Raw genomic sequence first — 66,772 nt, forward strand, 5'->3', positions numbered from 1 at the left:
AACAGCCCTTTGATGAAAAGAACTATGGCAGTCGAGAGGTATGCTTTTGCCACGAAGCCTCCAGTGGGGAAGATGCTTAGAAAGCCTTTGATGTAAACACCCATCCAATGTTTGAGTCCCTCCTTACCTTCAGGGGCCATGGGAACTTTGGAATCAGACACTCCTGGGTCTCTGCCTTTCAACCTTAGCGCTGCAACCCCAGGTCAACCATGAACCTCAAGCGCACTGGTTCCCACCCTGGGAAGCTGGGATAATGGCTTGTCTTCCATAGGGTCATGATAAGGACTCAACAGTAACAACGGTTGTTACTGCTGATCCTGACATGCTGGTTGCTGTTTCTAGTGAATTCCCTCATCAAGCGCGAGGATGCATCTGTAGCACTTAACACAGCTCTCAGCACTTATTAGACAAGAAATAAAGAATAATAATGCCACCAGAGATGGCAAGACCCATGCCTGCTGAGGGTCCTACTCCGTTACTTGATTAACGGTTTTCATACATATGTTTCGCTTGGGCTCCACCAAAGTCAGCTTCCCTATAGCTCTCTCCCTGCTGGTACCCAAATGTGTCACTGGCTTCTGTGTTACTCTTAACTTTTTTCATGGTTAGCTGTAGCCATCTCCCCAGACTTTCTCTCTCTGGAGAAATGACCCTGGATCCTTTAGCCTCTCTTGACCATCATCCATCATCCCAGGCTTCCCTTCCTTGGTAAAGCCAGAACTGACCACAAACCCTCCAAACAGGCCCAAGAAGCACACAGTGGAGTAGGGCCAGCCCCCAGTGCAGCCACAGGACTGCTGTCTGGTTATTCATATTTTACTAATGACTACATCACCCTTGGGTTCCTAGGAAGTTCATTGTAAAAGCCTAAGCTTGTTTTCTATGAGGCTGCCACGGCTGCTGTTTTCAAATAGCCAGACTTCTCCTATCCAACTTGTCAGCAGTTTTGTTTGGAACCCCCAAAACAGGAGTAAAATGTTTCTCCAGTGACCCCCCCCCCCACACACACACACTGTCCTGCCCTGCTGAAGTTGTCCTGCATGGCAGATCTCCCATTTGTCACACTTGATATCTCTTCCAGATAGTGACACTGTTATCAGGCCACCTGACTTTCTTGTCCTAAAACCTTGACCGGGATGGTAAACACGAGAGAGCAAAAGCCGCAGCTGCAGGTGTGCCCACACTGGGCATCATCTCTTACTAGGACTGAATCTCATGACAACCCCACTTCCACATCTCACAGCCTGCATTTCCCCACCTCAAACACCAGAACATGACCATTCTTGATGCACTTGATCAAAATTCTGGTACATGCTCTCAGGGCTTCTCTGATCTGCCACACTACCAAGGCCGTGAATCCAGGTGACTGTGGCCGTCTGGGTCTTGGTGAACACACACTGACTCCTAGGAAGCTCTGCAGTCAGCTGTTGTGAAATACCACAGAGTTGGCACCTGAATCCCTCCCCCCCCCCCTATTGCTGAGAACACCTGTGAAGGATAGGAGAAACACGACCCCAGCCACAGCTCCACTGCCTGGCCCTTGCTGCCTCTCCCCTTCTGGGGTTCCTTGTGCTCTCTACGTTGGTCTGGCTGGTCCCTCCGTAGATGCTCCGCGGAAGCATGGAACTGCCTTAGGAGAGTCTCCTCCATTTTCCTTTTGATCATACAGGTTTGGGTTTCCCACTCACTGGTCAATTTCTACCAAAATCTCGGCAGTGTCTCTGTGACAGGCCTAGCAATTGACAAGGTCTCCATTCTTCTGTTCGCCCACCCTGCCTGCTCCATGTGACCCACCCGAGCTCCTCTTGTGTCTGTAACCTTCTCTGGAATCCTCTGCTTGTTCTGGAACTGAGTGCCAGCAGGGCAGCTCTACCTCCATTTCAGACTCTTCCTTCCAGGGTCTCTCATGGTTCTCATATTTCCGGTAAATGATGAGATATGCTCTGAAAACCACACAAATGTTAAACCTGGGGTTCAGTGGATTCACACAAACCAGACAGGCTCACAGAAGCAGCAGAGAGAGCCAGAGGGGTAAACAGGGACCTGCAGCCCCGGGCGGCCTCTTCTCTCTAGAGGAAGACAGTGCACTGAGCTGAGCACCAACACCAGAGATTGGTAGAGCCTCTTCTTGGACCTGAGCTAAATTGTATCATTGTCTCTCCTGAGTCAGCAACACCCTGTAAGGTTCATCCATGAGGTCATATGTGTTAATAGCTCTGTTTTCACAACCATGTAGTGGCCTTGGCTTTTTACTACCCAGCTTCAGCATACAGATCCACATGTGAGGTTTTGTCTCCACCCACTCCAGGGCCTGGCTGCTTGCCACAGTCTAACTTGTAAAGCCTCTCTTCTAGCTCTGTTGTAGCCGGGTCTTCAAAATCCTACCAAGCAGGCCCACCTGTCCAAAGCTCAGTGTCATTCCCAGCTTGAAAACTCCTGGGTTTCCCAGTGAGCATGGGGCACCCACTCCTGAGCCCAATATTATAACTATTTACAGTGTGGCTTTAAGCTTCCATCATTAAATAACACTACCAGCTTCTCTCCATGCACCATCCAGATTCCAGCTCCTTACACTGCATCATGCAGTCCATCTCACACTGCATCAGGAGGTCCATCTCACACTGCATCATGCAGTCCATCTCACACTGCATCATGCAGTCCATCTCACACTGCATCAGGAGGTCCATCTTACACCGCATCAGGAGGTCCCTCTCGCACTGCATCAGGAGGTCCATCTCACACTGCATCAGGAGGTCCATCTTACACTGATCAGGAAGTCCATCCTACACTGCATCAGGAGGTCCATCTCACACTGCATCAGGAGGTCCATCTTACACTGATCAGGAAGTCCATCCTACACTGCATCAGGAAGTCCATCCTACACTGCATCAGGACCATAGCATGCCTGCTCTTTTTGATTTCACTGCCTGATCTTACATTCCTTCAGCCCAGAATGCTCTCCCCACTCTTTCTCCCACTGGCAAAATTGGCAAGACCCAGCTCAGGTGTCACCTCCCCTGCAATGCCTCCTCCAGTCCCTCCTAGGAATAATTGTTCCCGTTTCTCAGCGCCCAGGCTAAGGCTCCTTCATGCTGAGAGATAACACTTATCACTTCTTTAGGAGTTAATTACCACATTTTGCCATCCTGAGACAGGTATTGCAGTGCATCTCTGGGATAAGGGTGTACTTTTGCCCTCAGTGGTACCTTAGAGTAGGAAGTGTGGCGGTCTGGGGGCTTTTGTTTTTGTTTTTTCCTTTCTTGATAGCACATAAAACCCTGGCATCTTAAGAGTCAAAAAATAGAACATTTATCCTTATGTCAGCATATTCTAGAATGGCTTTTTGGCATCACACTGCCTTGAAGAGTCAGCTGTCTGCAACTCAGGATCCTTCTCTGTGTGCGAGGCCACAGGCACACCCAAGGTAATCAATATACATTTGTTGAATGGAGAAGTGTGCTCTGACTGATGCATTCTCTTCATCTGCTGTTGAAGCGGAGGGAGGGTGGAGTGGGGAGGTCTCTGCAGGGTTCGCCCTGGAGCTTTCCCACCTGAGAAGCGGGTGATGCTGCTGGCAGGTGACAGCAGAAGTGGGGGGAAGGGCTGTCACACATTGGCTCCATCTTTCGCGGGATCAACAAAGCCAGCTTCAATCATAGCGTCATTCCTAGGGAGTAAATGTGATTTGCTTTTCGGGGTCTGAATCCCAGCCCCGTCTTCAAATGCACACTGTGGTAGGGCACAGCCACATTCTGTGACACAATTCGTGTTCCAGGGCACCATCTTTGAATAACAGCAAGTCTTAATTTACTTTTTCCTAGTGACATCAGCTATTGCTCGTACCCTGCCTCTGTGTTATGCCACAGGCCAAAGCACAGCTAAGATGGCATTTGACCTTGGGTTATTTTAGTTACTTTGTGCCCATTTCTTATGACGCCCAACCATTCCCATTTCGCAGAAATTTTAGTGAAGTCCGGCCATACTGGTTTTGGTTGGTTTAGGCTACTGTAACAAAATACTTGAGGCTGGGCAGTTCAGAAACAGAAATGCTTGCTTATAGTTTTGGAGTCTGGGAAATGCAAGATCTAAGCACCAGCACAGCTGATGACTAAGAAGGGCCAGTCTTCATGGCTGGTGCCTTCAGTATCTGTGCCCAAGAGAAGGCCCCCTCAAGCTTCCTTTCCAAGCGCACAAGTCTCACTTCTGAAGGTGGCTCCTCTGCAACTTCACCACTGTGTGAAGACCCCACATCTTAACACCACTGTGATGGGAGTTAGTTCAATGTGACCTTGAGAGACATTCAGACCAGGCCAATGCCCTGCCATCTTTTCACGGGCTTCTAAGATTTGGAATTCCAACATAAACAACCAAAGGTCTTGGGACAGTACATTTTATGTGATGAATAAAAATCTAAGGGCTGGAGAAATGGTTCATTCAGCAAAATGTCTGCTGCACAAGGCCTGAGTTTGCATGTAGAAAGCCAGGCACGGCTGGACACATCTGTAATCCCCATGCTGGAGGTGAGTCACATGAGAGGCAGATCCCGTCCAGCCAGCCAGCACAGCTGATCTGGTGAGCTCCAGGTTCAATGAGAGATCTGTCTCAAGAGAAAAGGGGAAGAGCCACTGTAGAAGACACCTGGCATGGACCTGTGACCTCCCCATGCTGGTGCACCTCACATGTGCACACTTATCTGAACACTATGCATACATACACCACACACACACACACACACACACACACACACACACACACACACAAACTCATCCACACACAACAAAAAAGAGGCACAATTTATTGAGATTGCAACATCTGCACAAGACTGTACAATGTGTGGTGATCTGCAGCTGGTTTGGAAGAAACTTCATTCCTGAATTGCTTGGGGTGTGCTGAATCAGCTTTACGGGGTGTCAGTTTGTGTGTGCTGTTTTTAATATGAGATGCTCCCCCGCCCCAGACTCACGTACTGAACAGTTGATCCACCTGGTAGCACTATTGTAGGGGGTCACTAGAACTTCAGGAGGAAGAGCCTATCTGGAAGAAGTGGGCTGCTGTGTGGAGGCCTTCGATGTTTACAGCTGTTCCCTGGTCACATTCCCTTTGCTCTCTGCTTTCTGTTCACCAAGTGAGCAGTCTGTCACACGCATGCCTTTACTGACACCACGACCCAGAAGAAACAGACGATGGACTGAAACCTCAGGAGCTCTGGGACCAAAGTAACTTCCTCTCTTTAAGTTTATGTGAAGCATGCTGTCACAGCTCTGAAAGTTAACGTAGGTCGCCTCCAGTTCTGCCGTTCCCTGAAGAAGGAGCCGTGTGTACCTGGTCTTGCTTCCTGTTGCATGGCTTTCCTGGATGATTGGACAACCCAGGATTGCCAGGCTGCAGAGCTTGATAAAGTTCAATTGCGTGGCCCTCTGGACTTCTCTTGGGGAATTTCTTTTACTGACATCTTTATTTTGTCAGGACTGAAGGAGTTGCTTAATTCTTTCATAGATGTTTGTTTTCTTTTAGCAAACTAGATGCCTCTGGGAATTCTCTAAATTCCATCTTCTTGTTCAAAAACTGGATGCCATCATTGACAATGTGAAAAGAGCCGATAGAAAGTTTCTGGCTAATGGGAAGCGGGGTGGGTACAGTAGGAGGGGTGGGGAACATTTACTGTTCTGCTTTACAGCTCTCTACACTGCCGATCATTGCTGTGGTTACCGTCACCGCAGGCCTGCACTTGGCTATTTTGTTACGATTTTTCATTTGTTCTCCCATTTCTTTTCACTTTGTATTCAGAGGATGACTTGGTTCCTTCAAAAACAGCAAAAACAAGACAAATAAAAGATGAAAAGAGCTGATATGGGGGTACATACCTTTAGTCCCAGCATTCAGGAGGCAGAGGAAGGCTAGCCTGGTCTACGGAGCGAGTTTCAGAACAGTTCGAGCTACACAGAGAAGCCCTGTCTCAGGACAGGGACAGGAGGCGGGAAGATTAAAGAGAACCCACCCAACACCTTGCACTTCGTGTTTATTACTGTTCTTCTGTGCTTGTTTCCTTTTTCTCTCTCTGCTCTGATCATTTTGACATAAGATTGAAAATTTCAATAGAAATAAAAGAAAAATGTGATGTCAGCATCGTTAAAACTTTAAGTGGGCAGTTAGGAATCCTCTAGAAAACCTGGGCATGAGCTCAAGTGTGTGTGTGTGTGTGTGTGTGTGTGTGTGTGTGTGTGTGTGTGTGTAGGCGCTTTGAGCTCCCCCAGCTTCTTCCTTGTCTCTGTATCACCTCATGTAATTATCATCAGATCATCAATGATCCTGGGAGTCATTTGGATACCTGCTCCTCAGAACAGGAAATGGGATCTCAGCTCTAACAATTTTGTCAAGAACACGTGAGTGAGACAAGAGACAAATTCAGAATTGTAATTCTGGATTTGAGGAGTCAAACAATCTTTTCCAGCCGGTCTCAGCTTCAAGATTAAGTAAACTTCCAATTTTCTTACACACACACACACACCCATTGCCTGTTCTCTGGGAAATGTTCCCTGCTGGGTGTGCATTTCCATGGAGCTTGGTTGACTGTTACCAGACAGACCAAGCCTGCAAGCCTGGAAGCTGTTAGAAAGTATGACATTGGCGATCTCTCTCTCTCTCTCTCTCTCTCTCTCTCTCTCTCTCTCTCTCTCTCTCTGTGTGTGTGTGTGTGTGTGTGTGTGTGTGTGTGTGTTTCTCTCTTTCTCGTCAGCACCTCTGGCCTGTGGCGGTTCAAGCCCTTAGGGTGGAGAGAGGGAAGAGGGAGAACTGTATAGGAAGGACAGGCAGAGGGGTGAAGGAACACATGGGAAATACATTCTGTCTCCCACATGCTGATACTTGGGCAGTCCTTCAGTGTCTGTTTAAAATGGGTGAAGGACAATAGGGAAGCTGTAACAAAACTATACTGAGCACCAACCAGGTGCCCAGCATCTGCAGCCAGCCAAGGACAGAGCTGAGGGTCTAGCTGGAACCTGGAGGTCTACACACCTTCTACCCTGCCTCTTCCTGTGAAAACGTCTTCTGTGTGTGCAGCTTAGCAATTTTAGCTGAGACATAGAGACTTTCCCTCTCACTGTCCCCGGAGGTCTGAGTAGCATTGGTTTGGTTTAGTTATGGAGTCCCCCCATTCCTTTTCTTAAATGACAAATTACGTGTATGTCTGAGTATCCAGGCATGTGCATGTGAGTGCTGGTGCCCAATAAAGCCAAAAACATCAGCTCTCCTGGATCTGGAGCTACAGGAAGTTGTGAGCAACCTAGTATGTGTTCCGGGAATAAAGTCTGGCTCCTCTGAAAGAGCAGTACCTTCTCTTAACTGCTGAGCCATCTCTCCAGCCCTAAGGGTTTTGCTGTTGTTGTTTTTTGTTGTTGTTGCTGATTGTTTTTTTAAAGACAGAGTCTCACCATGTAACCCTAACTAGCCCAGCAACTTCTATCTCGGTCCCCCAGGGGCTGGGATTCCAGGGATGTGCCACCACCCCTGCTTTTCTGAGCTGCTCTACCTACAGGAAACTCTACCACTACCACTCGTTGGCTTGGCACCGTAACCTGGTCTGGGCTCAGCTGGGCGGCTCTTCTGTTGGTCTTCTTCATCACTTGTGACTATATTCTGCTGTTGGGCCAGTGGGAGACTGGGCTCTGCTGGGGAGGTGTGGACAGCCAGGACTCTCTGGTCTGTGTGTGTGGGCTCTTTGGCATCTTCTTCAGCAAGATAGCCAGGGTTAACCGAGAAGTCCTGGGCATCTAGAGAGCAGAGAAGTCTGGGCTGCCTCTATTGTGTCTTGTTGGAAAGTGAATCACAGATTGTGCTAGTTACTTTTCTTGTTACTGTGACAAAATCAGGTCAGAGGGTTTATTTTGGCCCATGGTTTTCGAGGATCCAGTCCATCATGACAGGGAAGGCATGGTGGCCAGACTATGAGGCAGGAAGCAGAGAGAGGAACGCTTAGCTGGATTCCTGCTTTCTGTTCCATCTGAGATCAAGTCTGTGGGATGGCACTGCCCACATTTAGAGCAGATCTTCCCTTTCAGTTAAGCCTTCTTGGAAATATCCTCACAGACGTGCCCAGAGATGTGTCTCCTAGGTGATTCCAAATCCAGTTCATTGTCAACAGAGATGAATCATCACAAAGACGCAGCCAGATTCACAGAGAGAGCTTCAAAAGGCATGAATTCAGAGACTGACATGTCAATGTTCCCATCCTTTGACCAAATACCCAACAAAAGCAACTTTAGGGGGAGGGGGCAGAGTTCAAGACAAGGCTTCTCTGTGCAGCCCTGGCTGTCCTGGAACTCCCTCTGTAGACCAGGCTGGCCTCCAACTCACAGAGACCTGCCTGCCTCTGCCTTCCAGGTGACTGGGATTAGAGGTGTGTGCCAGCACACCTGGCTGACAATAAGGTAGGGGTTATTAATTTTGGCTCATGGTTAGAGAATATGAGTCCATCATAGCAGGGGAAGCACAGTGGCTTCCAAACAGTGGGAATGTGATAGTTACATTACATCTACAGTCAAAAAGGAAGGAAGTGAGGGAAGGAGAGGGGGAGGGGAGGGGACAAACCAGAAGAGGAAACCATTTATAACCTCTAAGACCCAGCCCCTGTGACTCACTGATGGACTGATAGACAACATCTTCTTAAGGATCTATAGCCTCCCCAAACAGCACCACTAACTGGGGACCAGGGGTTTAAAAACGCTATTTTTAATGCTATGTCCCTATGTATCTATGTGGGAGTGCCTGCACATGAGTGCAAATGCCTTCAGAAGCCAGATAACAGATTCCTCCAGAGCTGGAGTTGCAGGTGGTTGTGAGCCACACAATGTGGGTGCTTGGGAATCCAATCAGGTGTCTTGGGAACACAGTACATGCTCTCAGCCACTGACCATCTCTCCAGTTCCCAACCTGAGAACAAGTCACACCCCACCACAGCCCAGGGCTGTCTGTCAGTCTCCTCCCACATGCAGGGCTCCTTAGGGGCAGGGCTGTGTCCCTAGGCACTAGCACGGGAAGGAGTGGAAAGAGAATAGTCCCTCCCTCCCTCCCTCTCTCTCTCTCTCTCTCTCTCTCTCTCTCTCTCTCTCTCTCTCTCTCTTTTTTCTTTCAAGACAAGGCTTCTCTGTGTAACCCTGGCTGTCCTGGAAATTACTTTGTAGACCTGGCTGGCCTTGAACTCAGAGGCCTACCTGTCTCTGCCTCATCAGTGTGGGGACTGAAGGTGTGCACCACCACTGCCTGGCCCTCTGCTCCTTTCTGTTTCTGGCTACCACTCTCTTTCCCATGCATCCTTTTGTTTAACTCTCTGCAGCAGGGGCTGACTTCCTAGCTCCCCCATTGGCTGACTTCCTAGCTCCCCCATTGGCTGACTGACTTCCTAGCTCCCCCATTGGCTGACTGACTTCCTAGCTCCCCCATTGGCTGACTGACTTCCTAGCTCCCCCATTGGCTGACTTCCTAGCTCCCCCATTGACTGACTTCCTAGCTCCCCCATTGGCTGACTGACTTCCTAGCTCTGCCATTGGAAGTGCAATTGGAGATGCCTTCGCCACACAAGGTCCTTCCTGCCTTTTTTTTTTTTTTTTTCCTAAACCTGACTCTTCTCCCACCCTCCAACATGGCCACTCCTCCAATGAGCCTAATGCATGCCATACATGCTATCCATCCCTGAGCTGGGGTGTAGCTCAGTTGAGAGAGGGCCTGCCTGGCATGAATCCAGAACCCCCTCACAAAATGCTGTGATGGAACACACTTGTCATACCAGTATTTGAGAGGGGGGAAGCAAGAGGCTCAGAAGTTGAAGGTCATTCCCAGTGAATTTGAGGCCAGCCTTGTTACATAAGACTCCACTTAAAAAAAGGGGGGGGGGGCTGGAGAGATGGCTCAGCAGTTAATAGCACTGGCTATTCTTTCAGAGGACCTGGGTTCAATTCCCGCACCCACATGGCAGCTCACAACTGTCTGTAACTCCAGTTCCAGGAGATCCAACATCCTCACATAGACATACATTTGGGCAAGACACCACCAGTGCATATAAAATGAAAATAAATAAATCATAATAATGTTTTTAAAGTCTCTGTGCTGCCTCCTGTGCTCCATGGACACAGCATCTTTTGGTACTTGTGTCCTTAGGAACACACAGGAGTTCCCCTGAGGTAGTGTGGCCAGCATTGGGGATGCTAGGCCCCAGGTATTAATCAGTCTAAGCAGAAAACAGTGTTTACCACAGAGGGCTGAACACAGGACACTAGGGACTGGAGGCATAGAAGGCTGAGTTGCTTCTGGAGTGCTGGAGGAAGGCGAACTGTCCCCAGCATCAGCAAGAGCAGAGGTAACTACTGTCTCCCACTGGGGACCAGAGTGACAAGAGGTCATCTGAGAAATCTAGACGGAGCCTGCTGCTTCTGTCCTCTGGCAGGTTCTCAGTGTCCTACTTTACTTCTCCTGTGGGATGGCAGTCCCAGCTGCACCCTTAAGAAAGCTCTGGCCCCCAAGAGAGCTCAGTGCAGTATTGGTGGCTTTTCTCTGGAGGAAACCTGCTGAGGCCACTGGCCAGAAGTCAGCTGACAAAGAGCCTGGGGAATGAGACCTTTGGGAACTAGTCCTTCATCACACAGAATAGAAGGAGAAGAATTAAGAAACCCCTCAGAACACAAGGCCTGGGGCCAGCACCACAGGCTGCTACAGGCCTGGCTGAAACATGTCTTGGGCTAGACTGTATCTCAGTTGGTAGAGTGCTTACTGAGCTACACAGAGCCCTGGGTTCAATCCACAGCATTTCACAAGTCGATCATAGTGGTACACAACTGTGATTCCAGCGCTCAGGAAGTGAAGGCAAAAAGATCAGGCCCTTAAAGCAGAGCTGGAGAAATGGATTAGCCGGCAAAGTGCTTGCAAACAGGTGGACCTGAGTGTGAGCCCAAAGCCAATATGAAAGTTCCAGCCATGGTGGTATGTGCTTGAAATCCCAGTGCTGAGGAGGCAGGGACAGGATGATCCGTGGGGTCACACTCAAGGCTGACCTCTGGCATCCACACACATCTACACACACAAACACACACACACACACACACACACACACACACACACACACACACACACACACACACACACAATTCAAAGTAACCCTGAGCTGAGTCTGAGAACAACATGGACCACATGTTACCTCAAAAGAAAAAACAAATCCAAACACCACCACCAAAAAACAGCCCGCTTTGCAGAACTGACTGTGCCAGCTGTTACAAACCACATCTGCTTCCCACTGAGCCTGTCTGCCCGTCTACCCTTCTGTATGAAACTGACAGGTAAAGAGTGTTTGTGTCCTCTCTCACGCAGGAGGCTAGACTTCCCTTCCCTTGGACCTGGCTCATTATGTCTCCTAGGACAGCCCCCTTCCCTGGGTGCATGAACATTCCTGTATCTAACTGCTCACCTCTATGGGCTCCTGCCAGATGTGGACATCACAGTTCACTTTGTGTCCTTCCTTTACATCTTTAACTCCCATTCCCCACTATCTATCATTATCATTACCTTTCTCTGGGCTTTGGGATGTTTTTGGTACCTCGTCAAGGAGTCTGAGATGGGTGGCATATACCTGTGATGCCAGAATTGGGCGAGTTGGAGGGCTGAGGCAGGAGGATCACGAGTTTGATCAGCCTGGGCTACGTAGTATGAGATTCTATCTCAACAAGCAACAAAACAAAAATAGGAGTCATTCCCCACTGGGCAGGTCAGACTGTCCCCTCAGTGCCCTGGGCTGTGTTTCTCTAAGCCCCAGGGAACTGTGGGAAGAAAGTAGGAACTTGTCCCTCCAGGTTTCCTGCTCGCTCGGCCCTGTGTTGCCCCTTCACTCTGGGATGATCTCTGCCTGTTTCCTGGGTTGAAGGCTCTTCACTCAAGACTCAGTTTTCAGGAGCATCAGTTTCCCAGAGACCATACTAAACACTGTCATCACCATCGGCACCACAGCTGGAAATAGCAATGCTGAACAGGAGGAAAAGACATGCATTGTGTGAGGAGCACAGCTGGCGTCCGAAGCAGGTCCCTTCCAGGAAACTAAGAAAACTGAAGAAAAACAGAAAGTGGGTCCATCTGCTCCCACCCCTCAAGTGTCCTATCTCAAGGGCGTGTGCACACCTCAAGTTCATTTTCTGCCCTGCAAGTGTGTCAAAAGGTTCACAGTGTGACTCATTTCATAGCTCTAGAGGCAGTAGAGCACAGGGTTCAGACACATGCCAGTGTGAGAGAAAGCCGAGGGGGTCTGCACACAGAACCCCACCTGCCATGTCACCTGACGGCAATGCGTGCACCTTCCCTGAGGATGCTTGTGTGCCAGTGCAACTGAAGGGCTCCCCAGCGTTCAAGGAATGGTTCGTTTGGTCAAAAGGTTTCCTATTGTAGCTCAGGCTGGCTATGAACATGTGATTCCCCTGCCTCAGCTCTCCAATCGCTAGGATTCTAGGCATGCTGAGATAGCAGAGTATAACTATATAATCCAGGATGGGCTCCCAGTTGTGATCCCCCTGCCTCTGTTTCCTGAGGGCTAGGATTACAGGTATCCAGGGCACCACACGTTAGGCTTTTACTGACTGCTAAGCGCCTACTTTGTGGTATGTGCCAGGGACACCTTGTAGCATGAATCTTAAAGGTACTTATTAATAAAATCAAACCTGAGGCCAGTTATTGGGGTGAACGCTGGAAGATCAGAGAAGCAGAACAAGCCACAGCCACCTCACCTCGCCAATTCCTCAGATGATCCTGTTTCCTCAGACTGGAAGCCTCTGAGTCCTTATCCAAATGAATCTCAGCTGAACTGCTTCTCAAAAGCCTGAATGCTTAACCAGCCAAAAGCTTCTAGTTTCTGGTCCTCACGCCTTATATACCTTTCTGCTTTCTGCCATCACTCCCTGGGATTAAAGGCGTGAGTCACCATGCTTGGCTGTTTCCTTAAACACACAGAGATCCAGGTAGATCTCTGCCTCTGGAATGCTAGGATTAAAGGCGTGTGCTACCACTGCCTATCCTCTATGTTTAATATTGTGGCTGTTCTATTCTCTGACCCCAGATAAGTTTATTAGCATGCACAATATTTTGGGGGAACACAATACCACCACCACACCTTTTCTCACTTAATCCCCCCATCATCACAATAGGAGGGACTTATTCTCCCCACTTTATGGAGAGACACAGAGGTTCCAGACTGAGGTAGCATTGCTGTCAGGGAGGATGACCATCCTTTCTCCTGGTTGAGCTGAGTCGTGGAGCCATTTGATTTGTCTTGAGGCCTCTCATTGGCCTTCCTTGTGATCTCTCAGGCTGCTCCCCATCCTCCCCACCATTTTCTTGGCCTGGGAACCAGATGAACAGCAGTCACACATAGCACTTTCCAGGTGCTTTCCACTCTGCCACGGCTTAGGCTGCACTCAGAGCTCCGGCAGCCCCAGGGATCCCCCATCTGGCTGCTGAAGCTTGCAGTCTCCTGGGAAGTAGTTCCTATAGCTTCAGGCAGGTGCAGAGGCCTGGAAAGACCTGTTGTTCCAGGGCTGGCAAGTGAAAGCCCCAGGAGTCAGACCTTCCCATGACAAGTGAGGAAGGTGTCACTGCTTTCCCTGAGCTGGGGGAAGAAGCTGCCTATGGCCCCGTGGATAAGGTGTTCGGGCAAAGTCTGGGTGTCAGAGTATGTAGTGGGATGACCTGGAGCAAACACAGCCAAGTGCTCAGCCATAGCCCCCTTGGTGACAGGTTAGTGTAAGGGGTCTAGAGTTGCATGGGCATGATGGTCTCAGATTACCCCTTAGTTTGAGAGGGCAGAAGCCAATTTCCTCTAAGACTCACTACCAGGAAACTTCTAGAGCCCAGTCAGCAAGGGACTGAAGAGTCTTTAAACTCTGGTTGGTGTCACTTGATGAACAAAGCCTCAGGTGATTCCAGGAGCAACAAGTTCTCAAGTCTGAGCCCTTTAGACTGGAAGGGACACTCCACAGCATGATCTTATGTAGAAAGCAGGCTCAGAGAGGGCAAGCAAGGTTGTACAGCACAGCCAGCCACCTTGCGTCCACACTCCCAGTTATGTTCTCTGCTTAGGTGGTTCTTGGAAGTCCCTGTGATAAAAGTCACCATCAGTAGGAGTGCTCAGCCTGAGGACTTGTCATAAAAGGGGCTGTTCCCCTAGATTCCGAAAGCTCTAAGGAACAGCCCTGTTGTTTAAAAACTATATCCAGTTTATTTTAGTGTGTGCACATCACAAAGACATCACTGATGGGCCAGCTTTCCCCTAGCTGGATCCCTGGGAAATGTAGACTCAGGAAACATTCTGCTTAGAGCCTATGGGGAGCCAGAGAAGTCCCAAGCCTAGTGTATCCCAGGGAGCAAGCTGCAAGGCTGGGGCGATAGCAAAGGCAGGTGTGGTAAGAAAGTCACAGGGAATTTATTCAAAATGTGACTTTGTCATTGACCTGCTGTGTGACCTTGGGTGGGTGCCTCCCCATGCTTCCTCAACACTGTCCCAGCATTGGGGCTGAGATCCTTGTTCCCCCACTGCTGTCCCTTCCACTTTTCTTCTTCCCTCGGGTTTGCAAAGGCTGGGAAAGGGTTGGGATTGAGATGGAGGTTTCTCTCCCATTTCAGCTCAGGGTTACTGAGTGACTTAGTCTCTGGATGTGACAGCTGGTGAATACGAAGCTCCTGAGGGGTTCTGTCTAGATCTGACCATAGCCAGCAAGTGAATGACAAGCCATCCCCTGCTCGCTCTGGGCTGACATGGCAGCCAAGGATGCTGTTAATTTTGCTGTTTACAGAAAGAAGTCCGGTGTGAGCGGAGGCTTTTTTGGTGTTTAAAGCCAGATGGTATTTCCTGCCTTGATCAGCCTCAGAGCTTTGGTTCCCATGGCAACCCTGAAGTTCCACCTACTGCAACTTCCTCATTCTCCAAGCTTCTTCCTCTTCCACCAGTGTCAGGGGCCCAGGAGAATAAAGCCATTAACTGGTGTGTTGCATTGCACTTCACAGCTGACATACGTTCGAGTGTTTATGACCTCACTCCTCACCGCAGCCTTGCCACAGAGCATCTGCTGTCTGTCTGCTGTGCATAGGGAAACCCAGGTTCTAGAGACAGGTGACCTGCTCCATTTGCTCTTCTTGATGTCTGGCAGGACTCCAACCAGGTCTGACGTCTCTGGACCTTTGGTAGGATGAGCATACCCAGCACACCCACGGCTGTGCTTACAATTTTGTGCTTACAATTCCTTGATTCCTGAGTGGTGGATTTCTTTTGTGAGCTGGGCTAAAACCAAGGTGTGGCATCTTTACCAAGTTAACTTCTCTGAACCTCACTTTATCTGCAAAATGGTAATCACAGTGCCTCTGAAAGGGTGGGGAGATTACACATGGATACATACATAGCCACAGTATATGCCTAGTGGATTTGAAGAGGACCTAAGATCGACCGTAATTACCCACAAGACACTGGGCTTATTCTGCTTGTGGAACCTGACTGATGAAAGTCTGAGAGGTCTCCAACTTTTAGACATTGCAGCATGATGTTGTCATCTACAGATGTGCTGGGCCACACAGCTATGTGATGCATGCAGCTTGCAGCCGCAGGTTGGGTATGCCTGTGAGGTAACAGCACTCAGTGTTTCTTTGCTGTGATAAGAGCAATGGACAGCTTCTCACGATGCAATGGACATGCACATCTCTGAGGACCTGGCAGGGATTTGACTTATGAATGACCTTAAGGAGCATGACCGTAGCTTATGAAGCACTTTGTGAGTGTTCTGAATGATTCATTGTGCAGAGAGGCAGGGCCCTATCTGTAGACTACTCCAGAAGCTTCGGGGCTCTCAGAGTGTGGGCAGGCGCTGGTGTGGAGTATTCCTCCAGGTATCAGATTGTTAGAAGGGCACCTGCTGCTGCTGCTACCTAGGTTCTGCACATCTGGGACCCCGTGGGGCCTTGGCGGCAATTATGCCTGACCTTGGGACACTCGGTAAAGGATGGAAAGATGTCAACAAGCCACGTCTCACATGACAAAAATATACTCATTGATAATGACTTGACCAAATCGTTTGAAACAAAAGTTTCTTAAAAAAGTCATCCTTTCTCAGGAATGCCAGAGGACACATTTAAGCTCGTGACAGAAGGGAGATCAAAGTGGAACTGACAGTCGGCACCTGGTGCTGCTCTTTCTGCCAGCTTTCTTTGCTCTGTATTCTGTATGACTGTGGTTTGCAAACTGAATTATGTGCATTAAGTTAATTGCTATCCAATTAACAAATATTTTCCATTCATTCTTGCAATCAGTCTGGCTGGTACATCCCATAACCAGCTCTTTTGCCTGTCCCCAGCTCTGTGGTGGTCAGCGTGGCGGTGCCAAGTGGCTGATGAATAGTTATGTGGCTTGACCCCCCACCGGACAGGAAAAAAAATTACTGGGAACTTGTGTGCCGGGGTGTGCTTTCCTTGTGACGAGCCCTCAGACGGCCAGTTAAGCTCCACACCTGCCCCTTGAGCCAGGACTGTCATTATTCTAGAGGATGACAAGCAAGGCAAGGACTTGGCTTGGCTCCCGGGGCTTCCCCGGTGCCTCTCTGACAATGCTTGGGCCACGGCAGATGAGCTTGCATCCCAGTTCCCACAATCCCTAAGGACACAGTACAGTCAGTCAGCTTGCCCAGGAGCTTCATATACAACGCTCTCCACCTCTGGACCCTTTCCACTGGTTCCCATGCTGCACGGCCCTAACCCCCCTTATTCTATGTGGGTTCCAGGAGGCAGACTCTACTAGTGCAGAATGGCTGTGTGGTCTAGTTTTAGGTCAACTTGCCATAGCTAGAGTCATCTGAGAGGAGGGCCCTCAACTGAGAACATGCCTCCAGAAGATTACAGGCTTTATAAGGCACTTTCTTAATTAGTGATTGATGGTGCCAACCCTGGGTCGGTGGTCCTGGCTTCTATAAGAAAGAAGGCTGAGTGAGCCTTGAGGAGCAAGCAGCATCCCTCCATAGCCTCTGCATTAGCTTCTGCCTCCAGGTTCCGGCTCTGACTTCCTTCAATGACTATGTTGTGGAAGTGTAAGCCAAATAAACCCTTGCCTCCCCAAGTTTCTTTGGTTATAGTGTTTCATCACAATAGTCACTATAATTAAGACATTGGCATCCAACCTTTGAATGGACTCTTGCAGACAGGGAAGTGGGACTGGGTGGTGAGAGAGGAACAGAGGGGACTAAAAAGCACATGAGGGGCTAGAGAATCCCCAGGCTGGGTCTCAATGGCTGAACAATGGCTGAGCAGATCCCGGAGGGGTGGGTGACCATGCATGTGACAAGCTCTGAGTTCCACATTCATCTGCTGATGAGCAGAGACAATTGCTTTACTGAATGAACTGCAAGAGCATCAGCTGAGAACTGGAGAGAGGGTGTGGAGAATGGTGACTCCACCCCATGGGACAGTCTCACCTCAGGAAGGGGGCTTTGGGGACACTGGCTTGAGAGTCTCAGTATGCTTAGGTCCCTCTGAAAAGTGGGCCCATGTATATGAGAGAAAGCAACCCCAATCAGGTAAAGATCTCCTGCAGAGGTGAGCAAGACCAACTGGAAGGGTGGAAGGCCACGGGACACCAGGGCCTTGGGTGGCCCCTCCCATCTCCTATATCTGGTAACTGAAGCCAAAAGCAAAACTCACCCCTGTAACCACTGCGGTAGAATGCAGGAGCGGAGTCACACCCCTATAACCACCGTGGTAGAATGCAGCAGCAGTCACATACCCCCATGGAGTCACACCATGTGGCGCCTGCACAGCCTCTAAGGACCACCACCACCACCACCACCCCCAGCCTCCCCCCCCCCACCACCCGGTCAGCAATCATACTCCTCTCCCACTCCAGCCTGGCCACAACCAACACGCTCTCTATCTCTGTGGATCTGACATTGTGGAGACACTGTGGTCTTCCGTCTGGTTTTTTTCCTTAGTGCCAGTCTCGGGTTCATCCTGGTCAAGACATCTGTCAATTGAGTAACATTCCTTTCTATAGACAGACCACATTCACACATTGGTGGACACCTGGTGTGATGGTTATGTTACTGTCAACTCAACACAATCTAGTCACCTGGGAAGAGTCTCAGGGAGGGACTGCCTAGGTGAGGTTGGCCTGTGGGTATGCTTGCAAGGCACTTTCTGAGGTTATTGAGGTGGGAAGGCCCACCCTGAACGTGGGTGGCACTGGTCCCTGAGTCTGGCCTTGGACAATGAAAAGGGGAGCTGAGCACACATCCCTGGCTCTGACTACAGATGTGACCACCTCCCTCAAGCTCAGCCTCCATGACTCCCCTGCCGAGGTGACTGTAACATGGAAAGTGAGCCAAGTGAACTCTTTCCTCCTCAATACACTCTTGTCAGAGGCAACAGAAGAAAGCAAGGCACCAGGGCACCTCCACCTCTTGCCTACTGTGATGGTGAGGTCTTGTTTGAACGTGATTTCCAATTCTTTTAGAAATATGCTGAGGAAGTGAACTTCTGGGTTAGATATACACTGTGTTTATACTTTTTGGTCCTGGGTTCAATAACAGGGTCTTGAAACTCTAGAGGCGAGCACTCTACCACTCAGCTTCATCCCAGCCTGGCTGGGTGGGCACTCTGTTTTACTTACGGAAATCTCTCTCCTGCTTCCTAATTTCTCATGGTTATGGGGGGAAATAAGACCTAGAAAGGAGAGTGTTTTTGATATTTGGATTTCAGAAGTCAAACTGAAACTGTCATCACTCTACCCTCTTCCCAAAGCATGGCGGACTTACCAGGGTCAAGGCTAACTCATCACCTGGACTTGCGGCAGGGTAACTTGCTAATGGACATTTGCTGCTGTCACCTTTACCTACTACTGACGCTGGGGATCACCTGCCAATCCACCCCCACTAATCTGAATCCCTCTAGTTACCTGACACATGGGGAACCTCTGTGCCTGCCTGGGTGGAACTCCTCCCCTGGCAGCTCTGGTTCCTGAGTGTTCTTCCCCACCGGGAGTTCCCAGCCTGTCCCCCCGCCCCCACACACACTTAAACACCACCTTCTGTTTGCCTATGCTCCAGGTGCTGAGGCACCAAGACCAGGGCTGAGGTAGAATTCTTTACAGAAACAAGGCGAACCTTCCAAGCTATTTATAGCACTTAGCACCCCCTCCCCACTGTAGACAAACTACAAGGAGGAAGTGACCAAATGTCGTTTGTTTGCTTGGTTGTTTGCTGGCTGGGTTACTTATTGCCAACAGGCAGTCAGACATCAGAAGATGGACTCTGATGCTGTGGATATTGCTCTGTGTAAATAAAGTTCTGATTGGCCAGTGGCCAGGCAGGAAGTATAGGCAGGACAAGAGAGTAGAGAATTCTGGGAAGTAGAAGGCTGGAGAGACACCGCCAGCCACCGCCATGAGAAGCAACATGTAAAGACACTGGTAAGCCACAAGCCATGTGGCAAAGTATAGACTAACAGAAATGGGTTAATTTAAGATAAAAGAAGTAGATAACAAGCAGCCTGCCACGGCCATACAGTCTGTAAACAATGTAAGTTTCTGTGTGCTTTCTTGGTTGGGTCTGAGCGACTGTGGGACTGGCGGGTAAGAGAGATTTATCCTGACTGGGCCAGGCAGGAAAACTCTAACTACCCTCTGAGGCGAGACCTACATTCAAACAGCGTCCCGCATTCGCTGGGTTTGACCTTCCTAAGCTGGTTACTATCAGTGTGCCAGACACCAAACTGACAGGAATGGAAGGTTCCAGCTGCCTCAAAGGTTGTTGTGGAGATGGGGTAAGGCGGTACAAACACCCTGCAGCATGCTATGCCCCGAAGAGCACAAAGAGAGCAGACACATTCCCCATTTTTAATATATGCAGTTCGGCAAGCAAAAAGTCTTTCCAAGAATCAAGTCTCTACGTAGAAATAATGTAAATCTGATGTGAAGAAAACGGAAACCAACCGCAGGGCTGAAACACAACGGTGTCATGATCTCTGACCAGGGGGTGCAGCCACCCTAGAGTGGCTTGGGACAAAGTAACACTCCAGCCCTGCCACCGGGGTATCCTGATGAAGATGGCTGGGGCTGTGTCTATTGGTCTTGGGGGGGGAGGCTCCCGTGGGAAACAGGACCCCGCTTTGAGGTGATCTGGCTGCACTCCGATGGGGCCAGAGTAGCTGAAGACAGGGGAAGGGCTTGGCACTCTCCTGGATGCTCCTCCTCCACAGCTTCTCCTGTAGCTTCACCTCACCGACATTGTGCTCTCAGCTGTGCTACAACCACAGGTGTGTCCAAGTCTGTTCCTGGAGAGCAGTGCCCCAAGAGCAGGGGGAGCCTGGCCAGCCCTCCGGAAGGAACCAGAAAGTGAGTGGGAATCCCAAGGGTCTCGGCACTCTCCCTGGCATCCTGCAGAATCTGGCACCAACTTCATTAGGGACAGCATTAGGCTTCTTCACATGTTGAACAGGACCCGCTCACTCACTGGTGATTGCTTAAAAACGAACAAGGAGAGCCACAGCGGGGTGCTTCACCACGCCTTCTGCAGGGGTTCACCTGTATGTAGCATCTTTTCTGGAAGGGTCCCAAGGCCTTGAAGGCAGCACCTTCTTGGATGCAGAGGTTAGGGTTCTTATCTGCAGCCATGTGGACTCCATCTCGACCTGTACATTTTCAGGCCTCTCCAAAGCATTAGCCAAGAGAGGGGCTTCCCAGGCTGCATCAGGCTGCAGCTCTGATGATCTGGCTGGCCAGCCTTCTTTCTGTCCACTTGCTGTGAGTTCTGGGAGGAAATAACCCAGGGGCAGACACAACGGAAGGGCAGCTTCACTGCTCCACCTTGACGCCCCAGGGCTCCGGTGCCAGCAGAGCCATCAAGCTGCAGCTACCTCTTACTCGACACTGCTTCTTCCGGCCTTGCCCATCCAGCCATGGCTTGTGTCGTCGTTGTAGAAGGGCAGATGGAAGAAAAAGGGGAAAGGGGGAAGAAACAGACTTAAAAGACGCAACCATTTTTGAGATTCCTACCATCTATAAGGCCCCAGCGCAAAGGGGCTCTCTGGACTCCACTGACTTTGGCCCCTTGGGACAGATGTTCCCTGGTAACTCCAGGAGGGAAACTGAGGCTCGGGAGATGAAGCAACACGTTGTGTGTTACTTAGTGAACAGCGGCTAAGCTAGGTCCGCTCCATATGTCATATCTTTCTAGCGCTTCCACTCACTTCAAAAAGGAGGTAAGTAAGGTGATGAGTGACAGAATGGCTATACATACTCTGTGGACATAATCCAGTCAGAGTACCTGCTGCCACTCACCCACTCCCATACCCACAACTGTGCCATGTCCACATCTGCCTACAGACCAGTTCCTGTCGCCTGGGGCTACTCAGGTGGAGCCTGAGGCCTCACTGATGACTAAGTCCTTGGCTCACCACACGCGGGACCACCCAGGTGGAGCCTGAGGCCTAAGTCCGTGGCTCACCACACATGTATCATACATCCTGCCATGACACCACTGTCTGGCATGTCATGGGCCAAAGTGAGTCTTTCTGTGGTCTCAGAGCCTAGAGGGTCTGGTATGGGGCAGATGCTCAATAAATGTCCCAAGAGAAAAAGGATAGAAAAGGAGACTTTGTTCTTACAAATTCTGCCAGCCTTCTTGGAATGGTGTAGGGTGGAAAAAGGCGGCCAGAACATGGCAGCAGGATGCTGGGCAGCAATGCCTCCCACTGTGCAGTGGACAAAAGGCCACCGAGGAGGGTTCCTGCCAGCTGAGTCAGGGAACTCCCTTACCCTGATGTCCTACTAACAAGCAGGCCACTTCTGCAGGGCAATTAAGAACAGAGTCTGAGGACTCCGGCCTGGCTCAGACTGAGTGGCCCCTGGAGTTCGCAGCTGTCGCTGTCCAGATGAAGCAGGGCTTTCTCAGTGCTGTCCAAGGGACCCTGGTCTCACAAGAACACCTTATAAAAGCCACCATGAGAAATGGCACCAGCTCTGTGGCCCAGCACAATGAAGGTACTGAGGTGTTTCGCTGCAAAGACAATCTCGCATCTTGGCTTTGACCAGTGTTTGCCAAACCTTCCTGAGACAGAACCTGACCCAACTTCCACAAACCCTCCTGTCAAAACCTAACATCTCGTGGCACTAGTGTTCCAAGAAATGCATTCTGGGAATTACTGGAAGCCATGGAGCAAGGGATGCACTTTTCGTGGAGGGCGGGGACAACCATGAGCAGAGGAAGGGTCCTCAAAAGAGATGATGATGGCCCAGAAAGGATGGCAGGACTTGCCAATCAGCACACTGCGTGGGTGGAAAGGGCTCAGAACCATCAAGTACAGTAAAGGTAAGAAGGGTGTCACCCAGAGCCTGCCTCACATCAACCCTGTTGTTCGGCCCTCGGTCCTCAGTCCCGGAGGCCTGTCCCATAGAAGCCAGCTCTGGCACAGCACCTGTCCCACAGGTCTCCCACTGAGGGCAGTGCCAATAATGTAGATACACAAGATGGGGCACAGCAGACAGCACACACGGAGCCTCAAGCTCTACTGCAGGGGGGTTTGAACCTCAGCCAAGGGGAACCTCTAGGACACTGGTTACCCGCAACAGCAAGTAGCATCCACTGCATCCGACCCCAGAGGTGGACAGGATGGGGAAGGCCTGGACGTGGAGGCCACCCACTTAGACTCACACTCAGCACTGCTACTTCAGGACCGAGTAACTGGAGGGCTGCTTTCTGCCTCCTGGGTCTACTTCCTCGTGTACAGTGTGAGGTTAATCAGTGTGGAGGATGGATGATTGTGCCAAGAAACTAGGGCACGTAACAGGTACTTAGCAAGCATGTCCCCTTTAAAGCAGTGGTTCTCAACCTATGGGTCACAACCCTTTTGGCAAACCTATTTCTAAAAATATTTACATTACAATTCATAACAGTAACAAAATTACAGTTGTAAAGAAACAACAAAAATAAGGTGTAGCAGGCAGGGTTTACCTTCCACCAAAATGCTCACTCCCCTATCTGTGGTTAGTATTGCTTAAGCCACTACAGGAACTACATTTCCCAGCCTGCTTTGCATCCAGGTAGAGCCATGTGATCACTGGGGACCAATGAAGCATGAGCAAAGGCATTTAGGAAGAAGTTGGGTCTGTCATGTCCATTTTTTAAAGACTTTAAAACCCTTGGGGATGGTAAGTCACCAGGGGTAAATAGTGGGGTCCCCTGAGTCACTGTGTGAACCCCACTACCAACCAGGAACACCCAAATGTCTCTATACACTGGAGTCCCGTATAGTGCAAGGATCACCAGGGCTGTTCTGGTGGAGGGGACAATGAATGGGCCAAGACAGAACATGGCAGCTTGGGGCAGCAGCTTGAGCTCTGGATGTGTGAAGGGGTACTGACGTTCAGGGTGCTCACACTGACGGTCACAGCAGAGACTCACGTACAGGGGCTGTTGCCGGGGGCCCTGGTGTTGCTGGCACTGCTCTCAAAGGAAGAGTGGAAGCTGTGGATCGTTTCCTGTAGAATCTGCCTCTCACGCCCCTGTGGACGGAACAGACACACACACAGAAGTCCTCTTAGATCTGTGGTTGCTCACTCAGCTGACCGTGGTTGAGGCTCAATGCACACCGAAAAACCCCAGTGTTCTGGAGGGAAACAACCTCCAAATTGCCAGAGTACCAAGTTCAGGAAAACCAGACTGAGTCAGAAGCTCCCAGTGCCAGCCCACAATTACAGCTGCTGAAGGGAGACAGACCCCAGGGTGCAGGGGCCTTGTCTTAGACTGGGGATCCTCACCTGCCCAACTTCAGGAATGCAATGGGGTCCCCCACAACAAAGCCCCTACCCCCCAATTTTAATGTGGGAAAAGGCAGAGGTGGCTGTTTCCTCAGCCCTAGGAGAGCACCTCCCCCCACAAAGCCCAAGTGAGAAAGCAGCAATAGACACACACGGTTAAACATGGACTAAATCCCAGGTGTCCCATTTGCCTCTCCACCTCTCTGGGCCCCGCTTTCCTCATCTGTAAGTGGGGCGAGGATAGTAGCTCGGCAGGTAGGTCCCATCGTGGGACTCTGCATGGCAGCAGGGAGGTCCTAAGAAGGGACAGCACTGTCCGTTAGACTGTATGTTCCAAACTATGAAGAGATGCGGCCAAAACTTAAAGCAAGCTACAAGTGTATTCTCAGCTGGACATGGTGGCACACACTTTTGATCCCAGCACTCAAGAGGCAGAGGCAGGAGGATCTCTGAGTTCAAGGGCAGCCTGGTCTTCATAGCAAGCTCCAGAATAGCCAGTGAGTCCCTATCTAAAAAGAGGGGTAGGGGCATTATCTCTGGCAGATTGTTCTCTGTGAAAGTGCCCATGGAGTGAGGTCAGATTCAAAGGTTCTTTTTGAACTTTCATGAACTTGCACCAGCTAGAAGTGTCTGTCTCCAGATCCCAGCGTGGGGGCCTCCTGTGCTACGGAACAGTGAGAGCTGCCCTTTACGGCAACCTTGCAGATGACCTCAAACAGCTGTTGGTATTAGCAGGGGTAAATGGGCACATGGCTGAAGGCTGTTGAGCAAGGACCAAGCACCAAATGTGAGCAATGGAACCAGAAGCCTTACTCTACCAGTGACAAGCGGTGCCCTCCAGATCTGGCCTGGTTCCCCTGAGCAGTATCTGTAAAATGGGATAATGCAACCTGCCAAGTGGCAGGGGACATGTGGTCTGATTTGAAACATCATTTTAGCCTTAATTCCCTGAGAAATAGGTCAGGGGCACCCAGGCCTCCGAGTTCTGTTTCCTCACCTCAAGAGGACACCAGATATTCAAACCATCATCACCAGGATGGCAATGACAACATCCCCAGAAAGAAAGAGCAAATGACCAGTGTGTGTAGGCAACAGCTCTGATCCCTCTAGCAGCTCAAGAAATGTAATTAAAACCAAGGGTATGTTTGGGCCTACAAACACATAAGGACTAGAAGCCGCACCAAAGGGCCATTGAGATGGTTCAGTGCATTAACACACTTTCCCCTAAGTCCCAGGGTCCAAGTTCAATCCATAGGACACACATGATAGAAGTTGAAATTGATTCCTGCAAGTTGTCTGTGATTTCCACATGCACTCTGTAACATGGACACACACACACACACACACACACACACACACACACACACACATACATGCATACATGCATACACACACACACACACACACACACATTCAACTTTTAAAAATGCAAACTAGTAGTGCTCAATAACGACAAGGCCTCCAGGGAACGGAAGTCACACCCACAGGTAGTAGGGTGTCCATGGTGCTTTCTACAAAGAATTGGGATGGCATACATGTACTGTGGGTCTGGCTCTTTGAGTTGCTGACACCTACCCTGAGGATACCGGGGAGGCTTCACAGAGAGCTGTCTGCTGCACCCCCCACATGTAAGGAGCCACATACCAACAAGCAGGGATTTTAAAAAGCAATTTTAGTAAATCTATGTAAATTTATATCAGTAAGAACTCTGCAGGGCACAGTAACATATTCCTGTCACCCTAGCACTCACTCTGCAGGCTGAGGCGGGAGAACCCTAAGTTCAAGGCCAACCTGGATTTTATAGCAAGGCTCCATCTAAAAAAAAAAAAAAAAACCAAAAAAAAAACCCCAAGAGAGTTCTTAGCAACATGGGTAACTACATAGATTTCATGCTAAACAAAGGAAACAGGATATAAAATTATAGATCCAAATTTATCACAGTCGTGTTTAAAAAAAAAAGCCACCTGGCAAAAAATAGTGCAGAGCCATTTGCCCCAAAGTGAATAGTGTTAGCTTCTGAGTAGCTGGAGCATGATTTCTCACAAAAAGATCCTCTTGGTCACTTTTGAACCGTACAAATTTAGTTAAAAAAAATCATCACAAAAAGACAGACCCCAAAGAAACAAAGACTTAGAACCCAGGAGGGTGAGACAGAGACCATGGTTTCTGCTGAGCCTTCTGAGACACAGAACCCACTGGGGGATTCATGACCTAGCAGCAGACTCCAGACTCTAGTTCACGCTCACTGTGGTGACCTGGCCCGCAGACACAGGGCCTATGGCACTCTACTAAACGGTGTTATTAGGCTGATAATACACATTTAACATATGTATTCCTCGCTCGAGGCTGGCTTGAACTTATCATGCAGGTAAGGATGACCTTCAATTTTTTTGGTTTTTTTGGACAGGGTCTCCTGTATCTCAGGTTGGCCTTGGCCTTGCTATGTAGGTGAGGACGGCCTTGACCTTTCGGTCCTCTGGGAGTGTTGGGATTACAGGTACATACCACCATACCCTGTTTTATGCAGTGTTGGAATCAAAGTCAGGACTGCATGAATGCTAGGTAACACTCTCTCAACTGAACATCTATCCTTTGCCCTCATTTAGAAACAACTAGGTTACAATGCTCAAGCATTTCTTTGAGTAAGAGGTGTGTTTTCTATCAGGACTCACAGCAGAAAGAAATCCCCATTCCTCCATGCAAAGCCTACTAATGGTCCCATTCCACTGCATTTTTAAAAAGTGCTTCTCCAGGGGCTGGAGAGATGGCTCTGCAGTTAGGAGCCCTGACGGCTTTTTCAGAGAACCCTGGTTGGATTCCTAGCACGGCAGCTTAAAACCTTTAACTCCAGTCTCAGGAATCTGATGCCCTCTTCTGGCATTCTTGGGTACTACATGCATGTGGTGCACAGGCATTCATGTAGGTAAAGCACACATACACACACCATATATATAAATTTTGAAAATTAAACAAAGGACCCTTTTAGGCCCACTCAGTTGATTCTCCACCCCCCACAGCATGCTGTGGACCTGGGTGGCAAGAAGCTTAGGCCTCCCTCTGGCATTTCAGAGATCCAGTCTGTGGTGGCTGTCCTCTTGACTGAGCTAAATGTCAAAAGAAAAGCCTGACTGTCAAAACAAGTTCTCACTCAGCCCCAGTGTGGATCTGGAGCCTCCAAAGAGGGCCTGGCAGGGCCTGCCCTGAGCAGCCAGGTCCAGTGCAGCAGGTCTGGATCTGAGGGCTGCATCTGGCTCCAGGAATCACGCTCCAGTCACTACGTCGTGCTAAGAACCTGGGTGAGTGGCACTGAGCAGGGAGTGCAGCTGAAGGCCAAGTTTTCATGTTAAATTTTTCCCCATCACACCTTCCTCTCGGACACTGTGGCACCGCCCCTTTCCAGTACACTGTGCCTAGTACCATTTATCCCTAGGGCAACAGGGTCTTCCTCGGCAATGACTTAAGTGGGCTGCTGCTGAGATCACCTGGCTTGGCATGTGGGCTTCCAGGGGGAAGGACACAGGTGCTCTTGGCCCAGCATCTCAGTTACACAGGGGGTTCTTCATGTAGAAGCTCCAAGGAGGGTCACCCAGCTAATCCTTCCACTTGTGAAGGAGCCTTGCTCAGAACGGAACGCAGCCTGTGCTAACCAGACAGCAGGAGGTTAGCTTGGGAGAAAACAGGATGGTCCACTCTGCAGTTGTGAGGACGCCTGTGGGGTGTTGGTGGATATCCCATCTACTCTGCTGAGGGCAGTCACCTTTCCTGAGGTTGGCACATCTTTCTATTTGTCTTCCTGGGCCAAGGAGCCTATGGCTACACAGGGTAGAGGTCATCACAGGGCATTAGCCACTGCCATCTCCATGCCACCTCCTGTGGTGCCCACTCCCTACCTGTCCTCACCATCCATGTTTAGAACCTTCTCTGGTTCTCTCCCTGAACTTATCAGTGGCTTTCCTGTTGTCTTTCTTTGGCCACATGTCCACCCTCTAGGCTCGGAGGACGGTAGAGACCCCAACTCCACAGCCTGCCAACACTCTGCCCTTTTTCCAGATCCTGCCCTCCCTCACCTGGTCACCCCACCATCCAGCCTCTGCCCCCTAGCTTCCTCCACACACATCCTCCCTTTGGCCTAGCCTATCCCTGCCTTCGACTCCCTTATCCAGTGCCTCCCATCAGGTCTGCCCTCCATCTCCACTTCCTCAGGAAGGTCTCTCCAGGCCCTGCCTGCCCAGCTCCACTCTACCCAAAGGACCAGGCATCTCATGCCCGCCCTCCTCCATGTGTACCTGTGGTTTACTGACACTGCTGAGACATGGTCACACCAGGTCCCAGTTCAGGCCAGTCTCTGCCTCTTACTGGCTGTGTGGCGCTGCACAAATTCCTCCAGCACTCTGTGCGTGGGGGCTGTGGGGCATTTCTCAGCAGGGTGCCGGTCTCAGAGCAACACTCAGCTCTCAGAACTCCCAGGGTACCCAGGACAACACAGATTCTCTTCCATGACTAAGCTGGTGCTTCAAAGCCTTCATGAGGGTTTGGCTACCATTACGGACTGGCCAAGGGCTTTTCTTCCCTAGATGACACCCTTCTTAACCAGGGAGACATGCCTCCAGCCTGCCTCTGCTTCCTCAGTCTCCACATTTAAGAGTGTAACAGGAGCCTGGCTGGTGCCAAGGAAGTCAGGGTCCCCTGCCCACCTCTGAGCTGGACTCCGTTGTCTACCCATTGAGACACTGTCAGGGACACCAACAGGAAAGACAAGGAAAATGTCAGCTCTGCAATGCCTGCGTGGTGCTCACTCACTCACGAAGGGCCACCCAGCATGAACAACAACAGGCATTGGCCCAGGCCTAGCCATAAGGCAGACAGGAAGAGGGTGAGGCCAGAAGCCCTGGGTTCAGGTCCTGCCTCAGATGCCCAGCATGGAAGCCAGACACAGTCCAGTCTGGGAGTCTCTACTCCCTTGCCAGGCAGCTGTGCAGACGCCGGCTTCTATCAGGGCTGACTGACATGTTTGCTGAGTGACTTGCAGATGATAAAGGGTGGCATGAACATTTCTTCCCTGTGGGTACTGTTCATCACCCACTGTTGCAGAGCATACTCCCCAGGGCAGAGAAGGAACCAGAAGCCTGGCCATGCTCCTGCCTCACCTCACATAGTGTGGCACCACCTGGGAACAGCCAAACCATCAAGCAACAGGCAGAGTCATATTACCCTGGCACACTGCTACTGCTCCACAAGTGGGAAGCTGTGAAGCAAGAAAAATAGCAGGTAAACAAGCACAGTGGCTGCTGGGTGAGCGCTTGATGGGAAAGGGGCAGCGGGTGCAGGCGAGAGCCTGACAGCAGCCACGGCCAGGGTCTGCATGGTGTGTGCCGTGGAGTGGGGGCGCTGCTGATGCTCACTTTGAAAGTGATTTAACACGAGGCATCAATGCAGGGCACAGTACAGATAATGGTGTTTGACAGCCTTGGGTGCCAGGGGCTCTGCAATGGTCCTAATCCTCAAACTATGGGCAGGACAGTGCAGGGAGGCCCAGAGAAGGAACGCCATGTCCTGAGATTCCACCCAGTTAGTCTGATCCCAGGGCTTTCATCCCACAGTGGCTGCAGTGTTGTCAAAGGCAATACCCATCCCTCACCATTGAAACTACCCTCGGAGGTACAGGTACGCATGTAAATTAGAGGAGCCACAACCTTGTGGAGAGAGAGGCATCTGCAAAGGGAACAGGCTGCATGGGGAGGTAGTGGGCTCTCAGTCATGAGAAGTGTGCAAGCAGGCCTCCTGTCACCTGCCAGAGGAGACACCGAGGGACCATCATGAAGATCATGGTGGTCTTCAGGGTTTGAGCAAGGCGGGTGGGAAGCTAGAACACAGTACCTTGCCTGCATTCAGCTCGGAGATGGCGGCCAGAATCTGCTGCCGGGAACCATCCGTCTTAATACCCAGCTCCTGCAGGTCACCGTCAGTGAGCGTGAGGAAGGCTTCCATGTCCACCTGGGGAGAGAAGGGCTTGCCACTGTCTGTGGGACACTCTCCCCTATGGCACATGTGCCACAGGAGGGGCTGTTGAGCCTTTCTATATGAACCGGTGATGACTCACTACTTCCAGGTCCGGCCTGACACTGAAAAATGGCCAACCCTTCACAGCCCTAGTTCTTGGCTTTCCAACAGAGGCATTGTGGGAAGATTTAAAATGAATAGAGGAACATCTTGGGGACAGGGATCTGAAGGACTCGATGTTCTGCCACTAGGAAGGGAATCCCCATGTGACTGCATGTGGCCATACTGGACCCTGCAGAGCAAACAGGGTACGTGGGAGTGTTCACCGTACCCCCGATACACAGGACAAGAGAGACGCACACTGGGGAAAGAGAGCAAAGGCTAAGCAGGAGGCAGAGAAGGACCATGGGGAACTGAAGCAGAGACACCACAGAGGCATGTGCCACAGTACCCCTTGTTTGACAGTGACACGCTGCTAGCCCTGCCTACCTGCCTGGGTGTTGGAAAGGAATGGCCCTGCTCTAGGAGAAAGGCCGATGGGCCTCTGCCCCAGGAAGGTGGGGCTGAGAGATGGTCAAAGTGGCCTAGGTAAAGACGTCCCGCCACCCTGCATGTGGGCCAACGGCAGCCTGAAACACAGCGGGTCAGGGACAGGCTCCCATCCCCAACAGATCCAGTCCTATGCACCCGACCCTGCACAGTGTGGGCGTGATGGCTGGAGCTCCAGGAGCCACAGAACTGGGGATGAGGGTCACACACCTCATGAAACAGAAGCGAGGTACACTCTGAGACACGATCTATGGACACGTCAGAGAAGAGCAGGCAGCAGCCAGGAGTCAGGAGACAGTTCTTGGAAACGAGGAAACCTCTGCGGAAGTTTCAAAGGCCGAGGAGAGAGACAGGACGTGACAGGAGGAAAATGAGGAGGAAGAAGGCGGGACACATGTGGGTCTCTAGAAGCTCGGTGGGGATCAGGAGTGCCAGTACTCAAGACAGTTGTCATGTGCCAAGCTGTCAGCAGACTCCTAAACCAGTGATCACAGCCCAGGGCTGGGGCCTGCAGGGAGCCTTATTGGGCTAAAACAGTGGATTAAACTTTCTATTGAGGTATCACGCACCTGCTCTACAATTCTCCAAATACAGCTGTGTTTAGAGTGTGTATCTGGATTAGTGCGCTACGTGTCAGGCCATTCCTTCTGGGGAAAGGGTCTTAAGTACCCCAGGCTGACCTGGAACTTCCTGCCTGCCTCCACTTCCTGGATGCTGGGGTTGTGTGCACAGCCAGGCCTGGTAGGTGCCGTGCGGGGAATTGAAGCTAGGACTTCAGGCATGCTAGATGAACAGTCTACACCTCAACTACTCCCCAGTCCAGTTTTAGGACATTTTCACTCCCTGTGAGAAAAGCTTGTACCCAAAGGCAGTCCCCTGGATTCAGCCTCAGCATTTCTCCCTAGCCTTCCCTGCCCTTTTCTCTCTCCCTCTCTCTCATAGCCTCCATAGAGTCTCACTCTAGATCAGGATGACCTGGGACTTGTAGCAATCCTCCTGCATCCGCAATCTGAGTGCTGGGATGGCAGGCATGAGCCACCGTGCCTAGTTGAAATGTGGTTTCTGAGTGCTTGTCGGGGACCCCGATACTGTTTCTAGATGCTTCGGATTCACATGTGGCTTGTGTGAAGTCCGTACAACGAAACTGCTTTCAATACAGAGAAGTGCTCACAGTTACAGACTGCCATCACAAAGGAGAACTCAGGCTCCGTGCCACCGGGAAGGACTCAGACGTGACGGGTACCACTGGACTGAAGGGAGCTATACGTGCAAAGCCCATGTTTTGATGATAAGTCTTAGTTGACACCCAGAAACAACACCCTTACCTCTTGCTCCTCGAAGATGGGCTGGTATTTCTCAAGTGATAACTTCTTAAGGATTCCAGTCAGCTCATCTTCGTGAGAAAGAGATGGAGATTAAAACACACACACACACAATACACACACACACACACACACACACACACACACACACACACGCACTCACACACACATTTTGGAGTTTGGTAACACACAGCAGGAGTGGATCTCACACTTCTCTAGAACATTAGTAAGATCCCCCAAGAAGCCGTGGCACAGAGAGATACCTTGGCTGTACCCCTGGTGACTGAGGTGAGGTGTGCTCAGATATACTCTCTCTCAGGGCAGGCCCTCAGCTCTCTAGGGAGCCAAGATCAGCCTGTGAAGACTAGGGTGGCCTAGGCCAATGGTCCCGGGACAGCAGATTTGGGGAGTTCCAGCTACTATGAATGAAACCTGCCTTGCAAGAGCACACACTCAACGCCATGGCTAAGGCCAGAAGTCCCCAGCTGGTCTGAGGGGTGGGCTCACATGCAGGGGGCCGATGGCCTCCCCAATGCAGGGGTAGCAGAGCCAGAAGGACTTAGGTCAGAGTATGAAGGTGGGCATCAGACCAGGTAGGATGAGAAGGGGACACAGAACAGTGGCTGGGACTAGAAGAGATGCAAGGACATGCTCAAGAGGGCCTGATCAGACCAGACACCAGCTGGAGGACACACAGGCTGAAGGCAAGGCAGGAAGGAAGGAGAGAGCAGGGTGGGTGGATGACAAGAGCAAGGTGGTGTCTGACAGCGGGTGGCCAGGGCTCAGTGTTCCCTGAGACATCTGACATTAGATGAAGAACGATCTATGCACATATCTGAGGACACAGCACTAGGCAGCATCTAGGGAGCATGAGCATCAGGTGCAAAGGTCCTGAGGTAGTGAATGAGTTCAAAGAAGATAGCGGAGAATGGGTTCCTTCTTCACTCACTCAGCAAGCAGTGACTATCAGTGTGGCTACTTCGTGCTAAGAATTCATGGGTGGGGTGATTTGTGACCTGGACCCCGGGGTTTTCCCTTGGACCCACTGAGAGAGTAGTGTTCCTTCAGCTGGCTGGCAAAGTCAGCACAAGGATGAAAGAAGTGTGAAGCTGCCTGTTAGCACTGAGGTCTGCCAAGATCTGGAGAAAGCATTCCCAAGGTCCCTGGGTCCACACTCACCTGAAGCCTGCTCCAGACCTCTCCATCATATGAGCCAATTGATGTGTTTTTAAGCTGGTTTGAATAGAGGCCCCCCTTCCTTCCCCCCCCCACCCCAGTGGCTGTAGGATGCTGACTTGTGCAGTACACAGGGAGATGGAGCAATTGCATTTGGAAAGGCCTTCTACAGGTGTCTGTGCATTATCAGCACAACAGCCTATACTCAAATCCCACTTGAGTGCACTTACAAGCAGGGAAGGGAAGAGATGTGAGACCTTGGCTGGTACCACACGGTTCTGTGCTACCAGGCCACCGTGGTGGAGGAACGGGTGTGGACTGGGCCCTCTGGGGACTCACCCTCGTCTGTGATGGTCCCACTGCTGGAGCCCCCACTGCTCCTTGACTGCCGATGGGATGACGAGGAAGACACCGAAGGATTCCGCAGCGTGGCCTTTGGGAGAGGGCGAGGGTGTGAGGGTAGGGGACGTGCTTTTAGAGGTAGCAGAAGTTCCAGATGGAGGCCGCTTGCTGGGGTCCAGTTTCTGCACAGGGCATAAAACAAACAGTGAAGCCATCACCTGGTAGTTGGGGAAGATGTATCTTGGAACACGGTGGTACATACCCCACAGCACGTCTAGCTGGGACTGTAACGCCTGTTAACACAGACTCAGAGATGCACAGTGGCATCAAGGTCGGGAAGCCAGGGCTTGGGTACCACTCTGTAGCTGCCAGGAGGGTGGGGTTTGTACCTAAACGCTACTGAGCCTCCCATGTCCTCACAGAGTTAAGCTCCTTAGATTTACCAGTGTTCCATAGTTTTCAACCTACAGAGTCTACACATTTTACTAAATTTAAACAGATTTCATTTTCATATAATCTTATGTAAATGATATTTATAAAATGTCAAATTAAAAATTCTAATTGTTAGGGCTGTAGAGATGGCTCGGTGGTTAAGAACACTTGCTGCTCTTGCAAAGGACCCAGGTTCAATTCCCACATGACAGCTCAGACCCATTGGTAACTCCAGTTCCAGGGTGTCCTACAATCCTCTTCTGACTCCTGTGGGCCCTATAAACACATATGGTACAGATACACAGATGCACACAAAAAGCTCATAGACACAAAATAAATTGAATTTTTTTTAAAACTGAAATTGTCTACTATTAAGTATAAAGAAATACAACTGACCTCATATATTGGCCTGTGTCCTCTGAGCTCCTATTCTGAGCTTGCGAAACTAGTTTATCAGCCCTGATCCTCCACAGAGATTCCTTACAGTTTTCTGTCTGGCCAGACACGCTGCCTAAGGGCAGCAGGGGTGTGGCTTCTTCCTTTCCACACTGTCGCTGGGGGCACAGGTTGTAAGCAGCAAGCCCCCCTGGTCTGACGGCATCCTAGCTCCCATCAGGGGAGTGCTTGGTCTTCACTGGCAACTGTGATGTCACTCTACTTATTTTACACGTGATTGAGGAAATCCCTTTGATAGCTGCTTTGTGTTTTAGCTTCCCTACACCCCATACACACTGGTGTCCTAGAAAGCCAGAGGAGGGCATGGATCTCCTGCGACTGGAGTTACAGCTGGCTGTAAGTCACCATGTGGTGCTGAGAATCAAACCCGGGTCTCCTGGGAGAGCAGCCAGTGCTCTTAACCTCGGAGCCATCTCTGCCGCCCCTGGATTCTGTCGTCAGATGCTTTTCTGTGTTTCTTCTTCCACCTGTTATACGGTGTGTCACAGTCACTGACTTCCTGACGCTGAATCCAACTTACATTAACGAACCCCAATTAATTAGAAGGGGCTTTTGTCCACCCCTGGGTTTGGCTGTGTGGGGATTTCTTTCTTGCAATGTCATGAAAACTCACCTTGTCCCAACCACAGGGGACAAGGAGACATTGCATCATAATACAGGGGTCATTAAGACACAAGAATCATCCAGCATGGTGGTGCACATCTTTAATCTCAGCACTGGGGAAGCAGAGGCAGGAGGATCTCTGTGAGCCTGAGGCCAGACTGGTCTACATAGTGAGTTCTTGCCTCAAAAAACAAACAAAAAACAAAACAGATCCACATGTTTGTAGAACTTTAAGTGAGGCAGAAAACGATAGACCTGAAAAGAGAGATAACTTATCCCCTTCTCATAATTACAGATGTTCTCACTCCTCTGGGAACAGATGGAGTTGGAGAATCAGTATGTAGACCATGGACCACACTGCCAGCCAACCGCTCCAGAGTGACAGTCAGAGTCCCCTCCCCAGAGACAGCGAGAGAATACACGTCTTTTTCTTAAGTGGCTATGGAAGTTTCACCAAGATAGATGACACTCCGGGGCATAAAACAGACATGGACACACTTACAGATGGGGAGGGGAACCACAGTGGAGCCGAGCTACCACTCAGTAATAGGAAGATTCCTAGAAAGCCCCCCTCAAATGACTGAAAAATTACAATAAAACAAAAACAAAGATGTCCAGACTCAGCTGTGCCCAGTCACGGATGCTCCAAGCATGAACCTTAGCTTGATGGTGGAGGAGGCAGCTGACACCTACAGAGATGTGGAGGTGGCCTGCTTGCCCCACTCACCATCTGCCTTCCCTGAGGTTCGGGTTTCCATGATCAGTGGGTGAATAAGCAGAAACCGGGCCCATGCATACCTCACCATAGCAGTGAGCCTCCTGCTTTAAAACAAAGTACAAAATCCAGATCCAGGAGGCTCCACACTAATTTCTATTCTTCCTAAGGAACTGCTGAAAAGCACATCTCTTCACTTACTACTACAGCCAGGAACAGAGAGGCCGTTTCTCACTGGGGCAGTGGTTTCTAAGAGCCCTGGCTGAGATGGACTCTCTGGAGGCAGAAACATTCCCCAGACCCCATCCTGAGAGTCAAGAGCAGCAGGGTAGGGTGGAGAGCTGTTTCTACACCAAGCATCAGGAGATCATGGAACCGGATCTTTCTCCCGATGACTGCTCCCGGGGTCATCTTTTAAAGGACAGCTAATTTCTTTTCATCAGAATATACTTGTATGTTGTTATAGTTGACAGGTATGGCCAAGTGAGGCAATAGTTAATAACTTACATTTCCAACACCTATAACAGAAAGCTAAGTGATAGTTAATACAGTTAATACAACCATCAGAATGGAAGAGAACATTTTAGACAACAAAGGAGAAAACTATTTCAAAAGCTCTCAGCTAGTAGACTTATTTTAATGAGTAGCTGTGAGTAGCCAAGGAGAAAATGTGAAAAGAGAAATACACCAATTATGTAACTTTTTGTATCTGATAAAGAAAATGCATCAAAATATCAGGAGGAACTTTTTTGTCTATAGCCGAACTCTAAAATAAACTTAATTATATAGGTCCTTCGCATAAAAAATTCTGAACAGAAATACATTTATGTGTTAGGTAGAAACTTCGGGAACTAAATTATAAAAGAAACTTAAATTATGAGGTTTTGCTGAGTTGGGGTAACAGAAAGTTGTAGAGCCAGTAACAGTGGGAGAAACAGCCTATTTCTCTCACGTCTGCTGCGACACAAACCTAAGAGCTGGGCTGTAGCTCAGTGAGCTGAGGTTTAGTTCAGCAGGCTGCCCCAGCCCTGTTAACCCTCTGCTCTCAACAGTGAATAGTGTGTGCAAGGTGGATTCAATGGACACATGCAAGGTGTGCACATGGGCCCCTTTCAACATCCCCCAAACCCCCCCCCCCCGCCACACTGAAGAAGAGGTGGGGTGAACACAGGCTTGCAGGGGGCAGATTCAGACCTCTGCAGGAACCTTAGAGTGGCCATAACTGCAATGCCACCGCGGCTCCAACCCCCGGTACCCCAATTCCACATGTGGGTCACGGGAGAACAATCTACAGGTGCCACAGGCATCCAGAGAACAAGCACCTTGCTGCTGGAAGTGCCACTGGCAGAGCCACCACCACTGCCCACGAGGGAGGCTGGCAGCTCAGGCGGGCTGGAGCCGGGCGCTGGCCCCACAGGACTGGACCGCTGGCTGGGCTTCTGCTCAGACAATCCAGCTGCCTTTTTCCTCTGAGCAGCGATCTGGGACAAGACACTGTCTACGCTGCCACCTGAGGAGACAGAGACAGGCGTGAGCAGTGAGGTTAGGGTCCTTCCGGCCCCATGGTGGATTGTGAGCTGTCTCAAGGCTCAGGCTGGTGGGAGGTCTACACGAGGGCCCAAAGGGGCTGAGGTGGGGCTAACTGTCATGGTGAGAAGCAGGGCAGGTAGGAGCCAGCTTGCCTCTGCTCCCCCCAGAGCCAGCATGTGCAAATGCCTAACTCCACAGAACTGCAGGCACTCTGCCTCTAACCGCATCCTAACTGACATGTCCCCTCTCAGCTTCCCTGAATGCACTGCAACCTGGAGAGGAGTTGGGATGGACATACATCCACATGGACACACAGACACTTACTTCCTGGGGCTGTTCCCAGGAAGCCACTGGCAACAGGTGTTCATGGAGCATTGCGGTTGGCCACCCCCTGTCAGGTGCCCCTGCCAGCACTTCACACAGAACTGGAAGACGGAGCTTACTGACCAGCTGGCTCTAGAGGTGCAGGCCTGGAACCTAAGCTACTGGGGAGGACCGAGGCAGGAGGACTGTGAGTTCAAGCCCTGCCTGAGCAACTTAGTGATTGCCAACCTCATAGGAAGGAATGAAGAGTGAGGGGTATAACAAAATGGTAGAGAGCTTCCTGGCAACGAACTAACTGCACTGACTTCTTTAAAAGGCAAATAGATGACTCAGCTATGGAGCTTAGGTTATAGAGATCACTCAATGGGCCTCAAAGTATCACCCGCAGCCAGCAAGATGACTCACTGGCTAGAGGCCCCTGCCAAGCCTAAGGACCTGAGGGAACTCCCCAGGACCCATAGGGAGGAAAGAGAGAACTGTAAATTATCCTCTGACCTCCACTCTCACGTGGGGCACATACGCACCCCGCCCCCCCCCCCACACACAAAGTCACATCACAAAATAAATTTAAACATTTTTAAATTTTGGGAGGCATCACTGGCATAAGCAAGAATACAGGACAGGGTTCGCTAAGAAGTGGCCACACCAGGGGAGAGCTGAGCGCAGGGGGGACGGGGGGGGGGGCGGGGAGAGTACCGAGGAGTAGCAGCAGACAAATGCACATCCACCTCAACACCAGTGACAGGGCAGACCCCCTAACACCCACATCCACCCCCACTCATCAGGACTCTGCAGCAGAGTGCCTGGGTTCAAGTCAGAGGCAGAGGAACTCAGGTGAGTCACTGGAACCCCAACTCCCTCACCTGTAGTATGCAGAGAAGATAACATAAAGGAATTTTCAGGGACCCTTTCAACGGTTCAGCATCGTGCCTGGCACAGTGTTCAACAAATCATTCTGACTGTATACATATTCATAGGATGTGCAAAATAAAACACTGCAAAGTTACAGCAAAATGCTGATCATGAGTGAGCCCTTGTGGGTGAGCTTACGCTCCTTACCCGGCCCCTTTTTCTTTTAGCTCATCTGGTCTTCAAGTTTACTTTTCTGTCAGATGCATGTATGCCTTATGCAGTGGCATGCCACGGATGTGTCCCTGTAAAGAGCTGGCTTTGGCTAGTCCTCAGGATCTCTGGGAGGACTTGGAAGCATTCTGTGGCTTAACTGTGGGGTCCCCCGCTTTGACCCTGCCTTGCCTCCAGCTTTCTGGGTAAGTCTGGGTATGTCTCTTTCCCACTCGGAGCTCCGGGATCCTTGTCTGTTCAACGGACGGTAGAACAAAAGTTCCCTGAGCCTTTAAGAAGTTTGTGTACCAGGAAAATCCTTAGCATTTTTCTCCATTTCTTATAACACTTTATAAGAAATAAGAAAAACATCCGGCTTCATTTCAAGAAAATAAGTGAAATCAAACCCTAAATCATTAGTTCACTGACAGCTGAACTAACTAAATAGTGCAGCCATGTCTGGTATTGAGTGTAGATGGAGCTCGGAGCCAGTGAGTAACCTGGCCAGGGACCATCCCATCTCCCTGAGTGGCCTCTGGCTACTCACCTGAGCGGTTATGCAGCTCCCCACCCAGCCTGCTCATGCCCCCAACACCACTGGCACCTCCTGAGGAATGAGGTGAGTGGTTGAAGTTCCCAGAGCTGGCAGGGGAGGTGGGGCTTCGGGAGATGCTGGGGAATTTCACTGGCCTGCCAGCAGCCTGCGAATACAAGGCGGAACCAGTCAGGACTGGGCCTATCTTCCCGGCCACACACAGCATAGCAGCACATGCATGCCTACCACCCTGCCCACCAGGGCCCCCCCGCCCCACTCTGTGGGAAAGAGCTTACTTCCACCTGCTAACACCCATTGTCTCAGGCTGAGCCCCAGAGCACCATCCCAACACTGGCCGCTTGACTTCAGTCTCATCAACTACAGTGCTAAGGAGCCCATCCGCTAAAAGCCGGGGAAAGACACAGTATATCCAAGACAGGTCTACCTGGGGTCTAGCCTTCCTCTGTCAAGCTACCTCTGCTGCTGAAACATCTCTGACTTCCTTCCAGGCTAGGTCCACCAGGTGCCAGTGGTCTGGCCGCTCCCCCTCCAGGGGGACCTGCTCCACGCTGTGGCACAGACTTCCTTGGCTCCCAGGCAGTCCCTCTGCCTCAAGGCCCTTCACCAACCATCCTCCTCCCTCTTTATCATGTCCAGGGAGTCCAGGCTCAGCTCCTGCTGTACCACTGTTCCCACCCCAGCACCCCAGACATCCATAGAGTCTGACCACAAACTGGGAGTGCAGGTTTACTCTAGACACCCACCTGGGTGACCCTTAACGGCCTGCTGGCCACTTGGACCTGCCCTCTTCTCTACGGCCTGTCCTCAGTCCTGGCCTGGGCATACTGGACTCACTCAGAAAGAACAAAGGCTTCAGTGGGCTGGATGGTGACCCCCCAGAAGGCAGGCAAGTGTCCTCATCTCTAGAACCTGTGAATGCTAACTGTCAAGGGCCACCACCTCAGAGGTGCTGGTCAAAGGTGTGCCAACAGGGAGAGGTGGCTCAGAGATCGGGAGCACTGGCTGCTCTTTCATGGAACCTAGGTTCAGTTCCTAGTACCAACATGGTGACTCATAAGAGTCTGCAATTCTAGCTCCGGGGGATCTCTTCTGGCCTCTGCAAACACTGTACACAAGTGCAGGGAAAACACTCATGAACATAAGATGAAACAAAATCAGAACAGAACAGGGACTTGCCTGGGTCACCTAGATGCTCCCTAAGTACATTCTCAGGACCTCTTGTGACACAGGGTCTGACAGAAGAAGTCTAGTGACCACAGAGGCAGGGGATGCCCAGAAGAGTCCATGGAAGTGTCACATCACTGGGGCAGAGTCCCCTTCCACCCACCCCACACCGTGAGCCTCAGCAGCGGGCACAGCTCTACCCACACATGCTGCAGCACACATAGCACTGTAAGAAAGCATCCAGCCTAAAGTGAGCAGAGAAGTGAGGCCTCACACCTACACTCTCCCTCCGCTGGGTGCTCCTGGAGGACTTCCTGGCTGCCCACCCAGCTCCTGGAACATACACTCATCTTCTGGGTGCACAGACATCCCTTGTAGGCTCTGTGCCGAGTGTTCTATGTGCCATGGAGGAAGGGGGTCAGTAGTTACTTACATCAGTGTTGACATGGCCCCTGGGGTTAGTGACATTTTCCAGAAAAGGCAGCCATGGGAAGAGATCTTAGGGGATGTTCTGACTAACCATCCCCCTCACTTCTCACACCCAGCACACCCCTCCCTGTCTCCCCTAGGACCTGGGAGTGCCGGCCCTGGGACAGTCCTGCCACAGACACTGTGAAAGTCCCAGGTATATGCAGTCACTCAGTCACCAAAGCAGCGGGGCCTGGCCTAAATCCTCATCGCAATATACCACTGACTGCAACCACAGTGCAGACAGTCTACACAGCCAAAGACCACCTGGCCCTGCTGTCAGGGGTCACAGTGGGTAGCTCAGAAACAAATCAAGGCCTCCAGGCTAGACACCACTTGGGCAAAGGACAGGAGTCCCCTCCCACAAATCCACCAGGAGCGCACACAGTGCCCCACCCCCCAGCACGTACTCTTGGTCACAGCCCTGAGCTACATGATAGAATCCATGAGAAGCCATGAACTGATTTCTGACCCACCCTCACCAGGCCAATGATAGTCAGAAAGTCATTTCCCAACATACTTTCCTGGCTGGGGCCTACTTTCCACACCAGCTGAAAGGTGGAAAGCTCCAGTGAATCCTTAAACTGTGTTCCCCAGAGAGGAGCTAGGGCTCCAGAGAGGACAGAGGTCCCTGGCCCCACACACCACCCTTGCAATGTTTTAACCTTCCACGTGCTCAGTTCTTTGGTAGGATCTACTTAGACTAAGGGACAAGGTTCACTTTAAAGAAGAAAGCGGCTGGGACCCAGGGTCCTGAGGCCCCTCTGCTTGCCACAGGCCCGGATCTCTGTGAATAGTCTCATAGCCCAGCAACTCGATGACTTACGGTGTCTGTGCCCACAAGGTGGGCTCTGCTGGTTCTTGGGGGCAGCACAGTCTTTGTGGGGTCTGCCTTCCCATTGCGACACATGCGGGACCTGCCAGAGCTCCACAGCTCAAAGCTGGACGGAGGCAGGAAGGGGGGGATGACGGCCTTCAGCTTGTCACTGGGGAGCCGGGGGAAGGGAGCTCCATTCCGTAGCTGAAAAAGACAAGCCAGGATTAGATGGGCCCAGGAAGCTCCCACACTGGGGGAAGGATCCAGCTTTCCAGCACTGTAGACGATGGTACCCCTGCCTACTTCTCCACTGGAAACAGGAGCCCAGATGGCATTACACTGCTTTCCTCCCAGTAACCCAGTGCACCGTGGCAAGATGAGGGCACGGGCAGTGGACAGAGAACCAGAGAGATGAAGAGATGCCAGAGTGGGGAGCCAAGGGGATGGGGGACCACTCTGCAGTGGCAGAGAACTGAGCCCAATGGACGGTGCAGGGAAGCTGGAGCAAAGAACATTCCAGGCATAGGATGGGCAGGATGTAGGCAAGCCTGGAGCCAGGGGTACAGAAGAGGCTGCAGAGCTACAAAACCAGCTGAAGGCGTAAGGGGCAGAGGCTGAGAGTTCCAAGCCCAGCCACACTCCCTCCATGGCCTGCCCATGCCTCCACACTGACATTTTCTCACCTGTGACTTAGTATGAATCTGTGCTGGGGCCAGTATAAACCACACAGCCCTGACAGCTGGATGTGTGCAACAGCAGTCTCATGTCCACGATCATTAACTAAGAAAAGGCTGAGCCTAGTGCCGTATGTTCCTCCCTGGAGATGGATATCCCACGGCCAACCCTGCCTGGGGGTGGGCGGGCGGGAGGGCAGCCAGGAGGGCATCTTGGCACCAATGGCTGCAAACATCTACCCTGGGTCCAACAGAGTCATGGACCAGCAGCCACTCATCATGGGCCACCAAGTGGGCACACTGGCGCTCTCTGCTGCACACAAGCAGTGAGACAGAAGAGTACCAAGCCTGGAGGCAGGCCCCCCAGGCTTCCCTCACTGGCTAAGATGCTTCTCTGCCAGTCAGTGGACGGGTTCCACCCTCTCTGGAATGGACAAGCTTCCTCTACCCGAGGGGAGCTGGGCTAGATACTCAGGGCAGCCAACCCACCACAGATGGGCACAGTTGCTGCAGCCCTTCTGGAAGCCAATGACTTCCACATCTTTGCCTGAGGAATAATTAGGAAGTGGAGGAGATGGCTGGGTATGGATGTTCAGCAGAGCTGTTAAAATTACAAAGAGCTATAGACCAACCCCCCAACTCCCGTGGGTCTGCCTTGGGTGAAATCATTCTATGATAGAATGTCCTGTCACACGGCTATTAAACATGATATGGCTAAACAAGGTTTTAATGACGTGGAAAAGATCATGGTAAATTGTTAATAAATCAGGTCCAATACACCAGTCTTGTGCGGTTCTGGGAAAGCTGAGTGAGGATGTGTAAAGAGCTGAGCACTTACTTAAGAAGTGGTAGGGTATTTGCTGTTATTAGTATAACATGATTCCACAATCTTCAACGCTAAAAAGGCTTAGGAAAAACCCAGAAGGGATGAAAACCATAAAAATGCCACCATGACTCACTCTGGATGTGTGATCTTGATAATCCTGAAGGCTGTCAATTACACCTGGTGGCCAGGCAAAGTGTGGACAAGGGCCAGGACCACTCTGCTCTGCCTCTCTGGCCCTGTCGCCTGGCAGCCTCTTTGCTCAGGCTCGCCTGTCCTTGACAATACTGCCCCCTGCTGGCCAGAACTGGAGTCCTAGTGCCGAGGTGCTCTAACCATGAGACTTTTAGTGCCACAGAACATCCGAGAGGTATGATAACACAGTCAAGGTCACACAGTGCTTACTCTGAGCCAAACACTAGGCTGAGCTTCCTGGGGGACAATCTCATTTAAAAATTTATCACTGTGATGACAATCACCCCCTTAGTTATAGAATGCAGCTTTTCTGAGGGGGTCTACGTACCACATCTCTTAAGCAATGACATCTCTGGTCAGGGACTGACCACCTGGACCAGCTTTCTGTACAGTGTGCCCTGCCCACGTGACTAAACTGTAACCCCTCTGTCGTAAGCAGAAGTGACATGTGGGATCCACTCTCTCTCACTACACGGACTGAACAGTTTTCCTTTACTGTGACATCCAGTCATCACAGAACCAAGAGATCACAGGGAGAAAGCTCTAGAACCATGAGTCCTCAAAAATCTTTCTTCCTTGTAAGTTGTACCCCAAAGGTTCTGTCTTAGCAGTGGGAAGTCTAACACAGGCTGTAATGGCCAAAGCCCTGGCAGCCCCTTGGACTGTGAGGTAGCCTACAGATGGTGGCTCATGCATGGGGAACTACAAATAGATGAATCTAGGGTCCCAACTCCACAGAGCTGTCTTATTGTACCACTGTCACCTCGGGGACTTCCAGATACTCTTAGCTTAGCCTAATTCTAAGCTTACAGATCAGGAAACTGAGGCCTTTCCTAGACTAGAGACACCATTTCCTCAGTTCCCCCACTTAACCAGAATGGTGATTCTTCCTGACCAATGCTAGCCATCAATCTATCCCATTAGTCCCTACAACATGGCCAGGACTTAGATTTGTCCATCAAGATCTGGGGATGAGTCTCTACTTGGAAGAGTGTTTCCCTAGCAAAAAGGCCCAGGTACTGTGTAACTTGGCACTTCAGGAGATAGATGTGTTGGGAGCGGGGGATCTGAGGGTTAGTCACCCCTGACTACTCAGCGACTATGAGGCCAGCTTGGGTTGTGCGAGACTCTAAGTGCTCATAAGGCCTCACTCACAGTTCGGGCTGGCATCCGCTCTGATCCCTAGGAGCCAGCGCTTCATTCACTGGTGCCCATTCTGAGCACCATCTACCTGTGGCCACCACGGAGGCAAACGCTCACACTCCTCCTCCTCAGTATCAACCAGCCAGGGCCTGGCAGTCACCATGTGATAGAATGTAATAGAGTGGGCAGCAGTAGCCAGCACAGAGGCCCTGCGTCCTGGTTCTTCAGTGCCTGCTAAGGGACCACAGGCCAGGCACTGCCTCTCGTGCCTTTCAGGCTTTTAAGGCCCCCACTCACCATGGTTGTCAGTAACACATCTTCCTTCTCTCTTCTTGGGCTCCCAGGACCTGCAAAACAAACAGAAGCTTCCTGAAATGCCCCTCCCCATGACCACAGATTGCAGAGTGGCACTGGGGGCCCAACATCCTGGAAATCCAGCTCTCCTGGGGGCTTAAATATTTAATAACAACTGGTGTTCAAGACACTAACAGATGGAAGGCATTTAAAGTCATCCCAGAGTGTGTTTTCAGCCTCTCCAGAAGCCGCGGTCATACTGGGTCAGACAGCAGCATGCCCACTCAATAGTCTGTCTCTAACAGCCGTGCCAAAGGAGTCCATCCAGGATGGAATCTGACTGTTGGAGGGATCTTCTCCAATCCACTTGCCTTCCAGTGTGGAAATCTCCTCCAGCAACCTGGCCAGGTTGTTCAGTCTGTTGAATGCCCCTCTTGGTGTGAAGCTCACTACCTCACTGCAGGGACTCACTGTATTTCAGACACTTTCAGTACCACAAGCCAATCACACTGGTGTGTACAGACACCAACCATCAAAGGCAAGAGTGCCTGGCCTGTGGTCCCTTAGTGGGGAGGCAAAAACCGGAACACAGGGCCCCTGTGCTGGTTACTACTGCCCACCTTATTACATTCGGCATGGCATCTGCCTACTTCTAGTGCCTCCCAGAGCAGCCACTGCTCCTGTGTCCCATCCCCACACCATCTCATGGCCAGCCGCTCAGGGAGTGGGACCTGGGCCTTGGTGCCTCCGCTGGAAACTACCCCACATTCAGCCCTTCTCACCACTCTCTTTGGTCACATGGGCTGCCTCAGGTGGCCCAAGGTGGCTAGTCCTGTCCTGGGGGGGTGCCCGCATGGTGGAGTCCAGCGCCAGCTCAGGCTCATCAGAGAAAGGCAGAGGCTGGTTGGCAGCCAGTCCACGTGGCAGTGTCTGCATAAGTTTGAGCTTTCGGAACCTGTTGGACATTCGGCTCCACCAGGACTGTGTGGGAGGGAGGAGACAGAAGTCAGCTGCAGAGACAAAAGAACAGGCCCGGGGACAAGGGTCCTACTCCATACAGCTTCCTAGGTGCCAGGCAAGGGCTGCCAATCAACCACAGCACCCTTCCTTAGCGATCACACTGCTTGCCAAACCCTTCCCTAGCCCTTCCAAAGAGGAAGGCAAACCTTCAGGCCTCCCTTGTCATCGGGCAGCATGGGGATGCTCCAGGGTTGCCTGGCCTTCGAGTGGGGCAGGGGTGGTCGGTGGCTGGCCCGGCCTCGGTCCTTATTCACCTGCATGCACACAGATGCCAGCAGTCGAACAAGTTCAGTGTCTATGGGTACAAATAACAGTGTTTGACGTGTGAATACATCTTCCTGGCCCTGGGGAGGGGCCCAAATCTCCCCTTTTCAGTTTTAGAACTCAGTTCTGCAACACCAGGGTGCCCATAATCCAAGTCCCCAGCTCAAGCTCCTCACCCCTCCATTTGCTGTTATCAGAGACCGGCTCCTTCCCAGGAGTCAGGAGACAAGGTGGTGAAAAGCACAGGATCTCAGCCAGACTACAGCAGTTCCTATTTGGTCTCTGTCCTAGCATGGCTAATGGTAGGTAAATTACACAGTCTCTCTATGTGGTTCATAAGGAGGTGGCATTAACCCCCAGCACATAAACATGTCTTGAGGATTTCAAGGGGATTCTTTGGATGCTCAAGGTGCTGGAATTCAGTATGCACTCAAGAGGGTTTTAAATCACATTAGCACTTCCTGTAAGCACCTAGGGCATCCTATGAAAATGGCTCACTCTTCTTTTGACCCAGAAAACCCTATAAAATCATGCAAATCAAGAGGTTCAAATCTTCACGTTCACTTTAAGGATACCTGCGAAACTGCCCAGGCCATCAGAGGTATGCAAATCTGAAAAGCCACCAAGCATCCCAAGGATGTCTTTAAAGAACTGGTGTGTGCCATTCCAGCAGTATAATGTGGGAGTTGTCGGTAGGAATGCCTAGGCCAAACAGTAAGGCTGGGCACTGCATCAGTGACCCCCAAAACAGTGCTCAATCTTTTCTGTACATGCTTAAAAATGCAGAGGTTGGTGCTGAACTTAAGATTTTGATATAGATTCTCCAGTCACTGAACATTTCTAGATGAGTCAAACACCTAAGATGCATAGTTGAACTTAAGATGCACTGTCAGGGGAACCCACAGACACAGCTGACCTGAGCTTGTGGGAGCACATGGACTCTGGACAAACAGTTAGGGAGCCTGCACAGGACTGACCTTGGCCCTCTGCATCGGGGTGACAGTTGTGTAGCTTGGTCTCTTTGTAAGGCTTCTAGAAGTGAGATCAGGACCTGTCCCTGGTGCTTAGCTGGCTTTTAGAAACCTGTTCCCTGTGCTGGATTACCTAGCCCAGCCTTTATGCAGGGGGAGGAGCTGGGTCCTGCCTCAACTTGATGTGCCATGCTTTGTTCAAGCCCATGGGAGGCCTGCCCCTTTCTGAATGGAGGTGGAGGAGGAACGGATGGGGTTGGAGGTAGATGGGAGTGTGTGGGGGTGCGGGGGATGAGAGGAGAGGAGGGAGGGGAAACTGTGATCACTATGTAAAATAAATGAAAAAAATACTAATTAAATAAAATTAAAAAGATGCTCTCGTGTCATTTTAACCCACAGGTGAACTCCCCTGCCTCCCTGAGCTGACCCCACTGGAAAGGAACACACGATCCCTTAAGAGGCTGCATGGAAGCAAACCACATCCCAGGGGAAACTGCAGAACAAAATCTTTTGGCACCAGAAAAAAATCAGCATAAAATAAATGCAAATTTAAAAATTTAAGTGCACTTTTAGTTACTGTGAACTCAACTGGATTTTTTTTTTTAAAGAGTGTTGGACAAGATTGTGAAGAAAGTACTCAGAGCTCCTGGGCTGGGGATGCATCCACATGCAGTGAGGAGGGCCTGGGCTGGGGATGCATCCACATGCAGTGAGGAGGGCCTGGGCTGGGGATGCATCCACATGCAGTGAGGAGGGCCTGGGCTGGGGATGCATCCACATGCAGTGAGGAGGGCCTGGGCTGGGGATGCATCCATGTGCAGTGAGGAGGGCCTGGGCTGGGGACCACCTGGACTCACCTGCCACTCTTCTATCCATCTATCCTTTCCAACGCCCTTTATGATGCAGCAGTAAGTAAGAAAGACAGAGAAAGTGCCAGCTCTCTAAGCATTTGATAACAGACAAGTGTCTGGGTGAAAGTTGACAAAATGTTCACTTAAAAACCTGAGGCTGGAAAAATGGCTCAGCAGTTAAGAACACTGACTCCTCTTGCAGAGGACCTGGGTTTAGTGCCAAGCACCCACATGGCAGTTCATACTAGGCTGCAGCTCTAGTTCAGGGGATCCAATGCACTATCTGGCCCCATGTAAGCAAAACAATCATACACACAAAAAATGTTTTTAATCATAAAAAAGCCCCAAGCCCTAAGAATAGGTATGTAACATGCCCACATGCCTAGTCAGGAGGCTGAGTTTAAGGCCACCCTGCTCTATACAGTGAGACCCTGTTTTAGAAGGGGGGGTGGGGAGAGGCTAGGGTGTAGAGATGGTCCAGAGGGCAATGGCACCTGCTTCCAGGCCTGACACGCTGAGTACAATTCCCTAACTCCACATGGTGGAAAGAGAAAACCAGCTTCTCCAGTCATCCTGACCATATGTACACCATGCCGTGCACAGAGCAAATGCAGCTTTTAAAAAGCCTCCATTCCTACAACTTGGGGTTGGGAGCCCAGCTCAGGCTCAAAGTCTATGGCTCAGGAGGCCTCTGAACACATCCATCTCTAGACTGAACCTCCAGGACAACCAAGATAATAACAGGCCAGAGAGACCCAGCAGCACCTATTTGGAAGCCCCAGGCCTTAGAAAAGGGCCAGTGAGAGCAGGGGAGGCTGGAGGGGAGCAGCAGGGCCATGGACAACCCAGAGAGGGAAATAAAGTGGATACACTAGAGCAGGACCTGGGCCTGCAGCCCCTCACACAGAATAGAGTGGGGCTCCTCCTCCACTTTTCTTGTCAAAGGCCCTTTATGTTTCCTGCAAAGTCACTTAGCATTTCTGGTTGTGACCACAGAATGGGTCTAGGTCCTAACAGCCTACAAAGCCACATGCCCTTGTCTGCCCTCTCTCCCCAGCAACTCCAGTGGCTGGTTCTAGAAGAAGGCTAGCAGAGAGTATCCCAAGGGCATCGGGTGTGCCCTTGACATCTGAGACTGTTTCTTCTGCAAAGCAGCATAGGCTTCGTATAGTCATGGGAGGCACTGTCTGGTTCCCAGGTGAGGAAGGGCATGGCGGCTGAGCACTGTCTGCAGGCTTACTCACCAGGATCGTTCAGCAGCATCACCAGGTCAAAGGCCGTGTACCCATTTTTGGCCCGAAGAGCAACATCAGCCCCTTGATTTAGCAGATACTTGACAATTTCCTTATTTCTGGGGAGCAAAGAGGCAGGCAGTTAGATTTCCTATTCTCATTTGGATATTGATGAGCTTACAGCCCATATGCAATTGCTGGATCACGGGAAGGTGCTGTGGACCATTAGAAGTGGGGCCGTATAGAGGCCTCCTGGTCACTGTGTATGTGCCCATAGCGGGTTATGGACCTCTGCCTTTGCCCTGGATTGAGCACTTGTTTGGACACTTGCTCCTTGCCTGTGGTAGTTTGAACGTAATTGGCCCCCATAAGCTATGGGGAGTGGCACTATTAGGAGGTGTGGTTTTGTTGGAGTAGGGATAGCCTTGTTGAAGGAAGTGTGTCACTGTAGGGGTGAGCTTTGAGATCTCATATATGCTCAATCCACTCCCAGTGTCTCAGACTACTTCCTGTTGCCTATGGATCAAAGATGTAGAATTCTCAGCTCCTTCTCCAGCACCATGTCTGCCTACACCGCCACCATGTCCCACCATGATGATAATGGACTGAACCTCTGAACTGTAAGCCACCTCATTAAATGTTTTCCTTTATAAGAGTTGCCATGGTCAGGCCTGGCAGTGGTGGCGCACATCTTTAATCCCAGCACTCAGGAGGCAGAAGCAGGTGGATCTCTCTGAGTTCAAGACCAACCTGGTTTACAGAGCGAGTTCCAGGACATCCAGGGCTAAACAGAGAAACCCTGTCTCAAAAACCAACCAACCAACCAACCGAAGAGTTGGTTCCTCTCTCCAGCAATAGAAACCCTAAGTCACTAGCTATGCCAGGCTCACTTTCACCAGAGGTTGGAAGCCTCAGGACTGCTCCAACTTGAACAGCAACCTCTAGAACCAGGAGCCAAAACAAACCTGTTTCTTCATAAATTAACTGCCTTGGGCATTTTGTTAGGAGTGACACAACATTGGCTAATACACCAAGTGACAGGAAAAATGTGGCTATGTTCCTAGACAACAAGCCTGGCAACATTAACCAGGCACACAGTCTCCAGATGTTTAAGCAGGGCATGGGCAATCACCATTGTTCTCACAGGCCATCTTGTCCTATCACTCAGCAGATCTGGGGCAAATGTGATTCCTATCTGTCCTAATGCTCTTCCTAAATGATGATAAAAACCAGGGCCTCTGCCCCAAAGTCCTCAGCCACCACTCCTATGTCTCAGAGACTTCCTTCCAGAAGCTTCTGCAGGGTCAGGGATTTTAGGCTCATCAGATAACATAGCCAATGAAGGAGTGCGATGTGGCCAGCTGAACCAGGCAAGAAGAAAGCCCCAAAGGGGAGCCAGGACACTTAGCAGCTACAAGATGTCCCCAGAGGGGCCTGCAGGAGGGAAATAGCCCACCTGGCTGTGATGATCACATTTTAAAGGGGGGCAAGATGATTCTCAGAGTCTAAGGTCATGAAAAGCCCAGGCATGTGTGACCACTGCTCCTATCACGGAGGGGATGCTTAATGGCAGTCTCTGAAATGGCAGTCTCTGAACTGCCACGTGAAAACTCCAGATGAACCAATCACACAGTCCAGCTGAAAACAAACTTGAGAAATGCATCTTTCTACCTATGAAACGCCTGCTGTGTGGGTTTCCACAGCCACCAGGAAATTCCAAGGCAGGCTAGCACGTGCCCTGCATGGAGACAGGAGGCTGGCTGAACTGATCTTTCCTGCAGGCCTCAGTGTCCCCACAGCCCTGGGCTACAGGGCGCATCTCAGATCAGAAAACCCCACTCCCCTGGCCAGAGCACCTGCTTGGCCTCACGTGGAGGGGGCAGGAAACACAGACCCGTGGTAGGTGGCCTGCATGAGGGCTGTCCAGCCGTGAACACTGTCCTGCTTGTCCATGTCTGCATGTTTCTCCACCAGCAGCTGTACCAAGGGCAACTGCCCTGTGACAGCCGCCAGCATCAGCGGGGTCGCCCCGTCACTGTTGACCAGGTTCACGTGGTTGGGGTCTTCATCAGCAATCTCCTTGACCAGCTGGAAGTTTCCTACAAACAGCAGGAGTCCAGGTGACCCATGGCTCTGGCACCACAAGCTCATGTATCCAGTTGTCTCCCATGATGAACATTTGCTCACTCTGCCTCTACTGTGGTCACAGGGGCCACCAAGGTGGGTCAGAGAGAGCCCCACTCAGATCCCTCTGTCTATGACAGATGGAGACTAGCACATGAGCATCAGAAGTACTTCCTGTGTCTCAGGGGGTAGGGAGAGTGAGGAAGGGCCATAGGCCTGCAGAGGGAAAATACAGGTCTAGATGGTGAGTAGAGATTCAGGAGGGCTGCCTAAAGGTGGTGTCTGTATCAAGAGGAAACCTGGGGGTGTGGGAGATGGGCCAATGGGTAAGAGGGCTTGCCGTGTAGGCATGGAGACTTGAGTTCGAGTCTCCAGCTCACAGAAAAGGCAGATACATGTAGTAAGAGTATTTGTAATCTCAGTGCTCCTGCAGGGAGGTAGAGGACAGGAGAACCCCAGCAGCTTGCAGGTCAGCTGGCCTGGCGTATGAAACAGAACCATAAGAAAAACCCTCTCACGGTGGAAGGAAGGGAGAGGGATGGTAACACCGGAAGCTGACCTCTGACCTCCCCACCGGATGCCATGGCACACATGTGGCACATTGTCTCTCTCACACACGGACACTCTGGGATAAAGGACCCTTCTGTCATAACAAAACTGCGGCCAATAGAGAGAGAAGCCAGGGTACAGCTCAGCATCTAGCTGGTGGGTAGTAGGGACATGGGGACAGAGTGTTCTAGAATCTGTGGGTAGAACGCTCTAAAAAATACGGCCCCCAGGGCCCACACTTCCCTGGGGAGAATGAGCTATAATCTCACAAAAGTAAAAAAGAAAAAAAAAAGCCAAACTGTGTCTCTTTATCAGATTCCTTGTGTCCAAGGGCAGGCCTGAGGGTGTGGCCTCCGGCTCTTCAACATCAAAGCCGCTTGCTGAAGGACTTACCCATCTTCAGTGCGTGGAAAATGTCAGGTCGACTCTTCTCCTCATCTGGGCAAACAGAGATTTTCAGAATTAGCAGAGGAGAAGTTAGCACACTGTAAAGCTACAGCAGTCAGAGCCCAGGCTAGCTTTCTAAAGGGCCGAGGCTAGGGCCAGTGGGCTGTGTGTCAGCCCTCCTGGGCAGCTGTCACCACCAGCTTCTGAAAACCCTGCGGGAATAGACCACTGCCCCAACTACAGGCCAAAGAAGCTATCAGATCCAGGCACTGAAATTTTGGGGGTGTATTTACCTAGACTAATTTTAAAAAGCAGGGTCTAAGAAAGAGTCCATTCTATTTGAATTGGAAAAGGAAACTGATTTTTTTTTTTTTTAACTTCTAAAATCTAACAACAATGAGTACAAGGTCAGAGGACCCTGTGACACTGTGTAGCTGAGCTCAGGAAGTCGTTGACCATGGCCCCAGAAAAGACAACAGCACCTTTTTCTTTCTTTCCGAGCACTAAGGGCCTGAGTGTCCTGCCTGGTCTGTAGACAGCTATCTAGACAGATAATCATTAGACATCCTCACTCTGGATTCCACTCCTTGAGCTGGTGCTGAGACTCCTGCCCACCAAGAACCCACTCAACATAAGCCCCTCCCTCCACACACCCATGCCACATCTGGCCCACCAGGGTCCCTGTAGTTTGTCCACAAACAAGGACTCCTTAAAGCCAGTCTGCATGCTGGGTAGCATGGGCAAGACTCCTGCCAGCTTCCTGAACTCCAGGAGGGACACCTATGGCTCTGGGCTACCTGGGAGGAGCAGTGAGTCTGGGCTCCATGTGAACTAGAATGTTAGAATGTATACTTCTGGACAGGCTGTCCCATCATCACCAGCATGGAGACAATATCCACACCACCAGGTTGTCACAAGGCATAGGAGGGAGGTGCTTCAGAAACATGGAGCCAACTCAGTGCCAAACTCCAAAGGGAGCTGCTACTTTATACGAATTTTGAGTGAATTGGTCCTTGGGGATTTGATGGCCAGCACGTCATTCCTGAATAGTGGGTACCATCCTAAGCTTGGGACCAACCTGTCCAAAGTCTGTCTCTGTACTCAGCATAAGGCCACATCTACTCATTTACATTCTAAGTGTGGCTGCTTGCACTCTAACAAGGGCCAATAATCATTGCATCAGCACCTAGCTGGGCCAGGAAGCCTAAGTATTCGTGATCTGGCCTTTTACAGAGAAAACTGGGCTGGCCTCTGTTCAGGAAGGATCCTGGGACCACAGAACCAGAGTCAACACTTAGGGAGGAAGGCCTCACTCTACAAGTTCACAGTCTCTTCCCCAGAGGACCTGGTCAGGTTGACAAATGGGTAAGGCCTGTGTGTCACAGGCACTCATAGGCAGTGTATAGCTCAAAGCTCATGGCCTGCCTGTCAAAACTCCTATTTCTGCACACTTTTTTGGGTGGACAAATCCTGGCTCATGCCACCTAAACACTCCTCTGTGAGATCATAGCAGGGACGGGTGGTGGGTATTTTGGCCTGACCTGTTTTCGGCCTGACCGTGGTCAGGGGGTCCAGGTAGTCAGCCAGATCCCTGTGCTTGCAGTCAAGGGCAACCTCGAAGGCCGTCTTCTCCAGCACACTGAGGTGGTCGGGGTTGGCTCCCTTCTCAACCAGCTGCTGTGCCACACTGAGCTTCCCAAGGAGGGCTGCCAGCATCAGAGGGCTCCAGCCCACGGTCCGAGCTGCGTGGTTGGGGTCCGCACCCCATTCCATCAGCAAGCGTACCACAGCCTCGTGCCCATGCTGCACGGCAGCCATCAGGGCTGTGATGCCCAGCAGTTCATCCCTGCTGCCTCCCATTGCTGGCGACTCGCCAGAGGGGTTGTGGGGGTCCACAACGGCACCCGCTTCCAGCAGCAGCTTCACCACACCTAGGTGGCCGCCCCGGGAAGCCACAGTGAGCACACTGGCACCTAGGCGATTCTGAGCGTTGACATCAGCCCCATGATCCAAAAGGAGGTGTGCCACGCTCGCATGCCCACACCTGCCAGAAAGATGGGAATTAGTGACACTGAACAGAAAACGCGGATAAGTGAACAGCTTTAGTAACATTCACCACTGTCGACTACTGCAGGTACAGGGGCTGCTTAGACGGAACGACCTTGGCCTGATGTGAGGTACCAGGATCTGGGCAACCATCCTCATCTGATGACAGAAGCCCTGTCTAGGTTGGAATCTAAGTCTCTCCTCCATGTGACACTGAGAAAGACTTTGTTTCTTTGTGCCTTCATTTTCTAATCTGTAAAATGGGGCTATAATCATACCTCCATGAAGGACTGCCTGTGGCTTACCAAGCATATGTGTAGAGAGCTCCTGGAACTGTGATTAGCCAGAGGAAGCAGGCACTCGATATTAGCTCTGATAATAGCAATGCATTTTCCACTCCACAGCCTGCGACAGTCACCTGCCTAGCTAAGGACCACTCCAGGATAAAACATCCAGCCATGGCCAGGCATGGTGATTGCACACCTTTAATCCCAGCACTCAAGAGGCAGAGGCAGGAGGATCTCTGTGAGTCTGAAGCTAGCCTGCTCACACAGTGAGACCCCTGATCCCCAAAATTGAAAGAAAAGAAACCCAATCCCGAGGCTAGGGTACAGGCACCCAGGCAAAGCGTCACACACATAAAGTAAAAGACATAAATCTAAAAACAGAAAACAAGGCGGACGTCCTATGAGGAAATACACCTGAGGTAGATGTGTGACCTACCCACACACACGCCCACATACACATACCCTGAAGTCTAAATCCAGCTGCCTTTACTCGTCCCCTACATCACTCTGTCCCCCACATCTGAGTTCTATCTACACTGCTTTATGGCCTGATAAACTGTCTCTGCCAGTACTCTAATTCCTTCACGGGCAAATTCTTGTGATTCATTTCTGCCCTTTCCAGTCCCCACCAACTCCAGCACAAGCCAGCTGTGACAGCTGTGCTGGGCAAAGGGACTCTGGCACCTCTGTGGAGGCCTACTGCCCCCTGCTGGCAGGAATGTTCGCTGGAGGAGGCTGTGAACCCGGCTAGACCAGAGGGAAGCTTCAGCATTAGGGACAGACTCCAGGGGAGGACAGAGGCCACTTCTCCGCAGGCTTATGTCCTAAGGTGCTCCTGGCTCACAGGAAAGAATGACAATCTCAGGGAAGGGGGTGTTAGAAGACCACAGTGCAGTGGTCAGGCTCACAGACAGGTGCTGAGTGGGTTGCTCAGCCCTCCTTTCTGGAAGTGGATGTTGTGCTTCAGCTAAATCTAGGGGCTGAACTGCAGGAGGCAAGGCCAGGGCTGAACTCTGGTCTGAGGCTCCAGCTAAATATAAAATACCTTCTGGGCTGTGAACCTTGACACAGCAGGCTGCCTCCCGCAGCATGTGAATGAGAACTTGGTGGCCTGGCACACCAGCCCAGGGTAGGATGGGGGCCTCTGCTCTGAGGCAGAGAGGCCAGTCTGGGGAATTACACCCACATGCAGAAACTGCAAACTTTGCAAAATGGAGGCCTCCCCTGTCCTGTCCCCTCCAAGCAGCCCACACACCTAAACCTCAAGGTCCCTGCCAACCGCCCAGAGTCAGGAGGGCTACCTACATTGCTAATATTTCCCAGCCCCTTGCCTCCTCCCTCCTTCCTTGCACTTCCAGCATGTCTGACTCAAGGCTCCTGCCATTCAGTCCTGCCAAGCAAAGGGCTCAGCCTCTGTCCTGCTCAGCCCCACCCCTCCCCCATCTTATCAGCTCTGAGCAGTTTCCTGGGCTCCCTCCCAAAGACCCACAAGCCTGCAGTTTCCCTCTGCTTATACCTGAACCCTTCTTCAAAAACCATGTCTCCCCTACCTGATTGTGGCTAAGGACAGGGCTAGGTGACTTCTCCGGCCGCTAACACAGGAGATGGCCCATATTATTCTGTCTAATGAATAAATAAATGAATGCCAAGAAAGGATGACAGGGGAGGGGAGGTCTGAGAGACAGACAGCAACCAGGGGCGCTGGTCTCCACTGCAGTAGAGTTAAAAGCTCCTGCAGGTTTGGGGAACACAAAATAAACTCTGGTGTAATCCCTAACTGCAGATTACATGATCCTTTCAGATTTTTATCTCATTTGAAAACCCGAGAGGAACACAGCCTCCCATTTCACAGATAAGGGGGTTTAAGATTAGTGCAGAGAGCAATTCATCTCAATTTGAAAGTGACAGGACCCAAACCAGTCCCAAGAATCTCAAATCACAGCTCCTCCAGCCTGCCCACTTCCTGCAGAGGAAGCAAAGGGCTGAATTCGAGTAGAAGTACTGGATTTGGGGATGTTTTCTCAACTCTCAGGTAGCCCTAGAGAGCATTCAATTAGGCTGAAAATACAAAATGATCCAACGAAGCCCAAGATAATTTTGTGGCTGTTCAATTTCTAATAGGTAATTACTAGAGATGAGGCTGCTGGGGGCTTCTGAGCAGGTGCTGAGACTGCCAATTAATTTCAGCAATTAACACCTGTGCTTTAAGAGCTGGCACGTGATCTTGCCACTCAGAGCACCTGGCGGCCACCCACATGCGTTGGGTAAAGACAGAAGCGGAAAGGTAAACAGGCCGAAGTGTGACCAGAAGACCATTCCATGCAGTCCCCGGCTCAGAGCCACCACCAGCTGGATTCACAGTTCTTGGGCCATCAGTCTCAGTGTGAGTTTTACTCTGTCACACAACTAGCTATGTGGCTATGGGCAAGTTACTTAACTCCTCTGTAGCTCAATGCCCTATCTGTAAAAGGTAGGGCAACAATACTACATACTTCCCGAGGTTATGGGTGGACTGAAGGAGCCAGTCCACTTAAAACAGTAAGCACAATGCTGGACACGAAATAGGTGCTCAAGAAAGGCCTGGCTGATGCAGGGAGATTAGGCCTGTTTGGACTACAAGGTAAGTTCAAGGACAGCCTGGGCCAGTCAGTAAGACTTCGCTTTAAAAGAGGGCTAAGGTGGTAACTCAGTGGTAGCATGCTTGCCTGCCAAGTGCAAGCTCCAAAGTTCAAGTCCCACTACTGGGGAGGGGAAAGAGGATCATCCATTTTGCAAACAGTAACTATTACTTGTACTTGTCCATTTAGGTAGACATGGGGACTGCCTGGAACACTGTCCAAGGATCCTGAGAGGAGCACAAGAATGAAGAGTGTGCAGGCACAGGCCACCCTGACCTGAGTGTGCTTCCACGTGGACCAGGAAGCAGAAGTGTGTCTCAACTCCAGCGCAGTGGAGTCACCTGTGAGGGACAGGGACCAGACCCTGGTCAACAGGCAGTTGTGAATTCTAATCCTTGTCTTACAGGGTACCCTCTACCTTGGCCTTGTAGAAGAGGGAGGAGTGTATCATACTAATGCTCTCAAAACAGCGCCTTTCGGGGCCAGAGATGGCTCAGTGGTTATGAGTGCTGGCTGCTCCTCCAGAGAACCCAGCTTCAATTCCCAGCATCCACATGCCTGCTGACAAGCCTGTGACTCCAGTTCTAAGGACGCTTGTGCCCTCTTCTGGCTTCTGAGAGTACATGGCACACAGACACACATAAAATAGTAATTAAAAAACAGCACCTGTGGCAAACTGAGGCACGAAAGGGGAGCCCAAAGCCTCTCGGTTAGGAACTGTCAAAGTTGGAGTGCTTGGACCACAAATCCCAGTTCTTTTACAGTACCAACTGAGGGGCTCTATCAGGCCCAGGTATGGTGACCATGGCGCCAACAGGTCTACACTCCTCCCTTCCCTCTCCCTTGCTGTCTGTTAGATTACATCCCTAAAGCTAGTCACAAAGTCTAGTCCTTTATCTGGCCACTCTCCTATGCCTGACCCAAACAGCAAGGTCCAACTATCAAAACACCACCATCCACAGTGTAGTTGGGCTACACCGACTAACAGGTCCAATCAGGACTCACCAACTCAGCCTAGCATAAACCTCCCCTTTTCTCCTTAAAAACCACTCCTGCAGAGACACCTGCTGCTGTCTCTGACAGATCCCCACCTCTCCCCTCCCCTTGTTCCCTCTGGGGTAATAGAATCTCTTTTGTGCCCACATTAAGGTACTGACATTAGTCAGGTGATGTGGACCATCCTGCAGAACTGAGCAGCAGAAACAGGTGTCCAGGGCTTGTTGGCACAGGTGTAAATCAGAGCTGCAATCCATTGCGAGCCAAGTTCCCTGGGACTTGCAGGGCCTCTCTGGTAGGTGGAGCTCAGAAATAAGGTGTATGTCCAGGGTTCTCAAATGTACGAAGCCATTCTGAGCCTCTTTCTTGTGCTCCTCCCTGGCCCCCATCCCTCTCCTCAGACCCCAGGCCTCCAGTCACAACCCCAGAGTCCCCATCTAGAAAGACATCCCAGTGAGTCTCTGGTACAGCCAAGGTTGGGTACACACAGGGAGGGAGCCAGCTGCAAGTGGATAGGCTTTCCTGGTGTGGTGAGGCCAAAGGCTATGGCCAAAGCATGGAGGGCTTCCTGGAAGAAGCGAAGCTTGAGAGTAGAGGGGCTTTGCTGAGGGCAGAAGAGGGAAAGCTCACCCTACGGGTTCTGCAGAGGGGCTCCCTGCCCACACACATTCTGCCTAGCTGCATGCTGGAGGCTCATTTAGCCTTCGAAATCTCAGGCTCTCTCTCATCTGTAAGGTGGAGAAGATGCTCTTGGTACAGAGTAAGTGCTCTGTGTTAGCTTTTTAAAAAGCACAACATGGAGGAGGCCTGGATGAAATCTTGGCCTGAGCTTAAGAAACCAGAAGGAATACAGGAGAGTCCGGACAGGTGTGTCATCCTGAGACTAGGGGACACTGCAGACAGGCACAACCACACACTCCTTCCAGAAAGATCTGGAAGCTCTTAAAGAGGCTCAGGCAAGGGCATGCTCAGAGGAAAGGAGCATGGCAGGAGACCTCTACAGAGATGTCTGTGGACAAGGGTGAGGGGATAGAGAGAAGGGTGTGGATTCCAGGGCTATCTCAAGCCAACAGGGGTGGGCTATCTCAAGCCAGTAGGGAGGAACATCATAATTGTCTGTACCTCCAGTTCCAAGGGATCCACCGCCTGGCTTCCTCAGGCACCAGGCCCCCATGTGGTGCGCAGACACACACACTCACACACATAACGTAAAAATAAATAAATCTTTTTTTTTTAAATGTATCTTCTCTTGCACTCTCCAGTTCAGTACATTTGTAGCCCACCGTCAGAAATCTGTAGAGATGGATTTTGCTGTCTCCCTCTCTCCTGACCCCTTCGCGCGGGGTCAGACAGCCACAAGCATCAACTTCAGTCTGGTCCAAACCACGATGCCTCTTTCCTGGGTTGCTGCCTTCCTAACTAGCCTTCTTGACTCTAGCCTATCTCTCCGCCCATTCGCACACGTGGTGAATGAGACCTATCCAAAACAAAACTGTGGTCCAGTCACTCTGCCCTGTGCCTTCCACTCTCCCAACACCCTTCTCAGCCCCAGTATCTGGTGCCTGCTTTCTTCTCTCCAATGGTGGGCTTGTTTCCCATTACTTCCAGCCCCTTCCGGGGCCCAGCATCCTCCCAGGTGTCTGACCCCTTGCCACCATTATGTTTGCACTGTGCCCTCCCACACACACGTTTTCCCGTCGTGGTTAATTCTTACACATCCTCGGGTCTAGACGTGGATATACACATCATTTCTACTAAAAATTGACCCCGTTCTCCCAACGGGGTCAGCTACTACAATCAGACCTTCTAGATCAAGATTGCTACTTTTATCCTCCACCCCACTCCTACCCCCATGTGGGGACTTAACAGGATCCGGGTTATCCTATCCCCCAAAGCCAAAGTGAGCAGACAGGTTCTTGGGAGACCCTTGATGCAAAAACGGAATGAATGAACGCCTGGAAGATGCACTCGGCAACCTCCAGACCGTTCAAAAGCCGAAGTTTCTAACATCCGAATCTTGTAGTTCTGAAACAGCCCTTCTGTTTCCAGCATACAGATGACCGAAAGGCAAGGCTCCAAGTCTGCCCTTCGCACTTTCACGAGTCCGGGACTCTCTCCCTCCCGGTCCCCGCTCACCTGGCCGCCTGCATGAGAGCGCTCCAGCCGTAGTGGTTGCGGCTGTTGACCGAGGCTCCGCGGCGCAGCAGGAACCGCACGAGTGGCTCGTGGCCACCGGCCGCCGCCAGCTGCAGCGCCGAGTTGCCCGCCTCATCCGAGCAGTCCACCGGCACCGGCGCTCCGGCCTCCGCCACCCGGGCCGCCTCGGGCCCTGCCTGCTCCGCTCCCGCCTCGGGTCCCACGGCCGGCTCGGCGCCGGGCTCCAGCAGGCGCCGCGCGGTGTCGGTGTCGCCCTGCTCGCAGGCGCGGAGCAGCAGCTGCAGGCCCGGGGCCAGCGCGCCCTCGCCCATCGCCCGCCGCCCGCTCAGCGCCGCCGCCCGCTCCCACCCGCGTCCGCGCGCGCCCGCCCGCCGTCCGCAGGCCCGCCCCCTGGGTGCGCGCGCGCCGCCGGGGACGCGCCTGCTGGGGACGCGCGCGCAGGGCCCGCCTCCGGGCTTTGGAGTGTGGGCATGTGACTGTGCGGTCACTTCTCAGCCTTCCTCCCCTGTGCCAGTCCAACCTTGGGGCCTAGCGGGTCTCGGAATCACCCCTGGTCCGCAACCCGCGGCTCCACCGACCCCAGATCGCCCTGCACTTCCTAAACAGTCGGGGACTGAATCGGGGCTACCTGTCGGTTCCTGCCCCATCATTTGCCCCAGAAGCCCCGCAGGGCTGGGTTCTCCATCTGTGCCAGGCTACCAGCCTTGTCTTTGACGTGTGGCTCACACTGCAGCAGTGACTTACATGTGACAGATGGAGACTTTCCAGCCACACACCAGAACCACTGAGTTAGAAACTCAGCGTGGGGCCAGGAACTGTTATTTAACAAGCCCTCTGGTATGTACACAAAAGGTAGGACCCACTGACTGATCTGCAGGGCAGTCCTGGCTGTCACCCTAGGGTCCAAATGATCACTCCAATCCTCAGAAGAATGGCTCAGGGAGGTCATATGTTGCTATAGTCTGCACAGATCTGCAGATGCTGCCGTGGGCTAGGACTCGGGCCCTCTGACATCAAGTTCAGCAATCTTTCCATGCTCAACAAGTATTTATTGGATGCCTGCTAGTGCCAGGCACAGCTCCACATGCTGAAAACATCTGAGAGGCAAGATAGTATCTCTGCCTTCCAGGAGCTGACCCACCCATTCCGGCTGTAAAGATTCGATGTGGAAATAACTTCAGAGAGTGCTGTTGGCACAGTAAAGTGAACGGGAATCCAAGCAAACCAGGGTAGAAGGTGGGGTATTTGTTTTATAATTGAGCCAGCAAGGAAATCACTGAAAATGGAACACTTGCAAACACCTGAAGGAAGAAAGTAAACCTCAGTGACATTTGGGGAAAGAGCCAGGCAAGCAGAGGGCCAGAAGAAGGTTCTCAGGAGCAGGCCTGCCCACAAGCAGTTCACACTGCACTTGTCATTAAATCATGGACACTTCCATGTGAAGGGACAACTGGTTTCCATAGATGGTTAATGGTGGAGCCAAAGCCCAGCAAGAAGCCAGACATACAGTCAGACTAGGCTGTTCCATACCAAGTCCCAGCAATGCATGACAGTAACAGCAAAACCATTAGGTCTGGGCAGGCATGAGTCACAGATGCAGGTCAGAGGGAGTGGGGCCAGGGCATCAGAGCTGCAAGAAAGGGCAAAGGATGAGGTGGGAAACTATGCAGTGCCCTGCTGCAGACTATGGAGTCTGCTCTGTGAGCAGGGAGCCCTGAGAAGTGTTTGGGTAAGTGAGTCAGGGGCGAGAGCTAACCACTCACGTACAGATGAACATCCTGACTCATTCAGCCCCAGTTACCACAGTCGGGTGAGGGTGGGAGACAACCACCTTCCGAATTCCTAAGGAAGCCATTGATTTCCCTGAAGATCTGACTTATTTTCTATCTTGTCTTTCATACATTTTCACTAACTATTGTTTCACTATGAAAGCAATATAAAAGTAAGAGATAAGGCTAAGCTCAGTGGTACATTCCTATCATCCCAGAATTTGGGTGACAGAGGCAGGAAGATCATGAGTTCAAGGCCAGCCTGGGTTACTTAGTGAGTAATCTTGTCTCCAAAAGCAAACAAATAGGGCTGAGAAAACCACTTCATTGGTAAAGTGCTTGCCTCGTAAGCACAAGGACCTGAGTAAAAGCTGTGAATGGTGGTGGCACATGTGTGTGTGTAACCACAGCACTTGGGGCTAGAGTTGGTGAGACAGGCAGATCCATGAAGCTCATCAGCCACCCAGTCTAGTCTAATTGGCAAGCGGAGAAGAGGTCAAGGCAGACAGCTGAAGCTGACCTCTGGTTTCCATGGCCACATGTGCACACACAAGTAAGTACACATGCCAAACTAATACACACATTCTTAAGTAGCAATAAGTGAATGATATCAACTCCAACAATACATGAGAGTGAAAGGCAGAAATTAAAATGCCCTTTCCCACCTTCCCTGGTTTTCCAGGGCTACTCCCCATGAGTCACCAGTATGCACATTCATTTGATCATTATGTTACTGTGATCAACATACCTGAGAGAGATGACTGACGAGAAGAAAGGTCTGTGGGATCCTGATTTCCGAGGGTCACAATCCCTCACAGCATGGAAGGTGTGATTGAGTGGCTGGCTCCACCTGTCAAAGCAGGAGTATGTGTGGTGCTGTCCAATCATGGCGGGCCAAGGATGGGCGGAGTCAGGGGCTAGCCCCTGTAGGCTGGGAAGATAGCTCCAGGGGTCAAGTGCTTGCTGCTCCCACTGTGAGGACCTGCATTTGGATCCCCAGCACCCACAGAAAAAAGCTAGGGGTGCAGTGCACTCCTGTAATCCTACTACATGAGCCTAGAGGCCTGCTGGCCAGCTGGTCTAGTCAATTGGTGAGTGCCTGCTTCAGTGAGAGGCCCTGGCTCAGAAACAAAGTGGGAGGGCTGCTGAGATGGCTCGGTAACTAAGGACCTGAGTTCAATCCTTGGGACCCACCTAATAGAAGGAGGGAACTAACTCCTAAGTGTCCTCGGGCCTCCACATTTGTACTGTGACATGCACACATGCACGTGTGCACACACATTAACTAAATATGTCAGGTGTGGTGGTGCATGCCTTTAATCCCTGTACTGGGAAGACAGAGGCAGGTAGATCTCTATGAGTTTGAGGCCAGCATGGTCCACATAGTGAGCTCCTGGCCAGCCAAGACTACATGGTGAGACCCTGTCTCAAAGACAACAAAATAATAATAATAAATATAATTTAAAATAAACGAAGTAGAAAGCCATGGAGGAAGATATTCAACATTGACCTCTGGCTGCCACACACCCACATATAGTATATGCCTGTAATCCCAGCACATGGTACATACAACACACACACACACACACACACACACACACACACACACACACACACAAAAGAAAAAGAAAAAGAATGCCAGCCCATAGCTGAATGTGGTGGTGCATACCTATAATCTCAGCCCTGGAGTGGCAGAGGAAGGAGGATCAGGAGTTCAAGGTCATATTCAGCTACATAGAAAGTTTGTGGCCAGCATAAAACAACAAACAAACAAATAAAAGAATGGGCTCCTAGTGACCTACTTCCTCCAGCTATGATTCATTTAAAGATCCACAGCATCCTTAAATATTGCCATGCACTGAGACACAAATATTCAAAATACACAGGCTGTAGAGGACATTCCCCATGAAAACCATGAATATGTACATATGTGTAGATATTGGCCAAGAATCTTGCTGTCAGGCAGCAGAATCACCCTGGGGCACTGAAACAGAAAGAGAATTTAGTACAAGTTTTTTTCCCCCTAGTTCACAGTCCCTAGAAGGGCCCAAGTTTTAGAAGCTTCAAACAAGGCTGTCCCAATCATGCCATGGCTGTTTCCTACTGGGATGAAGTGTGCTTGGGTCTCTTTTGGTGTCACTGGCTTCAAGCTGACAGCCTGACATGGTTGTGTCTGACTGACCCATCCTGGGTCACACGCTATTCTTGATAAAACAAGGAGGCTGGGAAGATAAGTCCTGCGTTTTCAGCATCTACAGATAGAGTAGCCTAATGTCCACAAGGTAGGGGCCACCCAGCATGGAAAATGTCGCAGAGGCTTTGACATAGACTAATAAACGTCCACTGCCTTCTAGGCTCTTTCTCAGGGAGTCTTCCTTGACCAATCCAATCTCTGCATGTCAGTGGTTATATGGCCCAGCCATACTAATTGGCCTGGCTGGGGGGAGCATACTGAAGCAAAAGAGGCAACTCCCTCCCCCCACAAGGCGTCAGCTGTCAAACTGGAGTCACTCTGCCAGAACCTGAAGCCAGACTGTTGGCAGGCAAGGCTGCCACACGGGGCAGCAGGACCAGCAGCGGCAAACCCTGCCCCTGCCTTTCTGGTGAGATTTATTTTGAGCAAGGCTGTCATCACAGTCAATCCAAACCCAGCAAGGGTAGCATTTACTGTTTTAAATACATAGGTTTGTATTTATGCTTTTTTTTTTCTTTTGTGGCATTGGACATTGGCTCCAGGGCCTTGTGCATAATAGGCCAGCATTCTCTCACTGAGCAGCACAAACCCCATATTTATTTTTGTTAATGAGTGGCTTTGCACAATGCAGGCTGTTCTGAATTTTGCCTGGTTTTTGTTTTGTTTTTCCACTTGGCAAATGTCTTAGATGCCATTTCATGTAGGTGACTATAGATCAGAGACAACCTTTCCAGTGCTACATATGACACCAACAATTAGGAAATGTAGGATCATTTCATTTTTTTTTCTAGACAGGGTTTCTCTGTGTAGCCCTGAATGTTCTGGAACTCAGTCTGTTTCAGACTGGCCTTGAACTCAGACAGCTGCTGTTTAATGGTGAGCCACTATACCTGGCCATTTAATCATTTTTTTTTAATGAGGCATAGCTGGTTTGTTTCTGGTATTCTGTTAATATATATTAAATATATATCTATACATTATATGTAATATGTAGCTATGTATATAGTTACATACAAATATATGATATATAGACACATAATTGTTATAATACATATTATACAATATAATACATTATATAATCATATGTAATAATTCAGTTATATATTGAATTTCAATTACATCAAATATATAATTATATGATAATAACACATATACTATATATAGATACACACATATTATATACACATACATATATATGTACATGTTGTATTGTCCAGATGTGGTGGAGTGCACCTGTAATCCCAGCACTCAGGAGGAGGCAGGAGAATCTTGAGTTCCAGGACCAGCTTGGGCTATGCAGTGAGACCCTTTTTCAAAAACACCACCAGCAAATCCTGCAATAAGTAGTGTGTGTGACTTCTGTCAGGGCCCTCACAGAGGACAGATGGCACACTTAGCTGACATGCTGACGAACACTTACTGAAGACTGGACAAGTGGCTGGAGAGGTGGCTCAGCAGTTAAGAGCATTTACTGCTCTTGCAAAGGATGCTGATGTGGTTCCCAGCACCATTTGGGGCAAGTGATAGGCATTCACAGCTGCCTATGACTCCAGTTTCAGGGGTTTGGGCACCCTCTACTGGCCACAATGGGTACACACATACACATACAATAAGTAAATGAATGAATAAATAAATAAATGTTTTAAAAAGCATTGATTACATTTAAAAAATAGTGCAGGATGTCAGAGCTGGTAGCCCTCAGAAAAATTACCACCCCAGGCCTGAAGGAGGAGGGGTGAGGCAGTAACAAAATTCTGCAAAAAAAAACAAATGAGGCAGTAACAAAATTCTGCAAAAAAGCAAATGCTGTGAGCCACTTGATAGAGCTGTGGCATCCAGGAGAGGGTCCACAGTCCACTGCAGTTCAGCAGGAGATTCCTTCAAATGTAACAAACACCTCTAGACTCCCTTCTCTCTGTCTCCTAGTCTCCTGCTGTACTCCTCAGAACCCCGCAGGAAGCTAGAGTCTAGGCTGGTGTGGTTCCCCTCTCCCACACCCACTGAGCCTCCCAACAGAGGGGTGCCTTGCTGCTCAGCATGTGGTCCCTGGGGCAGAGGACAGACACCAGCTGGGAGCCTGCTAGCAGTATAACATCTTGGGCCCATGCCAGCTCCACAAAAGCAGAATCTGCATATCAACACAATCCCCAGGCAATCCAGACACACACGAAAGTTCATAGGGCAAAGGCCTGCATCTCTGATGCAGGGGTATCTACAGTCCTATTTATGACCTGTCTTTCAGCACTTTTTTTTTTTCCCATTTCCCCAGTGTGTTGGTTTAAAAAATCAAATGTTTAAATATTTGTTCATCTGTTTTGGCTTCTGGAGAAAATGTCTATAAAGAATAAGGAGGGAGCTGGAGAGATGGCTCAGAGGTTAAGAGCACTGACGGTTCTTCCAGAGGTCCTGAGTTCAAGTCCCAGCACCCACATGGTGGCTCACAACCACTTGTAATGAGATCTGGCGCCCTCTTCTGTGTACATAATAAATAAATAAATCTTAAAAAAAAAAAAAAAGAAAAGAAAAGAATAAGAAGGGAGGGAGGGTGAAGAAGAAAGGCAGGGAGCCACAGGTTTGGTGCTGAGAAAGGGGAGAGAGGCAAGGTGCCCAGCTCTGAGGAGACTCAGCCAGGTCCACCAGGAGTGCACGTTAACATTCCCACCACACTGATGCCCTGTTGGGAACGGCTGGGCAGGTACAGCAGCGGGAAGCTCCCGTCTCTCTGCTCCCCCGCAGGCTGGAGCTACTGACAGTTGTGAACCACTTGCCATGGATGCTGGGAACCAAACTCAAGTCCCCAGGAAGAGCAGCAAGTGCTCTTAACTGTTGAGCAGTCTCTCCAGCCTGGTTTGC

At 50.8% G+C, this 66,772-nt stretch overlaps 1 protein-coding gene across 1 annotated transcript; it reads right to left on the minus strand.

Annotated features, from left to right (window-relative positions):
* Positions 1-19,874: 19,874 nt before the first annotated feature.
* Positions 19,875-60,283, minus strand: Anks6 (ankyrin repeat and sterile alpha motif domain containing 6). The gene is given in 17 exon segments (XM_036178850.1): positions 19,875-20,953; positions 23,458-23,554; positions 29,687-29,803; positions 31,684-31,751; positions 33,196-33,271; positions 33,273-33,380; positions 36,727-36,914; positions 38,868-39,021; positions 41,335-41,529; positions 44,458-44,507; positions 45,237-45,435; positions 45,621-45,769; positions 48,805-48,911; positions 50,687-50,891; positions 51,859-51,903; positions 53,394-53,896; positions 59,936-60,283. Coding segments are annotated over 17 exon segments (2,643 nt in total). The 5' UTR covers positions 60,268-60,283; the 3' UTR covers positions 19,875-20,903.
* Between the last annotated feature and the right edge of the window lie 6,489 nt (positions 60,284-66,772).

This window comes from Onychomys torridus, chromosome 2 (assembly GCF_903995425.1).
Source record: "Onychomys torridus chromosome 2, mOncTor1.1, whole genome shotgun sequence".
NCBI classification, from domain to species: domain Eukaryota; kingdom Metazoa; phylum Chordata; class Mammalia; order Rodentia; family Cricetidae; genus Onychomys; species Onychomys torridus.